This window comes from Meles meles, chromosome 7 (genome assembly GCF_922984935.1).
Source record: "Meles meles chromosome 7, mMelMel3.1 paternal haplotype, whole genome shotgun sequence".
Lineage (NCBI taxonomy): Eukaryota > Metazoa > Chordata > Mammalia > Carnivora > Mustelidae > Meles > Meles meles.
This window is the reverse complement of record NC_060072.1, coordinates 78694015-78763123: the sequence shown is the minus strand read 5'-3', so window position 1 is coordinate 78763123 and position 69109 is coordinate 78694015. Positions and strand designations below refer to the sequence as shown.

The 69109-nt window shown below is 53.7% G+C and overlaps 2 protein-coding genes and 8 long non-coding RNA genes across 10 annotated transcripts in view; all 10 read right to left on the bottom strand.

Moving 5' to 3' along the window:
* The window catches only part of LOC123945990, a 2627-nt gene extending 664 nt beyond the window's left edge, over positions 1-1963 (bottom strand). Inside the window, exon 1 of the long non-coding RNA XR_006819558.1 lies at positions 1868-1963. This is a non-coding gene — a long non-coding RNA (uncharacterized LOC123945990). The remainder of the gene's footprint in view (positions 1-1867) is intronic.
* A 3422-nt stretch (positions 1964-5385) lies between these two features.
* On the bottom strand, positions 5386-8011 carry LOC123945977. Its single transcript, XR_006819546.1, has 3 exons — positions 7916-8011; positions 5770-5805; positions 5386-5473 (listed from the first exon to the last, which is right to left on the bottom strand). It is a non-coding gene; the product is annotated as an uncharacterized LOC123945977 (long non-coding RNA).
* Positions 8012-11429: 3418 nt separating this feature from the next.
* On the bottom strand, positions 11430-14056 carry LOC123945974. Its single transcript, XR_006819543.1, has 3 exons — positions 13961-14056; positions 11814-11849; positions 11430-11517 (listed from the first exon to the last, which is right to left on the bottom strand). It is a non-coding gene; the product is annotated as an uncharacterized LOC123945974 (long non-coding RNA).
* A 3423-nt stretch (positions 14057-17479) lies between these two features.
* On the bottom strand, positions 17480-20106 carry LOC123945981. The gene is made up of 3 exons (XR_006819550.1): positions 20011-20106; positions 17864-17899; positions 17480-17567 (listed from the first exon to the last, which is right to left on the bottom strand). It is a non-coding gene; the product is annotated as an uncharacterized LOC123945981 (long non-coding RNA).
* Positions 20107-23444: 3338 nt separating this feature from the next.
* Positions 23445-32756, bottom strand: LOC123946379 (PE-PGRS family protein PE_PGRS33-like). Its single transcript, XM_046011814.1, has 8 exons — positions 32729-32756; positions 32098-32196; positions 29951-29986; positions 29556-29654; positions 27000-27038; positions 26052-26150; positions 23905-23940; positions 23445-23608 (listed from the first exon to the last, which is right to left on the bottom strand). Exons 1-8 carry the CDS (start codon positions 32754-32756, stop codon positions 23445-23447), a joined length of 600 nt encoding a protein of 199 aa, XP_045867770.1.
* A 2844-nt stretch (positions 32757-35600) lies between these two features.
* On the bottom strand, positions 35601-38227 carry LOC123945991. Its single transcript, XR_006819559.1, has 3 exons — positions 38132-38227; positions 35985-36020; positions 35601-35688 (listed from the first exon to the last, which is right to left on the bottom strand). It is a non-coding gene; the product is annotated as an uncharacterized LOC123945991 (long non-coding RNA).
* Positions 38228-41564: 3337 nt separating this feature from the next.
* On the bottom strand, positions 41565-50908 carry LOC123946378 (PE-PGRS family protein PE_PGRS33-like). Its single transcript, XM_046011813.1, has 8 exons — positions 50881-50908; positions 50226-50324; positions 48079-48114; positions 47684-47782; positions 45124-45162; positions 44172-44270; positions 42025-42060; positions 41565-41728 (listed from the first exon to the last, which is right to left on the bottom strand). The coding sequence occupies exons 1-8, from the start codon at positions 50906-50908 to the stop codon at positions 41565-41567; spliced, it is 600 nt and encodes a 199-aa protein (XP_045867769.1).
* A 2848-nt stretch (positions 50909-53756) lies between these two features.
* On the bottom strand, positions 53757-56383 carry LOC123945984. The gene is made up of 3 exons (XR_006819553.1): positions 56288-56383; positions 54141-54176; positions 53757-53844 (listed from the first exon to the last, which is right to left on the bottom strand). It is a non-coding gene; the product is annotated as an uncharacterized LOC123945984 (long non-coding RNA).
* A 3427-nt stretch (positions 56384-59810) lies between these two features.
* Positions 59811-62437, bottom strand: LOC123945983. The gene is made up of 3 exons (XR_006819552.1): positions 62342-62437; positions 60195-60230; positions 59811-59898 (listed from the first exon to the last, which is right to left on the bottom strand). It is a non-coding gene; the product is annotated as an uncharacterized LOC123945983 (long non-coding RNA).
* A 3423-nt stretch (positions 62438-65860) lies between these two features.
* Positions 65861-68487, bottom strand: LOC123945985. Its single transcript, XR_006819554.1, has 3 exons — positions 68392-68487; positions 66245-66280; positions 65861-65948 (listed from the first exon to the last, which is right to left on the bottom strand). It is a non-coding gene; the product is annotated as an uncharacterized LOC123945985 (long non-coding RNA).
* Positions 68488-69109: the final 622 nt, after the last annotated feature.

Genomic DNA, 69109 nt, shown 5'->3' with positions numbered 1-69109 from the left:
TTTCCAATCGGCCCTAGGGGGAGGCTCTCTTTGGGAAAGGGCCGTACACGTCCAGAAAGGACACCTGACACAGCAAACCCAAAGAAACCATCAGCTTTTCCTCAACAGAGGGAAAAGCCCCGCGTCAAATTGCTACTCCCCTCGTAGCGTAGCATGGACCAGGAGCGAAAGCTTCCGGGTGGCACTCCTCTGTGGACCAAACCCTGAGGGGCCCTGCTCCAAGCCCCTCTCCCTACGACCGCCTGCCTGCCTCAAGGCCTAGCTGATGCCCCTGTCATCGTGCCCCAAGAACGCTGGCCCCGATTTGGGAACCTAGACACTAAACGCTCAGTCCCCTCGCCCTTCAGCAAATTCCCGAGTCTAACTCGAAGCACAACAAGTTGCGGATGTTGGGCTGCTGCAGATTCCATCTTTTCCCCTACCAAAGGCTCATGTGCTGGCCACGTTCTGCCCAGAAGTATCTGCCCCCTAAATCTGACGGCAGGACATCTGCGAGGCCAACACAAAGGTAGCTAAACATCATTGGGCCGTGGGTCCACAGATCAACACACAAAGGCAAGTCCCCCTGGGTGTACTAAAGAGAGGATGCCTCGTGGTCCGGGACGGACTTTTGGTTCCTGCCGAAAGCGACCGGAACTCCTGAGGGCTTTTAAGGAGTGGAGAGACAGGGTGGCAAGCTGAATTTGGGGAAGTCCCCTGTGGTGGGTTCCCGACTGAGGGTTTGTCGGGGGGACCGGACCCGGCGAAAGCCTGCAAATGGTCCCAAGTGTGACAGGCTTCGCGGCCTTCGACTGCTTCTTCCCACCATTTGCTGGGCTCCTCTAGCACAGTGTCGGATTCTAGGCACGGGGGCCGCGACACTGGCATTTCTGCAAAGTTCCCTGGAGAGGGGAGATGCTGTTGGTCTGGGAACCACTCTTTGAACAGCTCTGGCTTCGAGGAAGGTGAGCTACGTAGGACGACTGCAGCTATTAGGTGGCACACGTGGACCAGCTGAGCGAGGCCACGGGCAGGCGGGACCGCGAGCAGAGGAAACTGGACTGCCGTTTCAAGTTACTGCCTCGCTCCCGACGGGGCAGCGTGAACACACGACTGTTGGCTTTGACTCCAAATCAGCTCTACCTGCGCAACGGCCCTCACGTTTCTGTTCTTGAAACCCACAGTACCACCAGTGCCGTCCAGGGCGCACAAGGACCAGCACGCCGTCATCGGGTTCTCACAGATGCATGCCCTATCGCACAGATCCCACCACTGTGGAGCCGTGCCAGAGGAGGCCAGAAGGGCTTTCGCGGTTCTAATCTGGTCTCTACCTCTCCTGAGACCTTTCATTGCTTGCTTCCTTCTGGGAGGCAAGACGCCCATTGGCCACGCTCTCAATGGGATTTGAGTCCCATCGTTTAGCTTCAGGCATCATTTGAAAGTTGATGTCATGGACATCAAAGAAGTGCCATCGACCAGGGCAATCGCTCCTTTTGACATGTTACTGAAGTTCATCCCAACGCCATCAGCTCCCTTGGCACCCCTCCTATCCAAGACTCTCCAAGGGGTCCTGGCGTGAAATCCAGGACGACTGGGACAGGGACGCTATGGAAGACATGGCCTTTCAATCGCTTCTTGGTCTCGCCTCCTCTGAAGCCTGTGTCCCTTGGGCCTTTCTCTTCAGGGTCAAGAGAACGACCGCAACGACCACAGCATCAAGAGCAAGCACAAAAGACGGAAAAACCTGCTGAAAACGGGGGTACGTGCTATCACCAGTCGAGGTAACCGGCCAGATGTCTGTTAGTCTGGACGCTATTGTACTGAGCAGCACCGCCTGAAACCAGGTGCTTAGGCGTCCAAGGGCTCCGTTGTTGGGAACTGGCTTTACCTGGTATGGGGCCATGGCCGGTGGTGAAGGCGGGGCCCACTCCAGGGCTGCCTAGGCTGCCAGCATTGACGGTCGTGGAAACTGGACGTCCAGCAACACCTGAGAAAACCGGAGAATGAACTTGTCATTTCAAACACACTTGCCCTTGACTCCCAAAGGGGAATGTACCTCTCCCGCCAGTTCCCCCCAGAGAAAAGGGAAGCGACTTTCTTCTAGCGACTTTCCGTCCAGACTGCCCTAAGATTTTGTTCTAATATAACTTTCCTCCACTTTTTGTTATCCTCCTTGCTACTTCCTTCTTGGGGTGGTTGCTGCTTTCCTTGCCACACTCATGCTTTCCACATCTCAAACTGGGTCAGGCTAGGTCTTCCTCTATCGGTCTCCATGACGTTGCCTCCAAAGAAATGGAACCTTCGCCCCCATCACGATACCCCTCAGGGAAGCTAGGAACAATGATGAAATGACAGGACGGAGCTCATGGTACCCTTCCACTTAAAACACCTACGAGACCAAAATATATCCTCAGACAGAGGCACCTTTTTCTCTTATCCTAGGCCACCTCTTCATTCATTCATTCATTCATTCATTCATTTATTTATTTATTTATTTATTTATTTATTTATTTTACATGTGGCGGGTGAAGTTACCGAGTTCTGTCAGAGAGATGATATTCATGTGAGGTGAGATGGAGGAAAGACAAAGGCGACCCCCTACTTAAGACCGTCCCTCTGATCCGGTCCAAACCAAGTGAGATTTAAGTCTTTGGGGAGAACGTTTGAAATCCATAGGCAAAGCTCCTTCAATTCCTTGTTTGCCGTGTTTTCTCCAAAGCCATACTCTCATACAAATTCTAACTCAACAACCCAAAGTTCCACATAACCTTCAGTCTTAGACTATTTCTCTTCTTTATTTTTTTCTTGGCCCACAAGAAGTTTTGACATAATATACGAACCTGTAGTGGAACGTTCAGTCTGGGGACCTCGAGCTGTTCCTGAAAAGACAGAAAGAAATGAGGAGCCACTTGGGGACTCAGTCGGTTAAGCCTCTGTGTTAAGGCTCTGCTCATGATCTCAGGGTTCTGGGATGAAACCCGGGGTTGGGCTCCGAGCTGGGTGTGGAGACTGTTTCCGATGCTCCCTGCCCCTCTCCCTCTGCCCCTCTTGCTCCGTCCCCACAAAGGGAAAACAACAAAACAAAAACCAAACTAAAGAAAACAACAACAAAACAAAACAAACGAGAGAACAGAATTGGCCTCAGGAAAAAGAAGGGATTTCTGCAAGATGGCTCTGGTCACTGACAAGGCTGGGACAGAAATCCAAGTCATCCAGTCCCTCGGACCGAAACTCATAGGGCATTTTCAGGCAATGCCGCCCCTGCGCATCATGAACCGCCTCTTGTCGTTTTTGTAGCACCCAGGCTTCCTAGTGATGGAAACGTCGTACTTGAGACCAGAGAACCAGAGAAGAGAACATCACGCCAGTACTACCGTGTCCTTCTTCGAATGCTTCACACCATCTCTAGGATACATGTGTTAAGGAGTGTCAGAGAAGGTGGATGTGAGCATTCTCAAAGGTAGTGTCAAGCTTTAATTGACAAGACCTGCCCAGGCCGGGCCAGGCACACTCCACCAACAGACCAATACACATCGCATCTTCTCCCACTGATCACAAGCTCACAGGATGTGGAATGGACACGTCTTGCTCATCGGCATGTGAGGGTCAAGGAGAAAGACTCTTTGACCCTGAACCCAAGAGACTCTCAAGAGGACAAGGATGCAGCAGGATAGGCCCTGATCCTCCCGACCATTTCGGTGCAGATTCCATTTCCCAGGAGAAAGTTCACCTTTGGGGCATTTCACTGATTCTCCTCTGAGCTCCTTCCAATTGGACACAACAACCCTTCAATCAAGGCAGCATGATCCCGTGGGACACAATCAACTCTTCTGCAAAATGGCCCCATCGAAACGGGCTCTGATCCACACAGGGTGAAGGGGAACACGGTGCCTCACCACAGATGGTAGAGGACACACTGCAAATGTCTGGAGCGTATCAGTGGGAAAACACACGTCGAGGGCTTTCCTGATGATGGATGGGGATAACGAGGCAACGGGCTCCCCTTTTCTCTCTCTCTCTCTCTCTCTCTCTCTCTTTCTGTTTGGTGTTTTGGAGATGGGGATCGCAGGGACCCATCTTGAATCTGGGCCCTCAAGTCTCTCGAAACCCGTCACACATTGGAGTCCAATTAATTTTCTAGCTACTACGATGGCGTCAGGATCCCTTGAAGGATCCCTTTCGTTTGTACGGAAACCGACACTATTTGGCCATTCTTGCTGTGCACGTTCTCGTGTTCTTCAATAGAAATGCCTGCAAGGGCAGCTTCAGGAGGATCCCTGACGTGCTCCCTAACACACATGAGATTTCGGACCGCAGAGCTTGCCCTGTGGGCAAGATACCACACCCCGGAGAAAAATACCCCCGAAAGGTGATTTTAACCTAGGAAGTACTGTGCTTCCGCTTCCTCGAAAGCCTCCAGCTCCTTGGCTAAAATCGAAACTCATGTCCACAGTGGATGATGCTCCCTCCAAAGGTTAGTGGCCATAGAGGGCCTTTGACTGTGTACTTCCTGGGTCTCACACTAGGCGGCACTAGCACAGGGCGTCTGTGCGCAGGTCCCATAAGGGAAGGGTATGTCCTTCCCCCTCCACGAAGGAGAAAACTGATGGCGGAGGCGTGCGAAGCCTTCCGCGAGGGTCGGACAGCTGGGAAGGAGAACAGAAGGGATTCCACTTCCTTCGTTTTCAGCCTCGACAGCATACCTACCCTGATGCACTTCCTTCCCTTCAGTCACGGATGCTCTCTTAGAATAAACTCCCGCTGCCCACAGAATTCCTACAGAACCTCTCGCTGTGCCCTTCTGAGACTCTGACTTTTGGAGAAGAGGCGAAATGCACTTGAAGACCTCACATCGTTATGTCCCAGAAATCCCCCTGTGACTTACACAAGCCTTGGCCTCGGAAAGACATTCTCAACTCACTCCCACCTGCCTTTCAGTGCTTGGGACTCCAGGGGTCTCACCGCATGGCCATCCCCTGCTCCCACTCCAAACCGACACCAACTCTCTACCAGGAGCTTTGGTGGAGCACAACACACGGGGTTGCCCTCTGCTTTCAAAGCACTTGCCGTACAGTGGCTCGTGGAACAGCCTCACGCACGTGTTCCTGTCTGGCCTCAGCTCTCACTTGGAGCCAGACGGGCAAAGTATGACCCCATGCCCATCCAGACTCAGGCTCAGCGGTCCAGAGGCAGGAATCTGGCGATTCAGACCACACGCCGCTCCGCTATCCATCACGTCTGCGCGGAGGCCCGAGAAACACTGCCCAGAAGAAGCCCACACAAACCAGGACAAGAGGACGGGCACTACCAACTGACTAGGAACCCCTCCCTCAGAAGCCACCGGCAGCTTCCCGCCCGTCAGGAAGAAGATGCTTTCCACCTTCTATTTCCATACCTGCGCTGTCTCCCAAGGTTGTGCCTGGGCCAGCTGAACCTCCACCTGTCTTCTCACTCCCTGCGGCTGTTGTGAAGCCCTCTGTACCTTCTGCGGTCCCTGACACAACAACGGGGAAACGTGTTACTTCGAGACGGGCAGGATTCTGCATATCCCTCTTCCCGGACAGGACCGAAGTCAGGCTTCCCACACCCCAGCAGCTTTCAAGGACTCCTAGGGTGTCTGCAGCTACATAGCTACTATCCGTCCCACACCACCCACAGCTCAATCGTGAGTTCGCCCTGTGTCACGTTCAATGCCACCACATAGGTGCTCAAGGGCCAATCCTGACTTGTCTGATTTCCCTGCGCTTGGCGCTCCTGGGCTAGGCTCCATGGGCGTGCTGTGTTCTTTACCTCCTCTGGTGGCTGCAGTCAGGCTGCCGGTTCCTCCTGAAAAGAGACAGCACACTCCACATTACCCTGGGCAGAAATCAGTGCATTTGCTCTGACAGAAGCCCTCCCCGGCAGGCGCGATGAGGGCTCCCGCTGTGCAGTCGGGGCTCAGGGGCCTGCTCCGTGTCACCCAGGAAGTGGGCCGCAGATCCAGGAGCCGAACCCTGCCAGCCTCACCCTGGACTCTCGACTCTCACGCTGTTCCCCAGGCACGTGTGCTAAGGGAGCCATGTTCGACGGTTTCCAATCGGCCCTAGGGGGAGGCTCTCTTTGGGAAAGGGCCGTACACGTCCAGAAAGGACACCTGACACAGCAAACCCAAAGAAACCATCAGCTTTTCCTCAACAGAGGGAAAAGCCCCGCGTCAAATTGCTACTCCCCTCGTAGCGTAGCATGGACCAGGAGCGAAAGCTTCCGGGTGGCACTCCTTTGTGGACCAAACCCTGAGGGGCCCTGCTCCAAGCCCCTCTCCCTACGACCGCCTGCCTGCCTCAAGGCCTAGCTGATGCCCCTGTCATCGTGCCCCAAGAACGCTGGCCCCGATTTGGGAACCTAGACACTAAACGCTCAGTCCCCTCGCCCTTCAGCAAATTCCCGAGTCTAACTCGAAGCACAACAAGTTGCGGATGTTGGGCTGCTGCAGATTCCATCTTTTCCCCTACCAAAGGCTCATGTGCTGGCCACGTTCTGCCCAGAAGTATCTGCCCCCTAAATCTGACGGCAGGACATCTGCGAGGCCAACACAAAGGTAGCTAAACATCATTGGGCCGTGGGTCCACAGATCAACACACAAAGGCAAGTCCCCCTGGGTGTACTAAAGAGAGGATGCCTCGTGGTCCGGGACGGACTTTTGGTTCCTGCCGAAAGCGACCGGAACTCCTGAGGGCTTTTAAGGAGTGGAGAGACAGGGTGGCAAGCTGAATTTGGGGAAGTCCCCTGTGGTGGGTTCCCGACTGAGGGTTTGTCGGGGGGACCGGACCCGGCGAAAGCCTGCAAATGGTCCCAAGTGTGACAGGCTTCGCGGCCTTCGACTGCTTCTTCCCACCATTTGCTGGGCTCCTCTAGCACAGTGTCGGATTCTAGGCACGGGGGCCGCGACACTGGCATTTCTGCAAAGTTCCCTGGAGAGGGGAGATGCTGTTGGTCTGGGAACCACTCTTTGAACAGCTCTGGCTTCGAGGAAGGTGAGCTACGTAGGACGACTGCAGCTATTAGGTGGCACACGTGGACCAGCTGAGCGAGGCCACGGGCAGGCGGGACCGCGAGCAGAGGAAACTGGACTGCCGTTTCAAGTTACTGCCTCGCTCCCGACGGGGCAGCGTGAACACACGACTGTTGGCTTTGACTCCAAATCAGCTCTACCTGCGCAACGGCCCTCACGTTTCTGTTCTTGAAACCCACGGTACCACCAGTGCCGTCCAGGGCGCACAAGGACCAGCATGCCGTCATCGGGTTCTCACAGATGCATGCCCTATCGCACAGATCCCACCACTGTGGAGCCGTGCCAGAGGAGGCCAGAAGGGCTTTCGCGGTTCTAATCTGGTCTCTACCTCTCCTGAGACCTTTCATTGCTTGCTTCCTTCTGGGAGGCAAGACGCCCATTGGCCACGCTCTCAATGGGATTTGAGTCCCATCGTTTAGCTTCAGGCATCATTTGAAAGTTGATGTCATGGACATCAAAGAAGTGCCATCGACCAGGGCAATCGCTCCTTTTGACATGTTACTGAAGTTCATCCCAACGCCATCAGCTCCCTTGGCACCCCTCCTATCCAAGACTCTCCAAGGGGTCCTGGCGTGAAATCCAGGACGACTGGGACAGGGACGCTATGGAAGACATGGCCTTTCAATCGCTTCTTGGTCTCGCCTCCTCTGAAGCCTGTGTCCCTTGGGCCTTTCTCTTCAGGGTCAAGAGAACGACCGCAACGACCACAGCATCAAGAGCAAGCACAAAAGACGGAAAAACCTGCTGAAAACGGGGGTACGTGCTATCACCAGTCGAGGTAACCGGCCAGATGTCTGTTAGTCTGGACGCTATTGTACTGAGCAGCACCGCCTGAAACCAGGTGCTTAGGCGTCCAAGGGCTCCGTTGTTGGGAACTGGCTTTACCTGGTATGGGGCCATGGCCGGTGGTGAAGGCGGGGCCCACTCCAGGGCTGCCTAGGCTGCCAGCATTGACGGTCGTGGAAACTGGACGTCCAGCAACACCTGAGAAAACCGGAGAATGAACTTGTCATTTCAAACACACTTGCCCTTGACTCCCAAAGGGGAATGTACCTCTCCCGCCAGTTCCCCCCAGAGAAAAGGGAAGCGACTTTCTTCTAGCGACTTTCCGTCCAGACTGCCCTAAGATTTTGTTCTAATATAACTTTCCTCCACTTTTTGTTATCCTCCTTGCTACTTCCTTCTTGGGGTGGTTGCTGCTTTCCTTGCCACACTCATGCTTTCCACATCTCAAACTGGGTCAGGCTAGGTCTTCCTCTATCGGTCTCCATGACGTTGCCTCCAAAGAAATGGAACCTTCGCCCCCATCACGATACCCCTCAGGGAAGCTAGGAACAATGATGAAATGACAGGACGGAGCTCATGGTACCCTTCCACTTAAAACACCTACGAGACCAAAATATATCCTCAGACAGAGGCACCTTTTTCTCTTATCCTAGGCCACCTTTTCATTTATTTATTTATTTATTTATTTATTTATTTATTTATTTATTTATTTATTTTACATGTGGCGGGTGAAGTTACCGAGTTCTGTCAGAGAGATGATATTCATGTGAGGTGAGATGGAGGAAAGACAAAGGCGACCCCCTACTTAAGACCGTCCCTCTGATCCGGTCCAAACCAAGTGAGATTTAAGTCTTTGGGGAGAACGTTTGAAATCCATAGGCAAAGCTCCTTCAATTCCTTGTTTGCCGGGTTTTCTCCAAAGCCATACTCTCATACAAATTCTAACTCAACAACCCAAAGTTCCACATAACCTTCAGTCTTAGACTATTTCTCTTCTTTATTTTTTTCTTGGCCCACAAGAAGTTTTGACATAATATACGAACCTGTAGTGGAACGTTCAGTCTGGGGACCTCGAGCTGTTCCTGAAAAGACAGAAAGAAATGAGGAGCCACTTGGGGACTCAGTCGGTTAAGCCTCTGTGTTAAGGCTCTGCTCATGATCTCAGGGTTCTGGGATGAAACCCGGGGTTGGGCTCCGAGCTGGGTGTGGAGACTGTTTCCGATGCACCCTGCCCCTCTCCCTCTGCCCCTCTTGCTCCGTCCCCACAAAGGGAAAACAACAAAACAAAAACCAAACTAAAGAAAACAACAACAAAACAAAACAAACGAGAGAACAGAATTGGCCTCAGGAAAAAGAAGGGATTTCTGCAAGATGGCTCTGGTCACTGACAAGGCTGGGACAGAAATCCAAGTCATCCAGTCCCTCGGACCGAAACTCATAGGGCATTTTCAGGCAATGCCGCCCCTGCGCATCATGAACCGCCTCTTGTCGTTTTTGTAGCACCCAGGCTTCCTAGTGATGGAAACGTCGTACTTGAGACCAGAGAACCAGAGAAGAGAACATCACGCCAGTACTACCGTGTCCTTCTTCGAATGCTTCACACCATCTCTAGGATACATGTGTTAAGGAGTGTCAGAGAAGGTGGATGTGAGCATTCTCAAAGGTAGTGTCAAGCTTTAATTGACAAGACCTGCCCAGGCCGGGCCAGGCACACTCCACCAACAGACCAATACACATCGCATCTTCTCCCACTGATCACAAGCTCACAGGATGTGGAATGGACACGTCTTGCTCATCGGCATGTGAGGGTCAAGGAGAAAGACTCTTTGACCCTGAACCCAAGAGACTCTCAAGAGGACAAGGATGCAGCAGGATAGGCCCTGATCCTCCCGACCATTTCGGTGCAGATTCCATTTCCCAGGAGAAAGTTCACCTTTGGGGCATTTCACTGATTCTCCTCTGAGCTCCTTCCAATTGGACACAACAACCCTTCAATCAAGGCAGCATGATCCCGTGGGACACAATCAACTCTTCTGCAAAATGGCCCCATCGAAACGGGCTCTGATCCACACAGGGTGAAGGGGAACACGGTGCCTCACCACAAATGGTAGAGGACACACTGCAAATGTCTGGAGCGTATCAGTGGGAAAACACACGTCGAGGGCTTTCCTGATGATGGATGGGGATAACGAGGCAACGGGCTCCCCTTTTCTCTCTCTCTCTCTCTCTCTCTCTCTCTCTCTTTCTGTTTGGTGTTTTGGAGATGGGGATCGCAGGGACCCATCTTGAATCTGGGCCCTCAAGTCTCTCGAAACCCGTCACACATTGGAGTCCAATTAATTTTCTAGCTACTACGATGGCGTCAGGATCCCTTGAAGGATCCCTTTCGTTTGTATGGAAACCGACACTATTTGGCCATTCTTGCTGTGCACGTTCTCGTGTTCTTCAATAGAAATGCCTGCAAGGGCAGCTTCAGGAGGATCCCTGACGTGCTCCCTAACACACATGAGATTTCGGACCGCAGAGCTTGCCCTGTGGGCAAGATACCACACCCCGGAGAAAAATACCCCCGAAAGGTGATTTTAACCTAGGAAGTACTGTGCTTCCGCTTCCTCGAAAGCCTCCAGCTCCTTGGCTAAAATCGAAACTCATGTCCACAGTGGATGATGCTCCCTCCAAAGGTTAGTGGCCATAGAGGGCCTTTGACTGTGTACTTCCTGGGTCTCACACTAGGCGGCACTAGCACAGGGCGTCTGTGCGCAGGTCCCATAAGGGAAGGGTATGTCCTTCCCCCTCCACGAAGGAGAAAACTGATGGCGGAGGCGTGCGAAGCCTTCCGCGAGGGTCGGACAGCTGGGAAGGAGAACAGAAGGGATTCCACTTCCTTCGTTTTCAGCCTCGACAGCATACCTACCCTGATGCACTTCCTTCCCTTCAGTCACGGATGCTCTCTTAGAATAAACTCCCGCTGCCCACAGAATTCCTACAGAACCTCTCGCTGTGCCCTTCTGAGACTCTGACTTTTGGAGAAGAGGCGAAATGCACTTGAAGACCTCACATCGTTATGTCCCAGAAATCCCCCTGTGACTTACACAAGCCTTGGCCTCGGAAAGACATTCTCAACTCACTCCCACCTGCCTTTCAGTGCTTGGGACTCCAGGGGTCTCACCGCATGGCCATCCCCTGCTCCCACTCCAAACCGACACCAACTCTCTACCAGGAGCTTTGGTGGAGCACAACACACGGGGTTGCCCTCTGCTTTCAAAGCACTTGCCGTACAGTGGCTCGTGGAACAGCCTCACGCACGTGTTCCTGTCTGGCCTCAGCTCTCACTTGGAGCCAGACGGGCAAAGTATGACCCCATGCCCATCCAGACTCAGGCTCAGCGGTCCAGAGGCAGGAATCTGGCGATTCAGACCACACGCCGCTCCGCTATCCATCACGTCTGCGCGGAGGCCCGAGAAACACTGCCCAGAAGAAGCCCACACAAACCAGGACAAGAGGACGGGCACTACCAACTGACTAGGAACCCCTCCCTCAGAAGCCACCGGCAGCTTCCCGCCCGTCAGGAAGAAGATGCTTTCCACCTTCTATTTCCATACCTGCGCTGTCTCCCAAGGTTGTGCCTGGGCCAGCTGAACCTCCACCTGTCTTCTCACTCCCTGCGGCTGTTGTGAAGCCCTCTGTACCTTCTGCGGTCCCTGACACAACAACGGGGAAACGTGTTACTTCGAGACGGGCAGGATTCTGCATATCCCTCTTCCCGGACAGGACCGAAGTCAGGCTTCCCACACCCCAGCAGCTTTCAAGGACTCCTAGGGTGTCTGCAGCTACATAGCTACTATCCGTCCCACACCACCCACAGCTCAATCGTGAGTTCGCCCTGTGTCACGTTCAATGCCACCACATAGGTGCTCAAGGGCCAATCCTGACTTGTCTGATTTCCCTGCGCTTGGCGCTCCTGGGCTAGGCTCCATGGGCGTGCTGTGTTCTTTACCTCCTCTGGTGGCTGCAGTCAGGCTGCCGGTTCCTCCTGAAAAGAGACAGCACACTCCACATTACCCTGGGCAGAAATCAGTGCATTTGCTCTGACAGAAGCCCTCCCCGGCAGGCGCGATGAGGGCTCCCGCTGTGCAGTCGGGGCTCAGGGGCCTGCTCCGTGTCACCCAGGTAGTGGGCCGCAGATCCAGGAGCCGAACCCTGCCAGCCTCACCCTGGACTTTCGACTCTCACGCTGTTCCCCAGGGCACGTGTGCTAAGGGAGCCATGTTCGACGGTTTCCAATCGGCCCTAGGGGGAGGCTCTCTTTGGGAAAGGGCCGTACACGTCCAGAAAGGACACCTGACACAGCAAACCCAAAGAAACCATCAGCTTTTCCTCAACAGAGGGAAAAGCCCCGCGTCAAATTGCTACTCCCCTCGTAGCGTAGCATGGACCAGGAGCGAAAGCTTCCGGGTGGCACTCCTTTGTGGACCAAACCCTGAGGGGCCCTGCTCCAAGCCCCTCTCCCTACGACCGCCTGCCTGCCTCAAGGCCTAGCTGATGCCCCTGTCATCGTGCCCCAAGAACGCTGGCCCCGATTTGGGAACCTAGACACTAAACGCTCAGTCCCCTCGCCCTTCAGCAAATTCCCGAGTCTAACTCGAAGCACAACAAGTTGCGGATGTTGGGCTGCTGCAGATTCCATCTTTTCCCCTACCAAAGGCTCATGTGCTGGCCACGTTCTGCCCAGAAGTATCTGCCCCCTAAATCTGACGGCAGGACATCTGCGAGGCCAACACAAAGGTAGCTAAACATCATTGGGCCGTGGGTCCACAGATCAACACACAAAGGCAAGTCCCCCTGGGTGTACTAAAGAGAGGATGCCTCGTGGTCCGGGACGGACTTTTGGTTCCTGCCGAAAGCGACCGGAACTCCTGAGGGCTTTTAAGGAGTGGAGAGACAGGGTGGCAAGCTGAATTTGGGGAAGTCCCCTGTGGTGGGTTCCCGACTGAGGGTTTGTCGGGGGGACCGGACCCGGCGAAAGCCTGCAAATGGTCCCAAGTGTGACAGGCTTCGCGGCCTTCGACTGCTTCTTCCCACCATTTGCTGGGCTCCTCTAGCACAGTGTCGGATTCTAGGCACGGGGGCCGCGACACTGGCATTTCTGCAAAGTTCCCTGGAGAGGGGAGATGCTGTTGGTCTGGGAACCACTCTTTGAACAGCTCTGGCTTCGAGGAAGGTGAGCTACGTAGGACGACTGCAGCTATTAGGTGGCACACGTGGACCAGCTGAGCGAGGCCACGGGCAGGCGGGACCGCGAGCGGAGGAAACTGGACTGCCGTTTCAAGTTACTGCCTCGCTCCCGACGGGGCAGCGTGAACACACGACTGTTGGCTTTGACTCCAAATCAGCTCTACCTGCGCAACGGCCCTCACGTTTCTGTTCTTGAAACCCACGGTACCACCAGTGCCGTCCAGGGCGCACAAGGACCAGCATGCCGTCATCGGGTTCTCACAGATGCATGCCCTATCGCACAGATCCCACCACTGTGGAGCCGTGCCAGAGGAGGCCAGAAGGGCTTTCGCGGTTCTAATCTGGTCTCTACCTCTCCTGAGACCTTTCATTGCTTGCTTCCTTCTGGGAGGCAAGACGCCCATTGGCCACGCTCTCAATGGGATTTGAGTCCCATCGTTTAGCTTCAGGCATCATTTGAAAGTTGATGTCATGGACATCAAAGAAGTGCCATCGACCAGGGCAATCGCTCCTTTTGACATGTTACTGAAGTTCATCCCAACGCCATCAGCTCCCTTGGCACCCCTCCTATCCAAGACTCTCCAAGGGGTCCTGGCGTGAAATCCAGGACGACTGGGACAGGGACGCTATGGAAGACATGGCCTTTCAATCGCTTCTTGGTCTCGCCTCCTCTGAAGCCTGTGTCCCTTGGGCCTTTCTCTTCAGGGTCAAGAGAACGACCGCAACGACCACAGCATCAAGAGCAAGCACAAAAGACGGAAAAACCTGCTGAAAACGGGGGTACGTGCTATCACCAGTCGAGGTAACCGGCCAGATGTCTGTTAGTCTGGACGCTATTGTACTGAGCAGCACCGCCTGAAACCAGGTGCTTAGGCGTCCAAGGGCTCCGTTGTTGGGAACTGGCTTTACCTGGTATGGGGCCATGGCCGGTGGTGAAGGCGGGGCCCACTCCAGGGCTGCCTAGGCTGCCAGCATTGACGGTCGTGGAAACTGGACGTCCAGCAACACCTGAGAAAACCGGAGAATGAACTTGTCATTTCAAACACACTTGCCCTTGACTCCCAAAGGGGAATGTACCTCTCCCGCCAGTTCCCCCCAGAGAAAAGGGAAGCGACTTTCTTCTAGCGACTTTCCGTCCAGACTGCCCTAAGATTTTGTTCTAATATAACTTTCCTCCACTTTTTGTTATCCTCCTTGCTACTTCCTTCTTGGGGTGGTTGCTGCTTTCCTTGCCACACTCATGCTTTCCACATCTCAAACTGGGTCAGGCTAGGTCTTCCTCTTTCGGTCTCCATGACGTTGCCTCCAAAGAAATGGAACCTTCGCCCCCATCACGATACCCCTCAGGGAAGCTAGGAACAATGATGAAATGACAGGACGGAGCTCATGGTACCCTTCCACTTAAAACACCTACGAGACCAAAATATATCCTCAGACAGAGGCACCTTTTTCTCTTATCCTAGGCCACCTCTTCATTCATTCATTCATTCATTTATTTATTTATTTATTTATTTATTTATTTATTTATTTTACATGTGGCGGGTGAAGTTACCGAGTTCTGTCAGAGAGATGATATTCATGTGAGGTGAGATGGAAGAAAGACAAAGGCGAACCCCTACTTAAGACCGTCCCTCTGATCTGGTCCAAACCAAGTGAGATTTAAGTCTTTGGGGAGAACGTTTGAAATCCGTAGGCAAAGCTCCTTCAATTCCTTGTTTGCCGGGTTTTCTCCAAAGCCATACTCTCATACAAATTCTAACACAATAACCCAAAGTTCCACATAACCTTCAGTCTTAGACTATTTCTCTTCTTTATTTTTTTCTTGGCCCACAAGAAGTTTTGACATAATGTACTAACCTGTAGTGGAACGTTCAGTCTGGGGACCTCGAGCTGTTCCTGAAAAGAAAGAAAGGAATGAGGAGCCACTTGGGGACTCAGTCGGTGAAGCCTCTGTGTTAAGGCTCTGCTCATGATCTCAGGGTTCTGGGATGAAACCCGGGGTTGGGCTCCGAGCTGGGTGTGGAGACTGTTTCCGATGCACCCTGCCCCTCTCCCTCTGCCCCTCTTGCTCCGTCCCCACAAAGGGAAAACAACAAAACAAAAACCAAACTAAACAAAACAACAACAAAAAAAAAACAAACGAGAGAACAGAATTGGCCTCAGGAAAAAGAAGGGATTTCTGCAAGATGGCTCTGGTCACTGACAAGGCTGGGACAGAAATCCAAGTCATCCAGTCCCTCGGACCGAAACTCATAGGGCATTCTCTGGCAATGCCGCCCCTGCGCATCATGAACCGCCTCTTGTCGTTTTTGTAGCACCCAGGCTTCCTAGTGATGGAAACGTCGTACTTGAGACCAGAGAACCAGAGAAGAGAACATCACGCCAGTACTACCGTGTCCTTCTTCGAATGCTTCACACCATCTCTAGGATACATGTGTTAAGGAGTGTCAGAGAAGGTGGATGTGAGCATTCTCAAAGGTAGTGTCAAGCTTTAATTGACAAGACCTGCCCAGGCCGGGCCAGGCACACTCCACCAACAGACCAATACACATCGCATCTTCTCCCACTGATCACAAGCTCACAGGACGTGGAATGGACACGTCTTGCTCATCGGCATGTGAGGGTCAAGGAGAAAGACTCTTTGACCCTGAACCCAAGAGACTCTCAAGAGGACAAGGATGCAGCAGGATAGGCCCTGATCCTCCTGACCATTTCGGTGCAGATTCCATTTCCCAGGAGAAAGTTCACCTTTGGGGCATTTCACTGATTCTCCTCTGAGCTCCTTCCAATTGGACACAACAACCCTTCAATCAAGGCAGCATGATCCCGTGGGACACAATCAACTCTTCTGCAAAATGGCCCCATCGAAACGGGCTCTGATCCACACAGGGTGAAGGGGAACACGGTGCCTCACCACAGATGGTAGAGGACACACTGCAAATGTCTGGAGCGTATCAGTGGGAAAACACACGTCGAGGGCTTTCCTGATGATGGATGGGGATAACGAGGCAACGGGCTCCCCTTTTCTCTCTCTCTCTCTCTCTCTCTCTCTCTCTCTTTCTGTTTGGTGTTTTGGAGATGGGGATCGCAGGGACCCATCTTGAATCTGGGCCCTCAAGTCTCTCGAAACCCGTCACACATTGGAGTCCAATTAATTTTCTAGCTACCACGATGGCGTCAGGATCCCTTGAAGGATCCCTTTCGTTTGTACGGAAACCGACACTATTTGGCCATTCTTGCTGTGCACGTTCTCGTGTTCTTCAATAGAAATGCCTGCAAGGGCAGCTTCAGGAGGATCCCTGACGTGCTCCCTAACACACATGAGATTTCGGACCGCAGAGCTTGCCCTGTGGGCAAGATACCACACCCCGGAGAAAAATACCCCCGAAAGGTGATTTTAACCTAGGAAGTACTGTGCTTCCGCTTCCTCGAAAGCCTCCAGCTCCTTGGCTAAAATCGAAACTCATGTCCACAGTGGATGATGCTCCCTCCAAAGGTTAGTGGCCATAGAGGGCCTTTGACTGTGTACTTCCTGGGTCTCACACTAGGCGGCACTAGCACAGGGCGTCTGTGCGCAGGTCCCATAAGGGAAGGGTATGTCCTTCCCCCTCCACGAAGGAGAAAACTGATGGCGGAGGCGTGCGAAGCCTTCCGCGAGGGTCGGACAGCTGGGAAGGAGAACAGAAGGGATTCCACTTCCTTCGTTTTCAGCCTCGACAGCATACCTACCCTGATGCACTTCCTTCCCTTCAGTCACGGATGCTCTCTTAGAATAAACTCCCGCTGCCCACAGAATTCCTACAGAACCTCTCGCTGTGCCCTTCTGAGACTCTGACTTTTGGAGAAGAGGCGAAATGCACTTGAAGACCTCACATCGTTATGTCCCAGAAATCCCCCTGTGACTTACACAAGCCTTGGCCTCGGAAAGACATTCTCAACTCACTCCCACCTGCCTTTCAGTGCTTGGGACTCCAGGGGTCTCACCGCATGGCCATCCCCTGCTCCCACTCCAAACCGACACCAACTCTCTACCAGGAGCTTTGGTGGAGCACAACACACGGGGTTGCCCTCTGCTTTCAAAGCACTTGCCGTACAGTGGCTCGTGGAACAGCCTCACGCACGTGTTCCTGTCTGGCCTCAGCTCTCACTTGGAGCCAGACGGGCAAAGTATGACCCCATGCCCATCCAGACTCAGGCTCAGCGGTCCAGAGGCAGGAATCTGGCGATTCAGACCACACGCCGCTCCGCTATCCATCACGTCTGCGCGGAGGCCCGAGAAACACTGCCCAGAAGAAGCCCACACAAACCAGGACAAGAGGACGGGCACTACCAACTGACTAGGAACCCCTCCCTCAGAAGCCACCGGCAGCTTCCCGCCCGTCAGGAAGAAGATGCTTTCCACCTTCTATTTCCATACCTGCGCTGTCTCCCAAGGTTGTGCCTGGGCCAGCTGAACCTCCACCTGTCTTCTCACTCCCTGCGGCTGTTGTGAAGCCCTCTGTACCTTCTGCGGTCCCTGACACAACAACGGGGAAACGTGTTACTTCGAGACGGGCAGGATTCTGCATATCCCTCTTCCCGGACAGGACCGAAGTCAGGCTTCCCACACCCCAGCAGCTTTCAAGGACTCCTAGGGTGTCTGCAGCTACATAGCTACTATCCGTCCCACACCACCCACAGCTCAATCGTGAGTTCGCCCTGTGTCACGTTCAATGCCACCACATAGGTGCTCAAGGGCCAATCCTGACTTGTCTGATTTCCCTGCGCTTGGCGCTCCTGGGCTAGGCTCCATGGGCGTGCTGTGTTCTTTACCTCCTCTGGTGGCTGCAGTCAGGCTGCCGGTTCCTCCTGAAAAGAGACAGCACACTCCACATTACCCTGGGCAGAAATCAGTGCATTTGCTCTGACAGAAGCCCTCCCCGGCAGGCGCGATGAGGGCTCCCGCTGTGCAGTCGGGGCTCAGGGGCCTGCTCCGTGTCACCCAGGTAGTGGGCCGCAGATCCAGGAGCCGAACCCTGCCAGCCTCACCCTGGACTTTCGACTCTCACGCTGTTCCCCAGGGCACGTGTGCTAAGGGAGCCATGTTCGACGGTTTCCAATCGGCCCTAGGGGGAGGCTCTCTTTGGGAAAGGGCCGTACACGTCCAGAAAGGACACCTGACACAGCAAACCCAAAGAAACCATCAGCTTTTCCTCAACAGAGGGAAAAGCCCCGCGTCAAATTGCTACTCCCCTCGTAGCGTAGCATGGACCAGGAGCGAAAGCTTCCGGGTGGCACTCCTTTGTGGACCAAACCCTGAGGGGCCCTGCTCCAAGCCCCTCTCCCTACGACCGCCTGCCTGCCTCAAGGCCTAGCTGATGCCCCTGTCATCGTGCCCCAAGAACGCTGGCCCCGATTTGGGAACCTAGACACTAAACGCTCAGTCCCCTCGCCCTTCAGCAAATTCCCGAGTCTAACTCGAAGCACAACAAGTTGCGGATGTTGGGCTGCTGCAGATTCCATCTTTTCCCCTACCAAAGGCTCATGTGCTGGCCACGTTCTGCCCAGAAGTATCTGCCCCCTAAATCTGACGGCAGGACATCTGCGAGGCCAACACAAAGGTAGCTAAACATCATTGGGCCGTGGGTCCACAGATCAACACACAAAGGCAAGTCCCCCTGGGTGTACTAAAGAGAGGATGCCTCGTGGTCCGGGACGGACTTTTGGTTCCTGCCGAAAGCGACCGGAACTCCTGAGGGCTTTTAAGGAGTGGAGAGACAGGGTGGCAAGCTGAATTTGGGGAAGTCCCCTGTGGTGGGTTCCCGACTGAGGGTTTGTCGGGGGGACCGGACCCGGCGAAAGCCTGCAAATGGTCCCAAGTGTGACAGGCTTCGCGGCCTTCGACTGCTTCTTCCCACCATTTGCTGGGCTCCTCTAGCACAGTGTCGGATTCTAGGCACGGGGGCCGCGACACTGGCATTTCTGCAAAGTTCCCTGGAGAGGGGAGATGCTGTTGGTCTGGGAACCACTCTTTGAACAGCTCTGGCTTCGAGGAAGGTGAGCTACGTAGGACGACTGCAGCTATTAGGTGGCACACGTGGACCAGCTGAGCGAGGCCACGGGCAGGCGGGACCGCGAGCGGAGGAAACTGGACTGCCGTTTCAAGTTACTGCCTCGCTCCCGACGGGGCAGCGTGAACACACGACTGTTGGCTTTGACTCCAAATCAGCTCTACCTGCGCAACGGCCCTCACGTTTCTGTTCTTGAAACCCACGGTACCACCAGTGCCGTCCAGGGCGCACAAGGACCAGCACGCCGTCATCGGGTTCTCACAGATGCATGCCCTATCGCACAGATCCCACCACTGTGGAGCCGTGCCAGAGGAGGCCAGAAGGGCTTTCGCGGTTCTAATCTGGTCTCTACCTCTCCTGAGACCTTTCATTGCTTGCTTCCTTCTGGGAGGCAAGACGCCCATTGGCCACGCTCTCAATGGGATTTGAGTCCCATCGTTTAGCTTCAGGCATCATTTGAAAGTTGATGTCATGGACATCAAAGAAGTGCCATCGACCAGGGCAATCGCTCCTTTTGACATGTTACTGAAGTTCATCCCAACGCCATCAGCTCCCTTGGCACCCCTCCTATCCAAGACTCTCCAAGGGGTCCTGGCGTGAAATCCAGGACGACTGGGACAGGGACGCTATGGAAGACATGGCCTTTCAATCGCTTCTTGGTCTCGCCTCCTCTGAAGCCTGTGTCCCTTGGGCCTTTCTCTTCAGGGTCAAGAGAACGACCGCAACGACCACAGCATCAAGAGCAAGCACAAAAGACGGAAAAACCTGCTGAAAACGGGGGTACGTGCTATCACCAGTCGAGGTAACCGGCCAGATGTCTGTTAGTCTGGACGCTATTGTACTGAGCAGCACCGCCTGAAACCAGGTGCTTAGGCGTCCAAGGGCTCCGTTGTTGGGAACTGGCTTTACCTGGTATGGGGCCATGGCCGGTGGTGAAGGCGGGGCCCACTCCAGGGCTGCCTAGGCTGCCAGCATTGACGGTCGTGGAAACTGGACGTCCAGCAACACCTGAGAAAACCGGAGAATGAACTTGTCATTTCAAACACACTTGCCCTTGACTCCCAAAGGGGAATGTACCTCTCCCGCCAGTTCCCCCCAGAGAAAAGGGAAGCGACTTTCTTCTAGCGACTTTCCGTCCAGACTGCCCTAAGATTTTGTTCTAATATAACTTTCCTCCACTTTTTGTTATCCTCCTTGCTACTTCCTTCTTGGGGTGGTTGCTGCTTTCCTTGCCACACTCATGCTTTCCACATCTCAAACTGGGTCAGGCTAGGTCTTCCTCTATCGGTCTCCATGACGTTGCCTCCAAAGAAATGGAACCTTCGCCCCCATCACGATACCCCTCAGGGAAGCTAGGAACAATGATGAAATGACAGGACGGAGCTCATGGTACCCTTCCACTTAAAACACCTACGAGACCAAAATATATCCTCAGACAGAGGCACCTTTTTCTCTTATCCTAGGCCACCTCTTCATTCATTCATTCATTCATTCATTCATTTATTTATTTATTTATTTATTTATTTATTTATTTTACATGTGGCGGGTGAAGTTACCGAGTTCTGTCAGAGAGATGATATTCATGTGAGGTGAGATGGAAGAAAGACAAAGGCGAACCCCTACTTAAGACCGTCCCTCTGATCTGGTCCAAACCAAGTGAGATTTAAGTCTTTGGGGAGAACGTTTGAAATCCATAGGCAAAGCTCCTTCAATTCCTTGTTTGCCGGGTTTTCTCCAAAGCCATACTCTCATACAAATTCTAACTCAACAACCCAAAGTTCCACATAACCTTCAGTCTTAGACTATTTCTCTTCTTTATTTTTTTCTTGGCCCACAAGAAGTTTTGACATAATATACGAACCTGTAGTGGAACGTTCAGTCTGGGGACCTCGAGCTGTTCCTGAAAAGACAGAAAGAAATGAGGAGCCACTTGGGGACTCAGTCGGTGAAGCCTCTGTGTTAAGGCTCTGCTCATGATCTCAGGGTTCTGGGATGAAACCCGGGGTAGGGCTCCGAGCTGGGTGTGGAGACTGTTTCCGATGCTCCCTGCCCCTCTCCCTCTGCCCCTCTTGCTCCGTCCCCACAAAGGGAAAACAACAAAACAAAAACCAAACTAAACAAAACAACAACAAAACAAAACAAACGAGAGAACAGAATTGGCCTCAGGAAAAAGAAGGGATTTCTGCAAGATGGCTCTGGTCACTGACAAGGCTAGGACAGAAATCCAAGTCATCCAGTCCCTCGGACCGAAACTCATAGGGCATTTTCAGGCAATGCCGCCCCTGCGCATCATGAACCGCCTCTTGTCGTTTTTGTAGCACCCAGGCTTCCTAGTGATGGAAACGTCGTACTTGAGACCAGAGAACCAGAGAAGAGAACATCACGCCAGTACTACCGTGTCCTTCTTCGAATGCTTCACACCATCTCTAGGATACATGTGTTAAGGAGTGTCAGAGAAGGTGGATGTGAGCATTCTCAAAGGTAGTGTCAAGCTTTAATTGACAAGACCTGCCCAGGCCGGGCCAGGCACACTCCACCAACAGACCAATACACATCGCATCTTCTCCCACTGATCACAAGCTCACAGGATGTGGAATGGACACGTCTTGCTCATCGGCATGGGAGGGTCAAGGAGAAAGACTCTTTGACCCTGAACCCAAGAGACTCTCAAGAGGACAAGGATGCAGCAGGATAGGCCCTGATCCTCCCAACCATTTCGGTGCAGATTCCATTTCCCAGGAGAAAGTTCACCTTTGGGGCATTTCACTGATTCTCCTCTGAGCTCCTTCCAATTGGACACAACAACCCTTCAATCAAGGCAGCATGATCCCGTGGGACACAATCAACTCTTCTGCAAAATGGCCCCATCGAAACGGGCTCTGATCCACACAGGGTGAAGGGGAACACGGTGCCTCACCACAGATGGTAGAGGACACACTGCAAATGTCTGGAGCGTATCAGTGGGAAAACACACGTCGAGGGCTTTCCTGATGATGGATGGGGATAACGAGGCAACGGGCTCCCCTTTTCTCTCTCTCTCTCTCTCTCTTTCTGTTTGGTGTTTTGGAGATGGGGATCGCAGGGACCCATCTTGAATCTGGGCCCTCAAGTCTCTCGAAACCCGTCACACATTGGAGTCCAATTAATTTTCTAGCTACCACGATGGCGTCAGGATCCCTTGAAGGATCCCTTTCGTTTGTACGGAAACCGACACTATTTGGCCATTCTTGCTGTGCACGTTCTCGTGTTCTTCAATAGAAATGCCTGCAAGGGCAGCTTCAGGAGGATCCCTGACGTGCTCCCTAACACACATGAGATTTCGGACCGCAGAGCTTGCCCTGTGGGCAAGATACCACACCCCGGAGAAAAATACCCCCGAAAGGTGATTTTAACCTAGGAAGTACTGTGCTTCCGCTTCCTCGAAAGCCTCCAGCTCCTTGGCTAAAATCGAAACTCATGTCCACAGTGGATGATGCTCCCTCCAAAGGTTAGTGGCCATAGAGGGCCTTTGACTGTGTACTTCCTGGGTCTCACACTAGGCGGCACTAGCACAGGGCGTCTGTGCGCAGGTCCCATAAGGGAAGGGTATGTCCTTCCCCCTCCACGAAGGAGAAAACTGATGGCGGAGGCGTGCGAAGCCTTCCGCGAGGGTCGGACAGCTGGGAAGGAGAACAGAAGGGATTCCACTTCCTTCGTTTTCAGCCTCGACAGCATACCTACCCTGATGCACTTCCTTCCCTTCAGTCACGGATGCTCTCTTAGAATAAACTCCCGCTGCCCACAGAATTCCCACAGAACCTCTCGCTGTGCCCTTCTGAGACTCTGACTTTTGGAGAAGAGGCGAAATGCACTTGAAGACCTCACATCGTTATGTCCCAGAAATCCCCCTGTGACTTACACAAGCCTTGGCCTCGGAAAGACATTCTCAACTCACTCCCACCTGCCTTTCAGTGCTTGGGACTCCAGGGGTCTCACCGCATGGCCATCCCCTGCTCCCACTCCAAACCGACACCAACTCTCTACCAGGAGCTTTGGTGGAGCACAACACACGGGGTTGCCCTCTGCTTTCAAAGCACTTGCCGTACAGTGGCTCGTGGAACAGCCTCACGCACGTGTTCCTGTCTGGCCTCAGCTCTCACTTGGAGCCAGACGGGCAAAGTATGACCCCATGCCCATCCAGACTCAGGCTCAGCGGTCCAGAGGCAGGAATCTGGCGATTCAGACCACACGCCGCTCCGCTATCCATCACGTCTGCGCGGAGGCCCGAGAAACACTGCCCAGAAGAAGCCCACACAAACCAGGACAAGAGGACGGGCACTACCAACTGACTAGGAACCCCGCCCTCAGAAGCCACCGGCAGCTTCCCGCCCGTCAGGAAGAAGATGCTTTCCACCTTCTATTTCCATACCTGCGCTGTCTCCCAAGGTTGTGCCTGGGCCAGCTGAACCTCCACCTGTCTTCTCACTCCCTGCGGCTGTTGTGAAGCCCTCTGTACCTTCTGCGGTCCCTGACACAACAACGGGGAAACGTGTTACTTCGAGACGGGCAGGATTCTGCATATCCCTCTTCCCGGACAGGACCGAAGTCAGGCTTCCCACACCCCAGCAGCTTTCAAGGACTCCTAGGGTGTCTGCAGCTACATAGCTACTATCCGTCCCACACCACCCACAGCTCAATCGTGAGTTCGCCCTGTGTCACGTTCAATGCCACCACATAGGTGCTCAAGGGCCAATCCTGACTTGTCTGATTTCCCTGCGCTTGGCGCTCCTGGGCTAGGCTCCATGGGCGTGCTGTGTTCTTTACCTCCTCTGGTGGCTGCAGTCAGGCTGCCGGTTCCTCCTGAAAAGAGACAGCACACTCCACATTACCCTGGGCAGAAATCAGTGCATTTGCTCTGACAGAAGCCCTCCCTGGCAGGCGCGATGAGGGCTCCTGCTGTGCAGTCGGGGCTCAGGGGCCTGCTCCGTGTCACCCAGGTAGTGGGCCGCAGATCCAGGAGCCGAACCCTGCCAGCCTCACCCTGGACTTTCGACTCTCACGCTGTTCCCCAGGGCACGTGTGCTAAGGGAGCCATGTTCGACGGTTTCCAATCGGCCCTAGGGGGAGGCTCTCTTTGGGAAAGGGCCGTACACGTCCAGAAAGGACACCTGACACAGCAAACCCAAAGAAACCATCAGCTTTTCCTCAACAGAGGGAAAAGCCCCGCGTCAAATTGCTACTCCCCTCGTAGCGTAGCATGGACCAGGAGCGAAAGCTTCCGGGTGGCACTCCTTTGTGGACCAAACCCTGAGGGGCCCTGCTCCAAGCCCCTCTCCCTACGACCGCCTGCCTGCCTCAAGGCCTAGCTGATGCCCCTGTCATCGTGCCCCAAGAACGCTGGCCCCGATTTGGGAACCTAGACACTAAACGCTCAGTCCCCTCGCCCTTCAGCAAATTCCCGAGTCTAACTCGAAGCACAACAAGTTGCGGATGTTGGGCTGCTGCAGATTCCATCTTTTCCCCTACCAAAGGCTCATGTGCTGGCCACGTTCTGCCCAGAAGTATCTGCCCCCTAAATCTGACGGCAGGACATCTGCGAGGCCAACACAAAGGTAGCTAAACATCATTGGGCCGTGGGTCCACAGATCAACACACAAAGGCAAGTCCCCCTGGGTGTACTAAAGAGAGGATGCCTCGTGGTCCGGGACGGACTTTTGGTTCCTGCCGAAAGCGACCGGAACTCCTGAGGGCTTTTAAGGAGTGGAGAGACAGGGTGGCAAGCTGAATTTGGGGAAGTCCCCTGTGGTGGGTTCCCGACTGAGGGTTTGTCGGGGGGACCGGACCCGGCGAAAGCCTGCAAATGGTCCCAAGTGTGACAGGCTTCGCGGCCTTCGACTGCTTCTTCCCACCATTTGCTGGGCTCCTCTAGCACAGTGTCGGATTCTAGGCACGGGGGCCGCGACACTGGCATTTCTGCAAAGTTCCCTGGAGAGGGGAGATGCTGTTGGTCTGGGAACCACTCTTTGAACAGCTCTGGCTTCGAGGAAGGTGAGCTACGTAGGACGACTGCAGCTATTAGGTGGCACACGTGGACCAGCTGAGCGAGGCCACGGGCAGGCGGGACCGCGAGCGGAGGAAACTGGACTGCCGTTTCAAGTTACTGCCTCGCTCCCGACGGGGCAGCGTGAACACACGACTGTTGGCTTTGACTCCAAATCAGCTCTACCTGCGCAACGGCCCTCACGTTTCTGTTCTTGAAACCCACGGTACCACCAGTGCCGTCCAGGGCGCACAAGGACCAGCACGCCGTCATCGGGTTCTCACAGATGCATGCCCTATCGCACAGATCCCACCACTGTGGAGCCGTGCCAGAGGAGGCCAGAAGGGCTTTCGCGGTTCTAATCTGGTCTCTACCTCTCCTGAGACCTTTCATTGCTTGCTTCCTTCTGGGAGGCAAGACGCCCATTGGCCACGCTCTCAATGGGATTTGAGTCCCATCGTTTAGCTTCAGGCATCATTTGAAAGTTGATGTCATGGACATCAAAGAAGTGCCATCGACCAGGGCAATCGCTCCTTTTGACATGTTACTGAAGTTCATCCCAACGCCATCAGCTCCCTTGGCACCCCTCCTATCCAAGACTCTCCAAGGGGTCCTGGCGTGAAATCCAGGACGACTGGGACAGGGACGCTATGGAAGACATGGCCTTTCAATCGCTTCTTGGTCTCGCCTCCTCTGAAGCCTGTGTCCCTTGGGCCTTTCTCTTCAGGGTCAAGAGAACGACCGCAACGACCACAGCATCAAGAGCAAGCACAAAAGACGGAAAAACCTGCTGAAAACGGGGGTACGTGCTATCACCAGTCGAGGTAACCGGCCAGATGTCTGTTAGTCTGGACGCTATTGTACTGAGCAGCACCGCCTGAAACCAGGTGCTTAGGCGTCCAAGGGCTCCGTTGTTGGGAACTGGCTTTACCTGGTATGGGGCCATGGCCGGTGGTGAAGGCGGGGCCCACTCCAGGGCTGCCTAGGCTGCCAGCATTGACGGTCGTGGAAACTGGACGTCCAGCAACACCTGAGAAAACCGGAGAATGAACTTGTCATTTCAAACACACTTGCCCTTGACTCCCAAAGGGGAATGTACCTCTCCCGCCAGTTCCCCCCAGAGAAAAGGGAAGCGACTTTCTTCTAGCGACTTTCCGTCCAGACTGCCCTAAGATTTTGTTCTAATATAACTTTCCTCCACTTTTTGTTATCCTCCTTGCTACTTCCTTCTTGGGGTGGTTGCTGCTTTCCTTGCCACACTCATGCTTTCCACATCTCAAACTGGGTCAGGCTAGGTCTTCCTCTATCGGTCTCCATGACGTTGCCTCCAAAGAAATGGAACCTTCGCCCCCATCACGATACCCCTCAGGGAAGCTAGGAACAATGATGAAATGACAGGACGGAGCTCATGGTACCCTTCCACTTAAAACACCTACGAGACCAAAATATATCCTCAGACAGAGGCACCTTTTTCTCTTATCCTAGGCCACCTCTTCATTCATTCATTCATTCATTCATTCATTTATTTATTTATTTATCTATTTATTTATTTTACATGTGGCGGGTGAAGTTACCGAGTTCTGTCAGAGAGATGATATTCATGTGAGGTGAGATGGAAGAAAGACAAAGGCGAACCCCTACTTAAGACCGTCCCTCTGATCTGGTCCAAACCAAGTGAGATTTAAGTCTTTGGGGAGAACGTTTGAAATCCATAGGCAAAGCTCCTTCAATTCCTTGTTTGCCGGGTTTTCTCCAAAGCCATACTCTCATACAAATTCTAACACAATAACCCAAAGTTCCACATAACCTTCAGTCTTAGACTATTTCTCTTCTTTATTTTTTTCTTGGCCCACAAGAAGTTTTGACATAATGTACTAACCTGTAGTGGAACGTTCAGTCTGGAGACCTCGAGCTGTTCCTGAAAAGAAAGAAAGGAATGAGGAGCCACTTGGGGACTCAGTCGGTTAAGCCTCTGTGTTAAGGCTCTGCTCATGATCTCAGGGTTCTGGGATGAAACCCGGGGTTGGGCTCCGAGCTGGGTGTGGAGACTGTTTCCGATGCACCCTGCCCCTCTCCCTCTGCCCCTCTTGCTCCGTCCCCACAAAGGGAAAACAACAAAACAAAAACCAAACTAAACAAAACAACAACAACAAAAAAACAAACGAGAGAACAGAATTGGCCTCAGGAAAAAGAAGGGATTTCTGCAAGATGGCTCTGGTCACTGACAAGGCTGGGACAGAAATCCAAGTCATCCAGTCCCTCGGACCGAAACTCATAGGGCATTTTCAGGCAATGCCGCCCCTGCGCATCATGAACCGCCTCTTGTCGTTTTTGTAGCACCCAGGCTTCCTAGTGATGGAAACGTCGTACTTGAGACCAGAGAACCAGAGAAGAGAACATCACGCCAGTACTACCGTGTCCTTCTTCGAATGCTTCACACCATCTCTAGGATACATGTGTTAAGGAGTGTCAGAGAAGGTGGATGTGAGCATTCTCAAAGGTAGTGTCAAGCTTTAATTGACAAGACCTGCCCAGGCCGGGCCAGGCACACTCCACCAACAGACCAATACACATCGCATCTTCTCCCACTGATCACAAGCTCACAGGATGTGGAATGGACACGTCTTGCTCATCGGCATGTGAGGGTCAAGGAGAAAGACTCTTTGACCCTGAACCCAAGAGACTCTCAAGAGGACAAGGATGCAGCAGGATAGGCCCTGATCCTCCCGACCATTTCGGTGCAGATTCCATTTCCCAGGAGAAAGTTCACCTTTGGGGCATTTCACTGATTCTCCTCTGAGCTCCTTCCAATTGGACACAACAACCCTTCAATCAAGGCAGCATGATCCCGTGGGACACAATCAACTCTTCTGCAAAATGGCCCCATCGAAACGGGCTCTGATCCACACAGGGTGAAGGGGAACACGGTGCCTCACCACAGATGGTAGAGGACACACTGCAAATGTCTGGAGCGTATCAGTGGGAAAACACACGTCTAGGGCTTTCCTGATGATGGATGGGGATAACGAGGCAACGGGCTCCCCTTTTCTCTCTCTCTCTCTCTCTCTCTCTCTCTTTCTGTTTGGTGTTTTGGAGATGGGGATCGCAGGGACCCATCTTGAATCTGGGCCCTCAAGTCTCTCGAAACCCGTCACACATTGGAGTCCAATTAATTTTCTAGCTACCACGATGGCGTCAGGATCCCTTGAAGGATCCCTTTCGTTTGTACGGAAACCGACACTATTTGGCCATTCTTGCTGTGCACGTTCTCGTGTTCTTCAATAGAAATGCCTGCAAGGGCAGCTTCAGGAGGATCCCTGACGTGCTCCCTAACACACATGAGATTTCGGACCGCAGAGCTTGCCCTGTGGGCAAGATACCACACCCCGGAGAAAAATACCCCCGAAAGGTGATTTTAACCTAGGAAGTACTGTGCTTCCGCTTCCTCGAAAGCCTCCAGCTCCTTGGCTAAAATCGAAACTCATGTCCACAGTGGATGATGCTCCCTCCAAAGGTTAGTGGCCATAGAGGGCCTTTGACTGTGTACTTCCTGGGTCTCACACTAGGCGGCACTAGCACAGGGCGTCTGTGCGCAGGTCCCATAAGGGAAGGGTATGTCCTTCCCCCTCCACGAAGGAGAAAACTGATGGCAGAGGCGTGCGAAGCCTTCCGCGAGGGTCGGACAGCTGGGAAGGAGAACAGAAGGGATTCCACTTCCTTCGTTTTCAGCCTCGACAGCATACCTACCCTGATGCACTTCCTTCCCTTCAGTCACGGATGCTCTCTTAGAATAAACTCCCGCTGCCCACAGAATTCCTACAGAACCTCTCGCTGTGCCCTTCTGAGACTCTGACTTTTGGAGAAGAGGCGAAATGCACTTGAAGACCTCACATCGTTATGTCCCAGAAATCCCCCTGTGACTTACACAAGCCTTGGCCTCGGAAAGACATTCTCAACTCACTCCCACCTGCCTTTCAGTGCTTGGGACTCCAGGGGTCTCACCGCATGGCCATCCCCTGCTCCCACTCCAAACCGACACCAACTCTCTACCAGGAGCTTTGGTGGAGCACAACACACGGGGTTGCCCTCTGCTTTCAAAGCACTTGCCGTACAGTGGCTCGTGGAACAGCCTCACGCACGTGTTCCTGTCTGGCCTCAGCTCTCACTTGGAGCCAGACGGGCAAAGTATGACCCCATGCCCATCCAGACTCAGGCTCAGCGGTCCAGAGGCAGGAATCTGGCGATTCAGACCACACGCTGCTCCGCTATCCATCACGTCTGCGCGGAGGCCCGAGAAACACTGCCCAGAAGAAGCCCACACAAACCAGGACAAGAGGACGGGCACTACCAACTGACTAGGAACCCCTCCCTCAGAAGCCACCGGCAGCTTCCCGCCCGTCAGGAAGAAGATGCTTTCCACCTTCTATTTCCATACCTGCGCTGTCTCCCAAGGTTGTGCCTGGGCCAGCTGAACCTCCACCTGTCTTCTCACTCCCTGCGGCTGTTGTGAAGCCCTCTGTACCTTCTGCGGTCCCTGACACAACAACGGGGAAACGTGTTACTTCGAGACGGGCAGGATTCTGCATATCCCTCTTCCCGGACAGGACCGAAGTCAGGCTTCCCACACCCCAGCAGCTTTCAAGGACTCCTAGGGTGTCTGCAGCTACATAGCTACTATCCGTCCCACACCACCCACAGCTCAATCGTGAGTTCGCCCTGTGTCACGTTCAATGCCACCACATAGGTGCTCAAGGGCCAATCCTGACTTGTCTGATTTCCCTGCGCTTGGCGCTCCTGGGCTAGGCTCCATGGGCGTGCTGTGTTCTTTACCTCCTCTGGTGGCTGCAGTCAGGCTGCCGGTTCCTCCTGAAAAGAGACAGCACACTCCACATTACCCTGGGCAGAAATCAGTGCATTTGCTCTGACAGAAGCCCTCCCCGGCAGGCGCGATGAGGGCTCCCGCTGTGCAGTCGGGGCTCAGGGGCCTGCTCCGTGTCACCCAGGTAGTGGGCCGCAGATCCAGGAGCCGAACCCTGCCAGCCTCACCCTGGACTTTCGACTCTCACGCTGTTCCCCAGGGCACGTGTGCTAAGGGAGCCATGTTCGACGGTTTCCAATCGGCCCTAGGGGGAGGCTCTCTTTGGGAAAGGGCCGTACACGTCCAGAAAGGACACCTGACACAGCAAACCCAAAGAAACCATCAGCTTTTCCTCAACAGAGGGAAAAGCCCCGCGTCAAATTGCTACTCCCCTCGTAGCGTAGCATGGACCAGGAGCGAAAGCTTCCGGGTGGCACTCCTTTGTGGACCAAACCCTGAGGGGCCCTGCTCCAAGCCCCTCTCCCTACGACCGCCTGCCTGCCTCAAGGCCTAGCTGATGCCCCTGTCATCGTGCCCCAAGAACGCTGGCCCCGATTTGGGAACCTAGACACTAAACGCTCAGTCCCCTCGCCCTTCAGCAAATTCCCGAGTCTAACTCGAAGCACAACAAGTTGCGGATGTTGGGCTGCTGCAGATTCCATCTTTTCCCCTACCAAAGGCTCATGTGCTGGCCACGTTCTGCCCAGAAGTATCTGCCCCCTAAATCTGACGGCAGGACATCTGCGAGGCCAACACAAAGGTAGCTAAACATCATTGGGCCGTGGGTCCACAGATCAACACACAAAGGCAAGTCCCCCTGGGTGTACTAAAGAGAGGATGCCTCGTGGTCCGGGACGGACTTTTGGTTCCTGCCGAAAGCGACCGGAACTCCTGAGGGCTTTTAAGGAGTGGAGAGACAGGGTGGCAAGCTGAATTTGGGGAAGTCCCCTGTGGTGGGTTCCCGACTGAGGGTTTGTCGGGGGGACCGGACCCGGCGAAAGCCTGCAAATGGTCCCAAGTGTGACAGGCTTCGCGGCCTTCGACTGCTTCTTCCCACCATTTGCTGGGCTCCTCTAGCACAGTGTCGGATTCTAGGCACGGGGGCCGCGACACTGGCATTTCTGCAAAGTTCCCTGGAGAGGGGAGATGCTGTTGGTCTGGGAACCACTCTTTGAACAGCTCTGGCTTCGAGGAAGGTGAGCTACGTAGGACGACTGCAGCTATTAGGTGGCACACGTGGACCAGCTGAGCGAGGCCACGGGCAGGCGGGACCGCGAGCAGAGGAAACTGGACTGCCGTTTCAAGTTACTGCCTCGCTCCCGACGGGGCAGCGTGAACACACGACTGTTGGCTTTGACTCCAAATCAGCTCTACCTGCGCAACGGCCCTCACGTTTCTGTTCTTGAAACCCACGGTACCACCAGTGCCGTCCAGGGCGCACAAGGACCAGCACGCCGTCATCGGGTTCTCACAGATGCATGCCCTATCGCACAGATCCCACCACTGTGGAGCCGTGCCAGAGGAGGCCAGAAGGGCTTTCGCGGTTCTAATCTGGTCTCTACCTCTCCTGAGACCTTTCATTGCTTGCTTCCTTCTGGGAGGCAAGACGCCCATTGGCCACGCTCTCAATGGGATTTGAGTCCCATCGTTTAGCTTCAGGCATCATTTGAAAGTTGATGTCATGGACATCAAAGAAGTGCCATCGACCAGGGCAATCGCTCCTTTTGACATGTTACTGAAGTTCATCCCAACGCCATCAGCTCCCTTGGCACCCCTCCTATCCAAGACTCTCCAAGGGGTCCTGGCGTGAAATCCAGGACGACTGGGACAGGGACGCTATGGAAGACATGGCCTTTCAATCGCTTCTTGGTCTCGCCTCCTCTGAAGCCTGTGTCCCTTGGGCCTTTCTCTTCAGGGTCAAGAGAACGACCGCAACGACCACAGCATCAAGAGCAAGCACAAAAGACGGAAAAACCTGCTGAAAACGGGGGTACGTGCTATCACCAGTCGAGGTAACCGGCCAGATGTCTGTTAGTCTGGACGCTATTGTACTGAGCAGCACCGCCTGAAACCAGGTGCTTAGGCGTCCAAGGGCTCCGTTGTTGGGAACTGGCTTTACCTGGTATGGGGCCATGGCCGGTGGTGAAGGCGGGGCCCACTCCAGGGCTGCCTAGGCTGCCAGCATTGACGGTCGTGGAAACTGGACGTCCAGCAACACCTGAGAAAACCGGAGAATGAACTTGTCATTTCAAACACACTTGCCCTTGACTCCCAAAGGGGAATGTACCTCTCCCGCCAGTTCCCCCCAGAGAAAAGGGAAGCGACTTTCTTCTAGCGACTTTCCGTCCAGACTGCCCTAAGATTTTGTTCTAATATAACTTTCCTCCACTTTTTGTTATCCTCCTTGCTACTTCCTTCTTGGGGTGGTTGCTGCTTTCCTTGCCACACTCATGCTTTCCACATCTCAAACTGGGTCAGGCTAGGTCTTCCTCTATCGGTCTCCATGACGTTGCCTCCAAAGAAATGGAACCTTCGCCCCCATCACGATACCCCTCAGGGAAGCTAGGAACAATGATGAAATGACAGGACGGAGCTCATGGTACCCTTCCACTTAAAACACCTACGAGACCAAAATATATCCTCAGACAGAGGCACCTTTTTCTCTTATCCTAGGCCACCTTTTCATTTATTTATTTATTTATTTATTTATTTATTTATTTATTTATTTTACATGTGGCGGGTGAAGTTACCGAGTTCTGTCAGAGAGATGATATTCATGTGAGGTGAGATGGAGGAAAGACAAAGGCGACCCCCTACTTAAGACCGTCCCTCTGATCCGGTCCAAACCAAGTGAGATTTAAGTCTTTGGGGAGAACGTTTGAAATCCATAGGCAAAGCTCCTTCAATTCCTTGTTTGCCGGGTTTTCTCCAAAGCCATACTCTCATACAAATTCTAACTCAACAACCCAAAGTTCCACATAACCTTCAGTCTTAGACTATTTCTCTTCTTTATTTTTTTCTTGGCCCACAAGAAGTTTTGACATAATATACGAACCTGTAGTGGAACGTTCAGTCTGGGGACCTCGAGCTGTTCCTGAAAAGACAGAAAGAAATGAGGAGCCACTTGGGGACTCAGTCGGTTAAGCCTCTGTGTTAAGGCTCTGCTCATGATCTCAGGGTTCTGGGATGAAACCCGGGGTTGGGCTCCGAGCTGGGTGTGGAGACTGTTTCCGATGCACCCTGCCCCTCTCCCTCTGCCCCTCTTGCTCCGTCCCCACAAAGGGAAAACAACAAAACAAAAACCAAACTAAACAAAACAACAACAACAAAAAAACAAACGAGAGAACAGAATTGGCCTCAGGAAAAAGAAGGGATTTCTGCAAGATGGCTCTGGTCACTGACAAGGCTGGGACAGAAATCCAAGTCATCCAGTCCCTCGGACCGAAACTCATAGGGCATTTTCAGGCAATGCCACCCCTGCGCATCATGAACCGCCTCTTGTCGTTTTTGTAGCACCCAGGCTTCCTAGTGATGGAAACGTCGTACTTGAGACCAGAGAACCAGAGAAGAGAACATCACGCCAGTACTACCGTGTCCTTCTTCGAATGCTTCACACCATCTCTAGGATACATGTGTTAAGGAGTGTCAGAGAAGGTGGATGTGAGCATTCTCAAAGGTAGTGTCAAGCTTTAATTGACAAGACCTGCCCAGGCCGGGCCAGGCACACTCCACCAACAGACCAATACACATCGCATCTTCTCCCACTGATCACAAGCTCACAGGATGTGGAATGGACACGTCTTGCTCATCGGCATGTGAGGGTCAAGGAGAAAGACTCTTTGACCCTGAACCCAAGAGACTCTCAAGAGGACAAGGATGCAGCAGGATAGGCCCTGATCCTCCCGACCATTTCGGTGCAGATTCCATTTCCCAGGAGAAAGTTCACCTTTGGGGCATTTCACTGATTCTCCTCTGAGCTCCTTCCAATTGGACACAACAACCCTTCAATCAAGGCAGCATGATCCCGTGGGACACAATCAACTCTTCTGCAAAATGGCCCCATCGAAACGGGCTCTGATCCACACAGGGTGAAGGGGAACACGGTGCCTCACCACAGATGGTAGAGGACACACTGCAAATGTCTGGAGCGTATCAGTGGGAAAACACACGTCGAGGGCTTTCCTGATGATGGATGGGGATAACGAGGCAACGGGCTCCCCTTTTCTCTCTCTCTCTCTCTCTCTCTCTCTCTTTCTGTTTGGTGTTTTGGAGATGGGGATCGCAGGGACCCATCTTGAATCTGGGCCCTCGAGTCTCTCGAAACCCGTCACACATTGGAGTCCAATTAATTTTCTAGCTACTACGATGGCGTCAGGATCCCTTGAAGGATCCCTTTCGTTTGTACGGAAACCGACACTATTTGGCCATTCTTGCTGTGCACGTTCTCGTGTTCTTCAATAGAAATGCCTGCAAGGGCAGCTTCAGGAGGATCCCTGACGTGCTCCCTAACACACATGAGATTTCGGACCGCAGAGCTTGCCCTGTGGGCAAGATACCACACCCCGGAGAAAAATACCCCCGAAAGGTGATTTTAACCTAGGAAGTACTGTGCTTCCGCTTCCTCGAAAGCCTCCAGCTCCTTGGCTAAAATCGAAACTCATGTCCACAGTGGATGATGCTCCCTCCAAAGGTTAGTGGCCATAGAGGGCCTTTGACTGTGTACTTCCTGGGTCTCACACTAGGCGGCACTAGCACAGGGCGTCTGTGCGCAGGTCCCATAAGGGAAGGGTATGTCCTTCCCCCTCCACGAAGGAGAAAACTGATGGCGGAGGCGTGCGAAGCCTTCCGCGAGGGTCGGACAGCTGGGAAGGAGAACAGAAGGGATTCCACTTCCTTCGTTTTCAGCCTCGACAGCATACCTACCCTGATGCACTTCCTTCCCTTCAGTCACGGATGCTCTCTTAGAATAAACTCCCGCTGCCCACAGAATTCCTACAGAACCTCTCGCTGTGCCCTTCTGAGACTCTGACTTTTGGAGAAGAGGCGAAATGCACTTGAAGACCTCACATCGTTATGTCCCAGAAATCCCCCTGTGACTTACACAAGCCTTGGCCTCGGAAAGACATTCTCAACTCACTCCCACCTGCCTTTCAGTGCTTGGGACTCCAGGGGTCTCACCGCATGGCCATCCCCTGCTCCCACTCCAAACCGACACCAACTCTCTACCAGGAGCTTTGGTGGAGCACAACACACGGGGTTGCCCTCTGCTTTCAAAGCACTTGCCGTACAGTGGCTCGTGGAACAGCCTCACGCACGTGTTCCTGTCTGGCCTCAGCTCTCACTTGGAGCCAGACGGGCAAAGTATGACCCCATGCCCATCCAGACTCAGGCTCAGCGGTCCAGAGGCAGGAATCTGGCGATTCAGACCACACGCCGCTCCGCTATCCATCACGTCTGCGCGGAGGCCCGAGAAACACTGCCCAGAAGAAGCCCACACAAACCAGGACAAGAGGACGGGCACTACCAACTGACTAGGAACCCCTCCCTCAGAAGCCACCGGCAGCTTCCCGCCCGTCAGGAAGAAGATGCTTTCCACCTTCTATTTCCATACCTGCGCTGTCTCCCAAGGTTGTGCCTGGGCCAGCTGAACCTCCACCTGTCTTCTCACTCCCTGCGGCTGTTGTGAAGCCCTCTGTACCTTCTGCGGTCCCTGACACAACAACGGGGAAACGTGTTACTTCGAGACGGGCAGGATTCTGCATATCCCTCTTCCCGGACAGGACCGAAGTCAGGCTTCCCACACCCCAGCAGCTTTCAAGGACTCCTAGGGTGTCTGCAGCTACATAGCTACTATCCGTCCCACACCACCCACAGCTCAATCGTGAGTTCGCCCTGTGTCACGTTCAATGCCACCACATAGGTGCTCAAGGGCCAATCCTGACTTGTCTGATTTCCCTGCGCTTGGCGCTCCTGGGCTAGGCTCCATGGGCGTGCTGTGTTCTTTACCTCCTCTGGTGGCTGCAGTCAGGCTGCCGGTTCCTCCTGAAAAGAGACAGCACACTCCACATTACCCTGGGCAGAAATCAGTGCATTTGCTCTGACAGAAGCCCTCCCCGGCAGGCGCGATGAGGGCTCCCGCTGTGCAGTCGGGGCTCAGGGGCCTGCTCCGTGTCACCCAGGTAGTGGGCCGCAGATCCAGGAGCCGAACCCTGCCAGCCTCACCCTGGACTTTCGACTCTCACGCTGTTCCCCAGGGCACGTGTGCTAAGGGAGCCATGTTCGACGGTTTCCAATCGGCCCTAGGGGGAGGCTCTCTTTGGGAAAGGGCCGTACACGTCCAGAAAGGACACCTGACACAGCAAACCCAAAGAAACCATCAGCTTTTCCTCAACAGAGGGAAAAGCCCCGCGTCAAATTGCTACTCCCCTCGTAGCGTAGCATGGACCAGGAGCGAAAGCTTCCGGGTGGCACTCCTTTGTGGACCAAACCCTGAGGGGCCCTGCTCCAAGCCCCTCTCCCTACGACCGCCTGCCTGCCTCAAGGCCTAGCTGATGCCCCTGTCATCGTGCCCCAAGAACGCTGGCCCCGATTTGGGAACCTAGACACTAAATGCTCAGTCCCCTCGCCCTTCAGCAAATTCCCGAGTCTAACTCGAAGCACAACAAGTTGCGGATGTTGGGCTGCTGCAGATTCCATCTTTTCCCCTACCAAAGGCTCATGTGCTGGCCACGTTCTGCCCAGAAGTATCTGCCCCCTAAATCTGACGGCAGGACATCTGCGAGGCCAACACAAAGGTAGCTAAACATCATTGGGCCGTGGGTCCACAGATCAACACACAAAGGCAAGTCCCCCTGGGTGTACTAAAGAGAGGATGCCTCGTGGTCCGGGACGGACTTTTGGTTCCTGCCGAAAGCGACCGGAACTCCTGAGGGCTTTTAAGGAGTGGAGAGACAGGGTGGCAAGCTGAATTTGGGGAAGTCCCCTGTGGTGGGTTCCCGACTGAGGGTTTGTCGGGGGGACCGGACCCGGCGAAAGCCTGCAAATGGTCCCAAGTGTGACAGGCTTCGCGGCCTTCGACTGCTTCTTCCCACCATTTGCTGGGCTCCTCTAGCACAGTGTCGGATTCTAGGCACGGGGGCCGCGACACTGGCATTTCTGCAAAGTTCCCTGGAGAGGGGAGATGCTGTTGGTCTGGGAACCACTCTTTGAACAGCTCTGGCTTCGAGGAAGGTGAGCTACGTAGGACGACTGCAGCTATTAGGTGGCACACGTGGACCAGCTGAGCGAGGCCACGGGCAGGCGGGACCGCGAGCAGAGGAAACTGGACTGCCGTTTCAAGTTACTGCCTCGCTCCCGACGGGGCAGCGTGAACACACGACTGTTGGCTTTGACTCCAAATCAGCTCTACCTGCGCAACGGCCCTCACGTTTCTGTTCTTGAAACCCACGGTACCACCAGTGCCGTCCAGGGCGCACAAGGACCAGCACGCCGTCATCGGGTTCTCACAGATGCATGCCCTATCGCACAGATCCCACCACTGTGGAGCCGTGCCAGAGGAGGCCAGAAGGGCTTTCGCGGTTCTAATCTGGTCTCTACCTCTCCTGAGACCTTTCATTGCTTGCTTCCTTCTGGGAGGCAAGACGCCCATTGGCCACGCTCTCAATGGGATTTGAGTCCCATCGTTTAGCTTCAGGCATCATTTGAAAGTTGATGTCATGGACATCAAAGAAGTGCCATCGACCAGGGCAATCGCTCCTTTTGACATGTTACTGAAGTTCATCCCAACGCCATCAGCTCCCTTGGCACCCCTCCTATCCAAGACTCTCCAAGGGGTCCTGGCGTGAAATCCAGGACGACTGGGACAGGGACGCTATGGAAGACATGGCCTTTCAATCGCTTCTTGGTCTCGCCTCCTCTGAAGCCTGTGTCCCTTGGGCCTTTCTCTTCAGGGTCAAGAGAACGACCGCAACGACCACAGCATCAAGAGCAAGCACAAAAGACGGAAAAACCTGCTGAAAACGGGGGTACGTGCTATCACCAGTCGAGGTAACCGGCCAGATGTCTGTTAGTCTGGACGCTATTGTACTGAGCAGCACCGCCTGAAACCAGGTGCTTAGGCGTCCAAGGGCTCCGTTGTTGGGAACTGGCTTTACCTGGTATGGGGCCATGGCCGGTGGTGAAGGCGGGGCCCACTCCAGGGCTGCCTAGGCTGCCAGCATTGACGGTCGTGGAAACTGGACGTCCAGCAACACCTGAGAAAACCGGAGAATGAACTTGTCATTTCAAACACACTTGCCCTTGACTCCCAAAGGGGAATGTACCTCTCCCGCCAGTTCCCCCCAGAGAAAAGGGAAGCGACTTTCTTCTAGCGACTTTCCGTCCAGACTGCCCTAAGATTTTGTTCTAATATAACTTTCCTCCACTTTTTGTTATCCTCCTTGCTACTTCCTTCTTGGGGTGGTTGCTGCTTTCCTTGCCACACTCATGCTTTCCACATCTCAAACTGGGTCAGGCTAGGTCTTCCTCTATCGGTCTCCATGACGTTGCCTCCAAAGAAATGGAACCTTCGCCCCCATCACGATACCCCTCAGGGAAGCTAGGAACAATGATGAAATGACAGGACGGAGCTCATGGTACCCTTCCACTTAAAACACCTACGAGACCAAAATATATCCTCAGACAGAGGCACCTTTTTCTCTTATCCTAGGCCACCTTTTCATTCATTTATTTATTTATTTATTTATTTATTTATTTATTTATTTATTTTACATGTGGCGGGTGAAGTTACCGAGTTCTGTCAGAGAGATGATATTCATGTGAGGTGAGATGGAGGAAAGACAAAGGCGACCCCCTACTTAAGACCGTCCCTCTGATCCGGTCCAAACCAAGTGAGATTTAAGTCTTTGGGGAGAACGTTTGAAATCCATAGGCAAAGCTCCTTCAATTCCTTGTTTGCCGGGTTTTCTCCAAAGCCATACTCTCATACAAATTCTAACTCAACAACCCAAAGTTCCACATAACCTTCAGTCTTAGACTATTTCTCTTCTTTATTTTTTTCTTGGCCCACAAGAAGTTTTGACATAATATACGAACCTGTAGTGGAACGTTCAGTCTGGGGACCTCGAGCTGTTCCTGAAAAGACAGAAAGAAATGAGGAGCCACTTGGGGACTCAGTCGGTGAAGCCTCTGTGTTAAGGCTCTGCTCATGATCTCAGGGTTCTGGGATGAAACCCGGGGTTGGGCTCCGAGCTGGGTGTGGAGACTGTTTCCGATGCACCCTGCCCCTCTCCCTCTGCCCCTCTTGCTCCGTCCCCACAAAGGGAAAACAACAAAACAAAAACCAAACTAAACAAAACAACAACAACAAAAAAACAAACGAGAGAACAGAATTGGCCTCAGGAAAAAGAAGGGATTTCTGCAAGATGGCTCTGGTCACTGACAAGGCTGGGACAGAAATCCAAGTCATCCAGTCCCTCGGACCGAAACTCATAGGGCATTTTCAGGCAATGCCGCCCCTGCGCATCATGAACCGCCTCTTGTCGTTTTTGTAGCACCCAGGCTTCCTAGTGATGGAAACGTCGTACTTGAGACCAGAGAACCAGAGAAGAGAACATCACGCCAGTACTACCGTGTCCTTCTTCGAATGCTTCACACCATCTCTAGGATACATGTGTTAAGGAGTGTCAGAGAAGGTGGATGTGAGCATTCTCAAAGGTAGTGTCAAGCTTTAATTGACAAGACCTGCCCAGGCCGGGCCAGGCACACTCCACCAACAGACCAATACACATCGCATCTTCTCCCACTGATCACAAGCTCACAGGATGTGGAATGGACACGTCTTGCTCATCGGCATGTGAGGGTCAAGGAGAAAGACTCTTTGACCCTGAACCCAAGAGACTCTCAAGAGGACAAGGATGCAGCAGGATAGGCCCTGATCCTCCCGACCATTTCGGTGCAGATTCCATTTCCCAGGAGAAAGTTCACCTTTGGGGCATTTCACTGATTCTCCTCTGAGCTCCTTCCAATTGGACACAACAACCCTTCAATCAAGGCAGCATGATCCCGTGGGACACAATCAACTCTTCTGCAAAATGGCCCCATCGAAACGGGCTCTGATCCACACAGGGTGAAGGGGAACACGGTGCCTCACCACAGATGGTAGAGGACACACTGCAAATGTCTGGAGCGTATCAGTGGGAAAACACACGTCGAGGGCTTTCCTGATGATGGATGGGGATAACGAGGCAACGGGCTCCCCTTTTCTCTCTCTCTCTCTCTCTCTCTCTCTCTCTTTCTGTTTGGTGTTTTGGAGATGGGGATCGCAGGGACCCATCTTGAATCTGGGCCCTCAAGTCTCTCGAAACCCGTCACACATTGGAGTCCAATTAATTTTCTAGCTACTACGATGGCGTCAGGATCCCTTGAAGGATCCCTTTCGTTTGTACGGAAACCGACACTATTTGGCCATTCTTGCTGTGCACGTTCTCGTGTTCTTCAATAGAAATGCCTGCAAGGGCAGCTTCAGGAGGATCCCTGACGTGCTCCCTAACACACATGAGATTTCGGACCGCAGAGCTTGCCCTGTGGGCAAGATACCACACCCCGGAGAAAAATACCCCCGAAAGGTGATTTTAACCTAGGAAGTACTGTGCTTCCGCTTCCTCGAAAGCCTCCAGCTCCTTGGCTAAAATCGAAACTCATGTCCACAGTGGATGATGCTCCCTCCAAAGGTTAGTGGCCATAGAGGGCCTTTGACTGTGTACTTCCTGGGTCTCACACTAGGCGGCACTAGCACAGGGCGTCTGTGCGCAGGTCCCATAAGGGAAGGGTATGTCCTTCCCCCTCCACGAAGGAGAAAACTGATGGCGGAGGCGTGCGAAGCCTTCCGCGAGGGTCGGACAGCTGGGAAGGAGAACAGAAGGGATTCCACTTCCTTCGTTTTCAGCCTCGACAGCATACCTACCCTGATGCACTTCCTTCCCTTCAGTCACGGATGCTCTCTTAGAATAAACTCCCGCTGCCCACAGAATTCCTACAGAACCTCTCGCTGTGCCCTTCTGAGACTCTGACTTTTGGAGAAGAGGCGAAATGCACTTGAAGACCTCACATCGTTATGTCCCAGAAATCCCCCTGTGACTTACACAAGCCTTGGCCTCGGAAAGACATTCTCAACTCACTCCCACCTGCCTTTCAGTGCTTGGGACTCCAGGGGTCTCACCGCATGGCCATCCCCTGCTCCCACTCCAAACCGACACCAACTCTCTACCAGGAGCTTTGGTGGAGCACAACACACGGGGTTGCCCTCTGCTTTCAAAGCACTTGCCGTACAGTGGCTCGTGGAACAGCCTCACGCACGTGTTCCTGTCTGGCCTCAGCTCTCACTTGGAGCCAGACGGGCAAAGTATGACCCCATGCCCATCCAGACTCAGGCTCAGCGGTCCAGAGGCAGGAATCTGGCGATTCAGACCACACGCCGCTCCGCTATCCATCACGTCTGCGCGGAGGCCCGAGAAACACTGCCCAGAAGAAGCCCACACAAACCAGGACAAGAGGACGGGCACTACCAACTGACTAGGAACCCCTCCCTCAGAAGCCACCGGCAGCTTCCCGCCCGTCAGGAAGAAGATGCTTTCCACCTTCTATTTCCATACCTGCGCTGTCTCCCAAGGTTGTGCCTGGGCCAGCTGAACCTCCACCTGTCTTCTCACTCCCTGCGGCTGTTGTGAAGCCCTCTGTACCTTCTGCGGTCCCTGACACAACAACGGGGAAACGTGTTACTTCGAGACGGGCAGGATTCTGCATATCCCTCTTCCCGGACAGGACCGAAGTCAGGCTTCCCACACCCCAGCAGCTTTCAAGGACTCCTAGGGTGTCTGCAGCTACATAGCTACTATCCGTCCCACACCACCCACAGCTCAATCGTGAGTTCGCCCTGTGTCACGTTCAATGCCACCACATAGGTGCTCAAGGGCCAATCCTGACTTGTCTGATTTCCCTGCGCTTGGCGCTCCTGGGCTAGGCTCCATGGGCGTGCTGTGTTCTTTACCTCCTCTGGTGGCTGCAGTCAGGCTGCCGGTTCCTCCTGAAAAGAGACAGCACACTCCACATTACCCTGGGCAGAAATCAGTGCATTTGCTCTGACAGAAGCCCTCCCCGGCAGGCGCGATGAGGGCTCCCGCTGTGCAGTCGGGGCTCAGGGGCCTGCTCCGTGTCACCCAGGTAGTGGGCCGCAGATCCAGGAGCCGAACCCTGCCAGCCTCACCCTGGACTTTCGACTCTCACGCTGTTCCCCAGGGCACGTGTGCTAAGGGAGCCATGTTCGACGGTTTCCAATCGGCCCTAGGGGGAGGCTCTCTTTGGGAAAGGGCCGTACACGTCCAGAAAGGACACCTGACACAGCAAACCCAAAGAAACCATCAGCTTTTCCTCAACAGAGGGAAAAGCCCCGCGTCAAATTGCTACTCCCCTCGTAGCGTAGCATGGACCAGGAGCGAAAGCTTCCGGGTGGCACTCCTTTGTGGACCAAACCCTGAGGGGCCCTGCTCCAAGCCCCTCTCCCTACGACCGCCTGCCTGCCTCAAGGCCTAGCTGATGCCCCTGTCATCGTGCCCCAAGAACGCTGGCCCCGATTTGGGAACCTAGACACTAAACGCTCAGTCCCCTCGCCCTTCAGCAAATTCCCGAGTCTAACTCGAAGCACAACAAGTTGCGGATGTTGGGCTGCTGCAGATTCCATCTTTTCCCCTACCAAAGGCTCATGTGCTGGCCACGTTCTGCCCAGAAGTATCTGCCCCCTAAATCTGACGGCAGGACATCTGCGAGGCCAACACAAAGGTAGCTAAACATCATTGGGCCGTGGGTCCACAGATCAACACACAAAGGCAAGTCCCCCTGGGTGTACTAAAGAGAGGATGCCTCGTGGTCCGGGACGGACTTTTGGTTCCTGCCGAAAGCGACCGGAACTCCTGAGGGCTTTTAAGGAGTGGAGAGACAGGGTGGCAAGCTGAATTTGGGGAAGTCCCCTGTGGTGGGTTCCCGACTGAGGGTTTGTCGGGGGGACCGGACCCGGCGAAAGCCTGCAAATGGTCCCAAGTGTGACAGGCTTCGCGGCCTTCGACTGCTTCTTCCCACCATTTGCTGGGCTCCTCTAGCACAGTGTCGGATTCTAGGCACGGGGGCCGCGACACTGGCATTTCTGCAAAGTTCCCTGGAGAGGGGAGATGCTGTTGGTCTGGGAACCACTCTTTGAACAGCTCTGGCTTCGAGGAAGGTGAGCTACGTAGGACGACTGCAGCTATTAGGTGGCACACGTGGACCAGCTGAGCGAGGCCACGGGCAGGCGGGACCGCGAGCGGAGGAAACTGGACTGCCGTTTCAAGTTACTGCCTCGCTCCCGACGGGGCAGCGTGAACACACGACTGTTGGCTTTGACTCCAAATCAGCTCTACCTGCGCAACGGCCCTCACGTTTCTGTTCTTGAAACCCACGGTACCACCAGTGCCGTCCAGGGCGCACAAGGACCAGCACGCCGTCATCGGGTTCTCACAGATGCATGCCCTATCGCACAGATCCCACCACTGTGGAGCCGTGCCAGAGGAGGCCAGAAGGGCTTTCGCGGTTCTAATCTGGTCTCTACCTCTCCTGAGACCTTTCATTGCTTGCTTCCTTCTGGGAGGCAAGACGCCCATTGGCCACGCTCTCAATGGGATTTGAGTCCCATCGTTTAGCTTCAGGCATCATTTGAAAGTTGATGTCATGGACATCAAAGAAGTGCCATCGACCAGGGCAATCGCTCCTTTTGACATGTTACTGAAGTTCATCCCAACGCCATCAGCTCCCTTGGCACCCCTCCTATCCAAGACTCTCCAAGGGGTCCTGGCGTGAAATCCAGGACGACTGGGACAGGGACGCTATGGAAGACATGGCCTTTCAATCGCTTCTTGGTCTCGCCTCCTCTGAAGCCTGTGTCCCTTGGGCCTTTCTCTTCAGGGTCAAGAGAACGACCGCAACGACCACAGCATCAAGAGCAAGCACAAAAGACGGAAAAACCTGCTGAAAACGGGGGTACGTGCTATCACCAGTCGAGGTAACCGGCCAGATGTCTGTTAGTCTGGACGCTATTGTACTGAGCAGCACCGCCTGAAACCAGGTGCTTAGGCGTCCAAGGGCTCCGTTGTTGGGAACTGGCTTTACCTGGTATGGGGCCATGGCCGGTGGTGAAGGCGGGGCCCACTCCAGGGCTGCCTAGGCTGCCAGCATTGACGGTCGTGGAAACTGGACGTCCAGCAACACCTGAGAAAACCGGAGAATGAACTTGTCATTTCAAACACACTTGCCCTTGACTCCCAAAGGGGAATGTACCTCTCCCGCCAGTTCCCCCCAGAGAAAAGGGAAGCGACTTTCTTCTAGCGACTTTCCGTCCAGACTGCCCTAAGATTTTGTTCTAATATAACTTTCCTCCACTTTTTGTTATCCTCCTTGCTACTTCCTTCTTGGGGTGGTTGCTGCTTTCCTTGCCACACTCATGCTTTCCACATCTCAAACTGGGTCAGGCTAGGTCTTCCTCTTTCGGTCTCCATGACGTTGCCTCCAAAGAAATGGAACCTTCGCCCCCATCACGATACCCCTCAGGGAAGCTAGGAACAATGATGAAATGACAGGACGGAGCTCATGGTACCCTTCCACTTAAAACACCTACGAGACCAAAATATATCCTCAGACAGAGGCACCTTTTTCTCTTATCCTAGGCCACCTCTTCATTCATTCATTCATTCATTCATTTATTTATTTATTTATTTATTTATTTATTTATTTATTTTACATGTGGCGGGTGAAGTTACCGAGTTCTGTCAGAGAGATGATATTCATGTGAGGTGAGATGGAAGAAAGACAAAGGCGAACCCCTACTTAAGACCGTCCCTCTGATCTGGTCCAAACCAAGTGAGATTTAAGTCTTTGGGGAGAACGTTTGAAATCCGTAGGCAAAGCTCCTTCAATTCCTTGTTTGCCGGGTTTTCTCCAAAGCCATACTCTCATACAAATTCTAACACAATAACCCAAAGTTCCACATAACCTTCAGTCTTAGACTATTTCTCTTCTTTATTTTTTTCTTGGCCCACAAGAAGTTTTGACATAATGTACTAACCTGTAGTGGAACGTTCAGTCTGGAGACCTCGAGCTGTTCCTGAAAAGAAAGAAAGGAATGAGGAGCCACTTGGGGACTCAGTCGGTTAAGCCTCTGTGTTAAGGCTCTGCTCATGATCTCAGGGTTCTGGGATGAAACCCGGGGTTGGGCTCCGAGCTGGGTGTGGAGACTGTTTCCGATGCACCCTGCCCCTCTCCCTCTGCCCCTCTTGCTCCGTCCCCACAAAGGGAAAACAACAAAACAAAAACCAAACTAAACAAAACAACAACAACAAAAAAACAAACGAGAGAACAGAATTGGCCTCAAGAAAAAGAAGGGATTTCTGCAAGATGGCTCTGGTCACTGACAAGGCTGGGACAGAAATCCAAGTCATCCAGTCCCTCGGACCGAAACTCATAGGGCATTTTCAGGCAATGCCGCCCCTGCGCATCATGAACCGCCTCTTGTCGTTTTTGTAGCACCCAGGCTTCCTAGTGATGGAAACGTCGTACTTGAGACCAGAGAACCAGAGAAGAGAACATCACGCCAGTACTACCGTGTCCTTCTTCGAATGCTTCACACCATCTCTAGGATACATGTGTTAAGGAGTGTCAGAGAAGGTGGATGTGAGCATTCTCAAAGGTAGTGTCAAGCTTTAATTGACAAGACCTGCCCAGGCCGGGCCAGGCACACTCCACCAACAGACCAATACACATCGCATCTTCTCCCACTGATCACAAGCTCACAGGATGTGGAATGGACACGTCTTGCTCATCGGCATGGGAGGGTCAAGGAGAAAGACTCTTTGACCCTGAACCCAAGAGACTCTCAAGAGGACAAGGATGCAGCAGGATAGGCCCTGATCCTCCCGACCATTTCGGTGCAGATTCCATTTCCCAGGAGAAAGTTCACCTTTGGGGCATTTCACTGATTCTCCTCTGAGCTCCTTCCAATTGGACACAACAACCCTTCAATCAAGGCAGCATGATCCCGTGGGACACAATCAACTCTTCTGCAAAATGGCCCCATCGAAACGGGCTCTGATCCACACAGGGTGAAGGGGAACACGGTGCCTCACCACAGATGGTAGAGGACACACTGCAAATGTCTGGAGCGTATCAGTGGGAAAACACACGTCGAGGGCTTTCCTGATGATGGATGGGGATAACGAGGCAACGGGCTCCCCTTCTCTCTCTCTCTCTCTCTCTCTCTCTCTCTCTCTTTCTGTTTGGTGTTTTGGAGATGGGGATCGCAGGGACCCATCTTGAATCTGGGCCCTCAAGTCTCTCGAAACCCGTCACACATTGGAGTCCAATTAATTTTCTAGCTACTACGATGGCGTCAGGATCCCTTGAAGGATCCCTTTCGTTTGTACGGAAACCGACACTATTTGGCCATTCTTGCTGTGCACGTTCTCGTGTTCTTCAATAGAAATGCCTGCAAGGGCAGCTTCAGGAGGATCCCTGACGTGCTCCCTAACACACATGAGATTTCGGACCGCAGAGCTTGCCCTGTGGGCAAGATACCACACCCCGGAGAAAAATACCCCCGAAAGGTGATTTTAACCTAGGAAGTACTGTGCTTCCGCTTCCTTGAAAGCCTCCAGCTCCTTGGCTAAAATCGAAACTCATGTCCACAGTGGATGATGCTCCCTCCAAAGGTTAGTGGCCATAGAGGGCCTTTGACTGTGTACTTCCTGGGTCTCACACTAGGCGGCACTAGCACAGGGCGTCTGTGCGCAGGTCCCATAAGGGAAGGGTATGTCCTTCCCCCTCCACGAAGGAGAAAACTGATGGCGGAGGCGTGCGAAGCCTTCCGCGAGGGTCGGACAGCTGGGAAGGAGAACAGAAGGGATTCCACTTCCTTCGTTTTCAGCCTCGACAGCATACCTACCCTGATGCACTTCCTTCCCTTCAGTCACGGATGCTCTCTTAGAATAAACTCCCGCTGCCCACAGAATTCCTACAGAACCTCTCGCTGTGCCCTTCTGAGACTCTGACTTTTGGAGAAGAGGCGAAATGCACTTGAAGACCTCACATCGTTATGTCCCAGAAATCCCCCTGTGACTTACACAAGCCTTGGCCTCGGAAAGACATTCTCAACTCACTCCCACCTGCCTTTCAGTGCTTGGGACTCCAGGGGTCTCACCGCATGGCCATCCCCTGCTCCCACTCCAAACCGACACCAACTCTCTACCAGGAGCTTTGGTGGAGCACAACACACGGGGTTGCCCTCTGCTTTCAAAGCACTTGCCGTACAGTGGCTCGTGGAACAGCCTCACGCACGTGTTCCTGTCTGGCCTCAGCTCTCACTTGGAGCCAGACGGGCAAAGTATGACCCCATGCCCATCCAGACTCAGGCTCAGCGGTCCAGAGGCAGGAATCTGGCGATTCAGACCACACGCCGCTCCGCTATCCATCACGTCTGCGCGGAGGCCCGAGAAACACTGCCCAGAAGAAGCCCACACAAACCAGGACAAGAGGACGGGCACTACCAACTGACTAGGAACCCCTCCCTCAGAAGCCACCGGCAGCTTCCCGCCCGTCAGGAAGAAGATGCTTTCCACCTTCTATTTCCATACCTGCGCTGTCTCCCAAGGTTGTGCCTGGGCCAGCTGAACCTCCACCTGTCTTCTCACTCCCTGCGGCTGTTGTGAAGCCCTCTGTACCTTCTGCGGTCCCTGACACAACAACGGGGAAACGTGTTACTTCGAGACGGGCAGGATTCTGCATATCCCTCTTCCCGGACAGGACCGAAGTCAGGCTTCCCACACCCCAGCAGCTTTCAAGGACTCCTAGGGTGTCTGCAGCTACATAGCTACTATCCGTCCCACACCACCCACAGCTCAATCGTGAGTTCGCCCTGTGTCACGTTCAATGCCACCACATAGGTGCTCAAGGGCCAATCCTGACTTGTCTGATTTCCCTGCGCTTGGCGCTCCTGGGCTAGGCTCCATGGGCGTGCTGTGTTCTTTACCTCCTCTGGTGGCTGCAGTCAGGCTGCCGGTTCCTCCTGAAAAGAGACAGCACACTCCACATTACCCTGGGCAGAAATCAGTGCATTTGCTCTGACAGAAGCCCTCCCCGGCAGGCGCGATGAGGGCTCCCGCTGTGCAGTCGGGGCTCAGGGGCCTGCTCCGTGTCACCCAGGTAGTGGGCCGCAGATCCAGGAGCCGAACCCTGCCAGCCTCACCCTGGACTTTCGACTCTCACGCTGTTCCCCAGGGCACGTGTGCTAAGGGAGCCATGTTCGACGGTTTCCAATCGGCCCTAGGGGGAGGCTCTCTTTGGGAAAGGGCCGTACACGTCCAGAAAGGACACCTGACACAGCAAACCCAAAGAAACCATCAGCTTTTCCTCAACAGAGGGAAAAGCCCCGCGTCAAATTGCTACTCCCCTCGTAGCGTAGCATGGACCAGGAGCGAAAGCTTCCGGGTGGCACTCCTTTGTGGACCAAACCCTGAGGGGCCCTGCTCCAAGCCCCTCTCCCTACGACCGCCTGCCTGCCTCAAGGCCTAGCTGATGCCCCTGTCATCGTGCCCCAAGAACGCTGGCCCCGATTTGGGAACCTAGACACTAAACGCTCAGTCCCCTCGCCCTTCAGCAAATTCCCGAGTCTAACTCGAAGCACAACAAGTTGCGGATGTTGGGCTGCTGCAGATTCCATCTTTTCCCCTACCAAAGGCTCATGTGCTGGCCACGTTCTGCCCAGAAGTATCTGCCCCCTAAATCTGACGGCAGGACATCTGCGAGGCCAACACAAAGGTAGCTAAACATCATTGGGCCGTGGGTCCACAGATCAACACACAAAGGCAAGTCCCCCTGGGTGTACTAAAGAGAGGATGCCTCGTGGTCCGGGACGGACTTTTGGTTCCTGCCGAAAGCGACCGGAACTCCTGAGGGCTTTTAAGGAGTGGAGAGACAGGGTGGCAAGCTGAATTTGGGGAAGTCCCCTGTGGTGGGTTCCCGACTGAGGGTTTGTCGGGGGGACCGGACCCGGCGAAAGCCTGCAAATGGTCCCAAGTGTGACAGGCTTCGCGGCCTTCGACTGCTTCTTCCCACCATTTGCTGGGCTCCTCTAGCACAGTGTCGGATTCTAGGCACGGGGGCCGCGACACTGGCATTTCTGCAAAGTTCCCTGGAGAGGGGAGATGCTGTTGGTCTGGGAACCACTCTTTGAACAGCTCTGGCTTCGAGGAAGGTGAGCTACGTAGGACGACTGCAGCTATTAGGTGGCACACGTGGACCAGCTGAGCGAGGCCACGGGCAGGCGGGACCGCGAGCAGAGGAAACTGGACTGCCGTTTCAAGTTACTGCCTCGCTCCCGACGGGGCAGCGTGAACACACGACTGTTGGCTTTGACTCCAAATCAGCTCTACCTGCGCAACGGCCCTCACGTTTCTGTTCTTGAAACCCACGGTACCACCAGTGCCGTCCAGGGCGCACAAGGACCAGCACGCCGTCATCGGGTTCTCACAGATGCATGCCCTATCGCACAGATCCCACCACTGTGGAGCCGTGCCAGAGGAGGCCAGAAGGGCTTTCGCGGTTCTAATCTGGTCTCTACCTCTCCTGAGACCTTTCATTGCTTGCTTCCTTCTGGGAGGCAAGACGCCCATTGGCCACGCTCTCAATGGGATTTGAGTCCCATCGTTTAGCTTCAGGCATCATTTGAAAGTTGATGTCATGGACATCAAAGAAGTGCCATCGACCAGGGCAATCGCTCCTTTTGACATGTTACTGAAGTTCATCCCAACGCCATCAGCTCCCTTGGCACCCCTCCTATCCAAGACTCTCCAAGGGGTCCTGGCGTGAAATCCAGGACGACTGGGACAGGGACGCTATGGAAGACATGGCCTTTCAATCGCTTCTTGGTCTCGCCTCCTCTGAAGCCTGTGTCCCTTGGGCCTTTCTCTTCAGGGTCAAGAGAACGACCGCAACGACCACAGCATCAAGAGCAAGCACAAAAGACGGAAAAACCTGCTGAAAACGGGGGTACGTGCTATCACCAGTCGAGGTAACCGGCCAGATGTCTGTTAGTCTGGACGCTATTGTACTGAGCAGCACCGCCTGAAACCAGGTGCTTAGGCGTCCAAGGGCTCCGTTGTTGGGAACTGGCTTTACCTGGTATGGGGCCATGGCCGGTGGTGAAGGCGGGGCCCACTCCAGGGCTGCCTAGGCTGCCAGCATTGACGGTCGTGGAAACTGGACGTCCAGCAACACCTGAGAAAACCGGAGAATGAACTTGTCATTTCAAACACACTTGCCCTTGACTCCCAAAGGGGAATGTACCTCTCCCGCCAGTTCCCCCCAGAGAAAAGGGAAGCGACTTTCTTCTAGCGACTTTCCGTCCAGACTGCCCTAAGATTTTGTTCTAATATAACTTTCCTCCACTTTTTGTTATCCTCCTTGCTACTTCCTTCTTGGGGTGGTTGCTGCTTTCCTTGCCACACTCATGCTTTCCACATCTCAAACTGGGTCAGGCTAGGTCTTCCTCTATCGGTCTCCATGACGTTGCCTCCAAAGAAATGGAACCTTCGCCCCCATCACGATACCCCTCAGGGAAGCTAGGAACAATGATGAAATGACAGGACGGAGCTCATGGTACCCTTCCACTTAAAACACCTACGAGACCAAAATATATCCTCAGACAGAGGCACCTTTTTCTCTTATCCTAGGCCACCTCTTCATTCATTCATTCATTCATTCATTCATTCATTCATTTATTTATTTATTTATTTATTTATTTATTTATTTTACATGTGGCGGGTGAAGTTACCGAGTTCTGTCAGAGAGATGATATTCATGTGAGGTGAGATGGAGGAAAGACAAAGGCGACCCCCTACTTAAGACCGTCCCTCTGATCCGGTCCAAACCAAGTGAGATTTAAGTCTTTGGGGACAACGTTTGAAATCCATAGGCAAAGCTCCTTCAATTCCTTGTTTGCCGGGTTTTCTCCAAAGCCATACTCTCATACAAATTCTAACTCAACAACCCAAAGTTCCACATAACCTTCAGTCTTAGACTATTTCTCTTCTTTATTTTTTTCTTGGCCCACAAGAAGTTTTGACATAATATACGAACCTGTAGTGGAACGTTCAGTCTGGGGACCTCGAGCTGTTCCTGAAAAGACAGAAAGAAATGAGGAGCCACTTGGGGACTCAGTCGGTGAAGCCTCTGTGTTAAGGCTCTGCTCATGATCTCAGGGTTCTGGGATGAAACCCGGGGTTGGGCTCCGAGCTGGGTGTGGAGACTGTTTCCGATGCTCCCTGCCCCTCTCCCTCTGCCCCTCTTGCTCTGTCCCCACAAAGGGAAAACAACAAAACAAAAACCAAACTAAACAAAACAACAACAACAAAAAAACAAACGAGAGAACAGAATTGGCCTCAGGAAAAAGAAGGGATTTCTGCAAGATGGCTCTGGTCACTGACAAGGCTGGGACAGAAATCCAAGTCATCCAGTCCCTCGGACCGAAACTCATAGGGCATTCTCTGGCAATGCCGCCCCTGCGCATCATGAACCGCCTCTTGTCGTTTTTGTAGCACCCAGGCTTCCTAGTGATGGAAACGTCGTACTTGAGACCAGAGAACCAGAGAAGAGAACATCACGCCAGTACTACCGTGTCCTTCTTCGAATGCTTCACACCATCTCTAGGATACATGTGTTAAGGAGTGTCAGAGAAGGTGGATGTGAGCATTCTCAAAGGTAGTGTCAAGCTTTAATTGACAAGACCTGCCCAGGCCGGGCCAGGCACACTCCACCAACAGACCAATACACATCGCATCTTCTCCCACTGATCACAAGCTCACAGGATGTGGAATGGACACGTCTTGCTCATCGGCATGTGAGGGTCAAGGAGAAAGACTCTTTGACCCTGAACCCAAGAGACTCTCAAGAGGACAAGGATGCAGCAGGATAGGCCCTGATCCTCCCGACCATTTTGGTGCAGATTCCATTTCCCAGGAGAAAGTTCACCTTTGGGGCATTTCAGTGATTCTCCTCTGAGCTCCTTCCAATTGGACACAACAACCCTTCAATCAAGGCAGCATGATCCCGTGGGACACAATCAACTCTTCTGCAAAATGGCCCCATCGAAACGGGCTCTGATCCACACAGGGTGAAGGGGAACACGGTGCCTCACCACAGATGGTAGAGGACACACTGCAAATGTCTGGAGCGTATCAGTGGGAAAACACACGTCGAGGGCTTTCCTGATGATGGATGGGGATAACGAGGCAACGGGCTCCCCTTTTCTCTCTCTCTCTCTCTCTCTCTCTCTCTCTCTTTCTGTTTGGTGTTTTGGAGATGGGGATCGCAGGGACCCATCTTGAATCTGGGCCCTCAAGTCTCTCGAAACCCGTCACACATTGGAGTCCAATTAATTTTCTAGCTACCACGATGGCGTCAGGATCCCTTGAAGGATCCCTTTCGTTTGTACGGAAACCGACACTATTTGGCCATTCTTGCTGTGCCCGTTCTCGTGTTCTTCAATAGAAATGCCTGCAAGGGCAGCTTCAGGAGGATCCCTGACGTGCTCCCTAACACACATGAGATTTCGGACCGCAGAGCTTGCCCTGTGGGCAAGATACCACACCCCGGAGAAAAATACCCCCGAAAGGTGATTTTAACCTAGGAAGTACTGTGCTTCCGCTTCCTCGAAAGCCTCCAGCTCCTTGGCTAAAATCGAAACTCATGTCCACAGTGGATGATGCTCCCTCCAAAGGTTAGTGGCCATAGAGGGCCTTTGACTGTGTACTTCCTGGGTCTCACACTAGGCGGCACTAGCACAGGGCGTCTGTGCGCAGGTCCCATAAGGGAAGGGTATGTCCTTCCCCCTCCACGAAGGAGAAAACTGATGGCGGAGGCGTGCGAAGCCTTCCGCGAGGGTCGGACAGCTGGGAAGGAGAACAGAAGGGATTCCACTTCCTTCGTTTTCAGCCTCGACAGCATACCTACCCTGATGCACTTCCTTCCCTTCAGTCACGGATGCTCTCTTAGAATAAACTCCCGCTGCCCACAGAATTCCTACAGAACCTCTCGCTGTGCCCTTCTGAGACTCTGACTTTTGGAGAAGAGGCGAAATGCACTTGAAGACCTCACATCGTTATGTCCCAGAAATCCCCCTGTGACTTACACAAGCCTTGGCCTCGGAAAGACATTCTCAACTCACTCCCACCTGCCTTTCAGTGCTTGGGACTCCAGGGGTCTCACCGCATGGCCATCCCCTGCTCCCACTCCAAACCGACACCAACTCTCTACCAGGAGCTTTGGTGGAGCACAACACACGGGGTTGCCCTCTGCTTTCAAAGCACTTGCCGTACAGTGGCTCGTGGAACAGCCTCACGCACGTGTTCCTGTCTGGCCTCAGCTCTCACTTGGAGCCAGACGGGCAAAGTATGACCCCATGCCCATCCAGACTCAGGCTCAGCGGTCCAGAGGCAGGAATCTGGCGATTCAGACCACACGCCGCTCCGCTATCCATCACGTCTGCGCGGAGGCCCGAGAAACACTGCCCAGAAGAAGCCCACACAAACCAGGACAAGAGGACGGGCACTACCAACTGACTAGGAACCCCGCCCTCAGAAGCCACCGGCAGCTTCCCGCCCGTCAGGAAGAAGATGCTTTCCACCTTCTATTTCCATACCTGCGCTGTCTCCCAAGGTTGTGCCTGGGCCAGCTGAACCTCCACCTGTCTTCTCACTCCCTGCGGCTGTTGTGAAGCCCTCTGTACCTTCTGCGGTCCCTGACACAACAACGGGGAAACGTGTTACTTCGAGACGGGCAGGATTCTGCATATCCCTCTTCCCGGACAGGACCGAAGTCAGGCTTCCCACACCCCAGCAGCTTTCAAGGACTCCTAGGGTGTCTGCAGCTACATAGCTACTATCCGTCCCACACCACCCACAGCTCAATCGTGAGTTCGCCCTGTGTCACGTTCAATGCCACCACATAGGTGCTCAAGGGCCAATCCTGACTTGTCTGATTTCCCTGCGCTTGGCGCTCCTGGGCTAGGCTCCATGGGCGTGCTGTGTTCTTTACCTCCTCTGGTGGCTGCAGTCAGGCTGCCGGTTCCTCCTGAAAAGAGACAGCACACTCCACATTACCCTGGGCAGAAATCAGTGCATTTGCTCTGACAGAAGCCCTCCCCGGCAGGCGCGATGAGGGCTCCCGCTGTGCAGTCGGGGCTCAGGGGCCTGCTCCGTGTCACCCAGGTAGTGGGCCGCAGATCCAGGAGCCGAACCCTGCCAGCCTCACCCTGGACTTTCAACTCTCACGCTGTTCCCCAGGGCACGTGTGCTAAGGGAGCCATGTTCGACGGTTTCCAATTGGCCCTAGGGGGAGGCTCTCTTTGGGAAAGGGCCGTACACGTCCAGAAAGGACACCTGACACAGCAAACCCAAAGAAACCATCAGCTTTTCCTCAACAGAGGGAAAAGCCCCGCGTCAAATTGCTACTCCCCTCGTAGCGTAGCATGGACCAGGAGCGAAAGCTTCCGGGTGGCACTCCTTTGTGGACCAAACCCTGAGGGGCCCTGCTCCAAGCCCCTCTCCCTACGACCGCCTGCCTGCCTCAAGGCCTAGCTGATGCCCCTGTCATCGTGCCCCAAGAACGCTGGCCCCGATCTGGGAACCTAGACACTAAACGCTCAGTCCCCTCGCCCTTCAGCAAATTCCCGAGTCTAACTCGAAGCACAACAAGTTGCGGATGTTGGGCTGCTGCAGATTCCATCTTTTCCCCTACCAAAGGCTCATGTGCTGGCCACGTTCTGCCCAGAAGTATCTGCCCCCTAAATCTGACGGCAGGACATCTGCGAGGCCAACACAAAGGTAGCTAAACATCATTGGGCCGTGGGTCCACAGATCAACACACAAAGGCAAGTCCCCCTGGGTGTACTAAAGAGAGGATGCCTCGTGGTCCGGGACGGACTTTTGGTTCCTGCCGAAAGCGACCGGAACTCCTGAGGGCTTTTAAGGAGTGGAGAGACAGGGTGGCAAGCTGAATTTGGGGAAGTCCCCTGTGGTGGGTTCCCGACTGAGGGTTTGTCGGGGGGACCGGACCCGGCGAAAGCCTGCAAATGGTCCCAAGTGTGACAGGCTTCGCGGCCTTCGACTGCTTCTTCCCACCATTTGCTGGGCTCCTCTAGCACAGTGTCGGATTCTAGGCACGGGGGCCGCGACACTGGCATTTCTGCAAAGTTCCCTGGAGAGGGGAGATGCTGTTGGTCTGGGAACCACTCTTTGAACAGCTCTGGCTTCGAGGAAGGTGAGCTACGTAGGACGACTGCAGCTATTAGGTGGCACACGTGGACCAGCTGAGCGAGGCCACGGGCAGGCGGGACCGCGAGCGGAGGAAACTGGACTGCCGTTTCAAGTTACTGCCTCGCTCCCGACGGGGCAGCGTGAACACACGACTGTTGGCTTTGACTCCAAATCAGCTCTACCTGCGCAACGGCCCTCACGTTTCTGTTCTTGAAACCCACGGTACCACCAGTGCCGTCCAGGGCGCACAAGGACCAGCACGCCGTCATCGGGTTCTCACAGATGCATGCCCTATCGCACAGATCCCACCACTGTGGAGCCGTGCCAGAGGAGGCCAGAAGGGCTTTCGCGGTTCTAATCTGGTCTCTACCTCTCCTGAGACCTTTCATTGCTTGCTTCCTTCTGGGAGGCAAGACGCCCATTGGCCACGCTCTCAATGGGATTTGAGTCCCATCGTTTAGCTTCAGGCATCATTTGAAAGTTGATGTCATGGACATCAAAGAAGTGCCATCGACCAGGGCAATCGCTCCTTTTGACATGTTACTGAAGTTCATCCCAACGCCATCAGCTCCCTTGGCACCCCTCCTATCCAAGACTCTCCAAGGGGTCCTGGCGTGAAATCCAGGACGACTGGGACAGGGACGCTATGGAAGACATGGCCTTTCAATCGCTTCTTGGTCTCGCCTCCTCTGAAGCCTGTGTCCCTTGGGCCTTTCTCTTCAGGGTCAAGAGAACGACCGCAACGACCACAGCATCAAGAGCAAGCACAAAAGACGGAAAAACCTGCTGAAAACGGGGGTACGTGCTATCACCAGTCGAGGTAACCGGCCAGATGTCTGTTAGTCTGGACGCTATTGTACTGAGCAGCACCGCCTGAAACCAGGTGCTTAGGCGTCCAAGGGCTCCGTTGTTGGGAACTGGCTTTACCTGGTATGGGGCCATGGCCGGTGGTGAAGGCGGGGCCCACTCCAGGGCTGCCTAGGCTGCCAGCATTGACGGTCGTGGAAACTGGACGTCCAGCAACACCTGAGAAAACCGGAGAATGAACTTGTCATTTCAAACACACTTGCCCTTGACTCCCAAAGGGGAATGTACCTCTCCCGCCAGTTCCCCCCAGAGAAAAGGGAAGCGACTTTCTTCTAGCGACTTTCCGTCCAGACTGCCCTAAGATTTTGTTCTAATATAACTTTCCTCCACTTTTTGTTATCCTCCTTGCTACTTCCTTCTTGGGGTGGTTGCTGCTTTCCTTGCCACACTCATGCTTTCCACATCTCAAACTGGGTCAGGCTAGGTCTTCCTCTATCGGTCTCCATGACGTTGCCTCCAAAGAAATGGAACCTTCGCCCCCATCACGATACCCCTCAGGGAAGCTAGGAACAATGATGAAATGACAGGACGGAGCTCATGGTACCCTTCCACTTAAAACACCTACGAGACCAAAATATATCCTCAGACAGAGGCACCTTTTTCTCTTATCCTAGGCCACCTCTTCATTCATTCATTCATTCATTCATTTATTTATTTATTTATTTATTTATTTATTTATTTATTTTACATGTGGCGGGTGAAGTTACCGAGTTCTGTCAGAGAGATGATATTCATGTGAGGTGAGATGGAGGAAAGACAAAGGCGACCCCCTACTTAAGACCGTCCCTCTGATCCGGTCCAAACCAAGTGAGATTTAAGTCTTTGGGGAGAACGTTTGAAATCCATAGGCAAAGCTCCTTCAATTCCTTGTTTGCCGGGTTTTCTCCAAAGCCATACTCTCATACAAATTCTAACTCAACAACCCAAAGTTCCACATAACCTTCAGTCTTAGACTATTTCTCTTCTTTATTTTTTTCTTGGCCCACAAGAAGTTTTGACATAATATACGAACCTGTAGTGGAACGTTCAGTCTGGGGACCTCGAGCTGTTCCTGAAAAGACAGAAAGAAATGAGGAGCCACTTGGGGACTCAGTCGGTGAAGCCTCTGTGTTAAGGCTCTGCTCATGATCTCAGGGTTCTGGGATGAAACCCGGGGTTGGGCTCCGAGCTGGGTGTGGAGACTGTTTCCGATGCTCCCTGCCCCTCTCCCTCTGCCCCTCTTGCTCCGTCCCCACAAAGGGAAAACAACAAAACAAAAACCAAACTAAACAAAACAACAACAACAAAAAAACAAACGAGAGAACAGAATTGGCCTCAGGAAAAAGAAGGGATTTCTGCAAGATGGCTCTGGTCACTGACAAGGCTGGGACAGAAATCCAAGTCATCCAGTCCCTCGGACCGAAACTCATAGGGCATTCTCTGGCAATGCCGCCCCTGCGCATCATGAACCGCCTCTTGTCGTTTTTGTAGCACCCAGGCTTCCTAGTGATGGAAACGTCGTACTTGAGACCAGAGAACCAGAGAAGAGAACATCACGCCAGTACTACCGTGTCCTTCTTCGAATGCTTCACACCATCTCTAGGATACATGTGTTAAGGAGTGTCAGAGAAGGTGGATGTGAGCATTCTCAAAGGTAGTGTCAAGCTTTAATTGACAAGACCTGCCCAGGCCGGGCCAGGCACACTCCACCAACAGACCAATACACATCGCATCTTCTCCCACTGATCACAAGCTCACAGGACGTGGAATGGACACGTCTTGCTCATCGGCATGTGAGGGTCAAGGAGAAAGACTCTTTGACCCTGAACCCAAGAGACTCTCAAGAGGACAAGGATGCAGCAGGATAGGCCCTGATCCTCCTGACCATTTCGGTGCAGATTCCATTTCCCAGGAGAAAGTTCACCTTTGGGGCATTTCACTGATTCTCCTCTGAGCTCCTTCCAATTGGACACAACAACCCTTCAATCAAGGCAGCATGATCCCGTGGGACACAATCAACTCTTCTGCAAAATGGCCCCATCGAAACGGGCTCTGATCCACACAGGGTGAAGGGGAACACGGTGCCTCACCACAGATGGTAGAGGACACACTGCAAATGTCTGGAGCGTATCAGTGGGAAAACACACGTCGAGGGCTTTCCTGATGATGGATGGGGATAACGAGGCAACGGGCTCCCCTTTTCTCTCTCTCTCTCTCTCTCTCTCTCTCTCTCTTTCTGTTTGGTGTTTTGGAGATGGGGATCGCAGGGACCCATCTTGAATCTGGGCCCTCAAGTCTCTCGAAACCCGTCACACATTGGAGTCCAATTAATTTTCTAGCTACCACGATGGCGTCAGGATCCCTTGAAGGATCCCTTTCGTTTGTACGGAAACCGACACTATTTGGCCATTCTTGCTGTGCACGTTCTCGTGTTCTTCAATAGAAATGCCTGCAAGGGCAGCTTCAGGAGGATCCCTGACGTGCTCCCTAACACACATGAGATTTCGGACCGCAGAGCTTGCCCTGTGGGCAAGATACCACACCCCGGAGAAAAATACCCCCGAAAGGTGATTTTAACCTAGGAAGTACTGTGCTTCCGCTTCCTCGAAAGCCTCCAGCTCCTTGGCTAAAATCGAAACTCATGTCCACAGTGGATGATGCTCCCTCCAAAGGTTAGTGGCCATAGAGGGCCTTTGACTGTGTACTTCCTGGGTCTCACACTAGGCGGCACTAGCACAGGGCGTCTGTGCGCAGGTCCCATAAGGGAAGGGTATGTCCTTCCCCCTCCACGAAGGAGAAAACTGATGGCGGAGGCGTGCGAAGCCTTCCGCGAGGGTCGGACAGCTGGGAAGGAGAACAGAAGGGATTCCACTTCCTTCGTTTTCAGCCTCGACAGCATACCTACCCTGATGCACTTCCTTCCCTTCAGTCACGGATGCTCTCTTAGAATAAACTCCCGCTGCCCACAGAATTCCTACAGAACCTCTCGCTGTGCCCTTCTGAGACTCTGACTTTTGGAGAAGAGGCGAAATGCACTTGAAGACCTCACATCGTTATGTCCCAGAAATCCCCCTGTGACTTACACAAGCCTTGGCCTCGGAAAGACATTCTCAACTCACTCCCACCTGCCTTTCAGTGCTTGGGACTCCAGGGGTCTCACCGCATGGCCATCCCCTGCTCCCACTCCAAACCGACACCAACTCTCTACCAGGAGCTTTGGTGGAGCACAACACACGGGGTTGCCCTCTGCTTTCAAAGCACTTGCCGTACAGTGGCTCGTGGAACAGCCTCACGCACGTGTTCCTGTCTGGCCTCAGCTCTCACTTGGAGCCAGACGGGCAAAGTATGACCCCATGCCCATCCAGACTCAGGCTCAGCGGTCCAGAGGCAGGAATCTGGCGATTCAGACCACACGCCGCTCCGCTATCCATCACGTCTGCGCGGAGGCCCGAGAAACACTGCCCAGAAGAAGCCCACACAAACCAGGACAAGAGGACGGGCACTACCAACTGACTAGGAACCCCTCCCTCAGAAGCCACCGGCAGCTTCCCGCCCGTCAGGAAGAAGATGCTTTCCACCTTCTATTTCCATACCTGCGCTGTCTCCCAAGGTTGTGCCTGGGCCAGCTGAACCTCCACCTGTCTTCTCACTCCCTGCGGCTGTTGTGAAGCCCTCTGTACCTTCTGCGGTCCCTGACACAACAACGGGGAAACGTGTTACTTCGAGACGGGCAGGATTCTGCATATCCCTCTTCCCGGACAGGACCGAAGTCAGGCTTCCCACACCCCAGCAGCTTTCAAGGACTCCTAGGGTGTCTGCAGCTACATAGCTACTATCCGTCCCACACCACCCACAGCTCAATCGTGAGTTCGCCCTGTGTCACGTTCAATGCCACCACATAGGTGCTCAAGGGCCAATCCTGACTTGTCTGATTTCCCTGCGCTTGGCGCTCCTGGGCTAGGCTCCATGGGCGTGCTGTGTTCTTTACCTCCTCTGGTGGCTGCAGTCAGGCTGCCGGTTCCTCCTGAAAAGAGACAGCACACTCCACATTACCCTGGGCAGAAATCAGTGCATTTGCTCTGACAGAAGCCCTCCCCGGCAGGCGCGATGAGGGCTCCCGCTGTGCAGTCGGGGCTCAGGGGCCTGCTCCGTGTCACCCAGGTAGTGGGCCGCAGATCCAGGAGCCGAACCCTGCCAGCCTCACCCTGGACTTTCGACTCTCACGCTGTTCCCCAGGGCACGTGTGCTAAGGGAGCCATGTTCGACGGTTTCCAATCGGCCCTAGGGGGAGGCTCTCTTTGGGAAAGGGCCGTACACGTCCAGAAAGGACACCTGACACAGCAAACCCAAAGAAACCATCAGCTTTTCCTCAACAGAGGGAAAAGCCCCGCGTCAAATTGCTACTCCCCTCGTAGCGTAGCATGGACCAGGAGCGAAAGCTTCCGGGTGGCACTCCTTTGTGGACCAAACCCTGAGGGGCCCTGCTCCAAGCCCCTCTCCCTACGACCGCCTGCCTGCCTCAAGGCCTAGCTGATGCCCCTGTCATCGTGCCCCAAGAACGCTGGCCCCGATTTGGGAACCTAGACACTAAACGCTCAGTCCCCTCGCCCTTCAGCAAATTCCCGAGTCTAACTCGAAGCACAACAAGTTGCGGATGTTGGGCTGCTGCAGATTCCATCTTTTCCCCTACCAAAGGCTCATGTGCTGGCCACGTTCTGCCCAGAAGTATCTGCCCCCTAAATCTGACGGCAGGACATCTGCGAGGCCAACACAAAGGTAGCTAAACATCATTGGGCCGTGGGTCCACAGATCAACACACAAAGGCAAGTCCCCCTGGGTGTACTAAAGAGAGGATGCCTCGTGGTCCGGGACGGACTTTTGGTTCCTGCCGAAAGCGACCGGAACTCCTGAGGGCTTTTAAGGAGTGGAGAGACAGGGTGGCAAGCTGAATTTGGGGAAGTCCCCTGTGGTGGGTTCCCGACTGAGGGTTTGTCGGGGGGACCGGACCCGGCGAAAGCCTGCAAATGGTCCCAAGTGTGACAGGCTTCGCGGCCTTCGACTGCTTCTTCCCACCATTTGCTGGGCTCCTCTAGCACAGTGTCGGATTCTAGGCACGGGGGCCGCGACACTGGCATTTCTGCAAAGTTCCCTGGAGAGGGGAGATGCTGTTGGTCTGGGAACCACTCTTTGAACAGCTCTGGCTTCGAGGAAGGTGAGCTACGTAGGACGACTGCAGCTATTAGGTGGCACACGTGGACCAGCTGAGCGAGGCCACGGGCAGGCGGGACCGCGAGCAGAGGAAACTGGACTGCCGTTTCAAGTTACTGCCTCGCTCCCGACGGGGCAGCGTGAACACACGACTGTTGGCTTTGACTCCAAATCAGCTCTACCTGCGCAACGGCCCTCACGTTTCTGTTCTTGAAACCCACGGTACCACCAGTGCCGTCCAGGGCGCACAAGGACCAGCATGCCGTCATCGGGTTCTCACAGATGCATGCCCTATCGCACAGATCCCACCACTGTGGAGCCGTGCCAGAGGAGGCCAGAAGGGCTTTCGCGGTTCTAATCTGGTCTCTACCTCTCCTGAGACCTTTCATTGCTTGCTTCCTTCTGGGAGGCAAGACGCCCATTGGCCACGCTCTCAATGGGATTTGAGTCCCATCGTTTAGCTTCAGGCATCATTTGAAAGTTGATGTCATGGACATCAAAGAAGTGCCATCGACCAGGGCAATCGCTCCTTTTGACATGTTACTGAAGTTCATCCCAACGCCATCAGCTCCCTTGGCACCCCTCCTATCCAAGACTCTCCAAGGGGTCCTGGCGTGAAATCCAGGACGACTGGGACAGGGACGCTATGGAAGACATGGCCTTTCAATCGCTTCTTGGTCTCGCCTCCTCTGAAGCCTGTGTCCCTTGGGCCTTTCTCTTCAGGGTCAAGAGAACGACCGCAACGACCACAGCATCAAGAGCAAGCACAAAAGACGGAAAAACCTGCTGAAAACGGGGGTACGTGCTATCACCAGTCGAGGTAACCGGCCAGATGTCTGTTAGTCTGGACGCTATTGTACTGAGCAGCACCGCCTGAAACCAGGTGCTTAGGCGTCCAAGGGCTCCGTTGTTGGGAACTGGCTTTACCTGGTATGGGGCCATGGCCGGTGGTGAAGGCGGGGCCCACTCCAGGGCTGCCTAGGCTGCCAGCATTGACGGTCGTGGAAACTGGACGTCCAGCAACACCTGAGAAAACCGGAGAATGAACTTGTCATTTCAAACACACTTGCCCTTGACTCCCAAAGGGGAATGTACCTCTCCCGCCAGTTCCCCCCAGAGAAAAGGGAAGCGACTTTCTTCTAGCGACTTTCCGTCCAGACTGCCCTAAGATTTTGTTCTAATATAACTTTCCTCCACTTTTTGTTATCCTCCTTGCTACTTCCTTCTTGGGGTGGTTGCTGCTTTCCTTGCCACACTCATGCTTTCCACATCTCAAACTGGGTCAGGCTAGGTCTTCCTCTTTCGGTCTCCATGACGTTGCCTCCAAAGAAATGGAACCTTCGCCCCCATCACGATACCCCTCAGGGAAGCTAGGAACAATGATGAAATGACAGGACGGAGCTCATGGTACCCTTCCACTTAAAACACCTACGAGACCAAAATATATCCTCAGACAGAGGCACCTTTTTCTCTTATCCTAGGCCACCTCTTCATTCATTCATTCATTCATTTATTTATTTATTTATTTATTTATTTATTTATTTATTTTACATGTGGCGGGTGAAGTTACCGAGTTCTGTCAGAGAGATGATATTCATGTGAGGTGAGATGGAAGAAAGACAAAGGCGAACCCCTACTTAAGACCGTCCCTCTGATCTGGTCCAAACCAAGTGAGATTTAAGTCTTTGGGGAGAACGTTTGAAATCCGTAGGCAAAGCTCCTTCAATTCCTTGTTTGCCGGGTTTTCTCCAAAGCCATACTCTCATACAAATTCTAACACAATAACCCAAAGTTCCACATAACCTTCAGTCTTAGACTATTTCTCTTCTTTATTTTTTTCTTGGCCCACAAGAAGTTTTGACATAATGTACTAACCTGTAGTGGAACGTTCAGTCTGGGGACCTCGAGCTGTTCCTGAAAAGAAAGAAAGGAATGAGGAGCCACTTGGGGACTCAGTCGGTGAAGCCTCTGTGTTAAGGCTCTGCTCATGATCTCAGGGTTCTGGGATGAAACCCGGGGTTGGGCTCCGAGCTGGGTGTGGAGACTGTTTCCGATGCACCCTGCCCCTCTCCCTCTGCCCCTCTTGCTCCGTCCCCACAAAGGGAAAACAACAAAACAAAAACCAAACTAAACAAAACAACAACAAAAAAAAAACAAACGAGAGAACAGAATTGGCCTCAGGAAAAAGAAGGGATTTCTGCAAGATGGCTCTGGTCACTGACAAGGCTGGGACAGAAATCCAAGTCATCCAGTCCCTCGGACCGAAACTCATAGGGCATTCTCTGGCAATGCCGCCCCTGCGCATCATGAACCGCCTCTTGTCGTTTTTGTAGCACCCAGGCTTCCTAGTGATGGAAACGTCGTACTTGAGACCAGAGAACCAGAGAAGAGAACATCACGCCAGTACTACCGTGTCCTTCTTCGAATGCTTCACACCATCTCTAGGATACATGTGTTAAGGAGTGTCAGAGAAGGTGGATGTGAGCATTCTCAAAGGTAGTGTCAAGCTTTAATTGACAAGACCTGCCCAGGCCGGGCCAGGCACACTCCACCAACAGACCAATACACATCGCATCTTCTCCCACTGATCACAAGCTCACAGGACGTGGAATGGACACGTCTTGCTCATCGGCATGTGAGGGTCAAGGAGAAAGACTCTTTGACCCTGAACCCAAGAGACTCTCAAGAGGACAAGGATGCAGCAGGATAGGCCCTGATCCTCCTGACCATTTCGGTGCAGATTCCATTTCCCAGGAGAAAGTTCACCTTTGGGGCATTTCACTGATTCTCCTCTGAGCTCCTTCCAATTGGACACAACAACCCTTCAATCAAGGCAGCATGATCCCGTGGGACACAATCAACTCTTCTGCAAAATGGCCCCATCGAAACGGGCTCTGATCCACACAGGGTGAAGGGGAACACGGTGCCTCACCACAGATGGTAGAGGACACACTGCAAATGTCTGGAGCGTATCAGTGGGAAAACACACGTCGAGGGCTTTCCTGATGATGGATGGGGATAACGAGGCAACGGGCTCCCCTTTTCTCTCTCTCTCTCTCTCTCTCTCTCTCTCTCTTTCTGTTTGGTGTTTTGGAGATGGGGATCGCAGGGACCCATCTTGAATCTGGGCCCTCAAGTCTCTCGAAACCCGTCACACATTGGAGTCCAATTAATTTTCTAGCTACCACGATGGCGTCAGGATCCCTTGAAGGATCCCTTTCGTTTGTACGGAAACCGACACTATTTGGCCATTCTTGCTGTGCCCGTTCTCGTGTTCTTCAATAGAAATGCCTGCAAGGGCAGCTTCAGGAGGATCCCTGACGTGCTCCCTAACACACATGAGATTTCGGACCGCAGAGCTTGCCCTGTGGGCAAGATACCACACCCCGGAGAAAAATACCCCCGAAAGGTGATTTTAACCTAGGAAGTACTGTGCTTCCGCTTCCTCGAAAGCCTCCAGCTCCTTGGCTAAAATCGAAACTCATGTCCACAGTGGATGATGCTCCCTCCAAAGGTTAGTGGCCATAGAGGGCCTTTGACTGTGTACTTCCTGGGTCTCACACTAGGCGGCACTAGCACAGGGCGTCTGTGCGCAGGTCCCATAAGGGAAGGGTATGTCCTTCCCCCTCCACGAAGGAGAAAACTGATGGCGGAGGCGTGCGAAGCCTTCCGCGAGGGTCGGACAGCTGGGAAGGAGAACAGAAGGGATTCCACTTCCTTCGTTTTCAGCCTCGACAGCATACCTACCCTGATGCACTTCCTTCCCTTCAGTCACGGATGCTCTCTTAGAATAAACTCCCGCTGCCCACAGAATTCCTACAGAACCTCTCGCTGTGCCCTTCTGAGACTCTGACTTTTGGAGAAGAGGCGAAATGCACTTGAAGACCTCACATCGTTATGTCCCAGAAATCCCCCTGTGACTTACACAAGCCTTGGCCTCGGAAAGACATTCTCAACTCACTCCCACCTGCCTTTCAGTGCTTGGGACTCCAGGGGTCTCACCGCATGGCCATCCCCTGCTCCCACTCCAAACCGACACCAACTCTCTACCAGGAGCTTTGGTGGAGCACAACACACGGGGTTGCCCTCTGCTTTCAAAGCACTTGCCGTACAGTGGCTCGTGGAACAGCCTCACGCACGTGTTCCTGTCTGGCCTCAGCTCTCACTTGGAGCCAGACGGGCAAAGTATGACCCCATGCCCATCCAGACTCAGGCTCAGCGGTCCAGAGGCAGGAATCTGGCGATTCAGACCACACGCCGCTCCGCTATCCATCACGTCTGCGCGGAGGCCCGAGAAACACTGCCCAGAAGAAGCCCACACAAACCAGGACAAGAGGACGGGCACTACCAACTGACTAGGAACCCCGCCCTCAGAAGCCACCGGCAGCTTCCCGCCCGTCAGGAAGAAGATGCTTTCCACCTTCTATTTCCATACCTGCGCTGTCTCCCAAGGTTGTGCCTGGGCCAGCTGAACCTCCACCTGTCTTCTCACTCCCTGCGGCTGTTGTGAAGCCCTCTGTACCTTCTGCGGTCCCTGACACAACAACGGGGAAACGTGTTACTTCGAGACGGGCAGGATTCTGCATATCCCTCTTCCCGGACAGGACCGAAGTCAGGCTTCCCACACCCCAGCAGCTTTCAAGGACTCCTAGGGTGTCTGCAGCTACATAGCTACTATCCGTCCCACACCACCCACAGCTCAATCGTGAGTTCGCCCTGTGTCACGTTCAATGCCACCACATAGGTGCTCAAGGGCCAATCCTGACTTGTCTGATTTCCCTGCGCTTGGCGCTCCTGGGCTAGGCTCCATGGGCGTGCTGTGTTCTTTACCTCCTCTGGTGGCTGCAGTCAGGCTGCCGGTTCCTCCTGAAAAGAGACAGCACACTCCACATTACCCTGGGCAGAAATCAGTGCATTTGCTCTGACAGAAGCCCTCCCCGGCAGGCGCGATGAGGGCTCCCGCTGTGCAGTCGGGGCTCAGGGGCCTGCTCCGTGTCACCCAGGTAGTGGGCCGCAGATCCAGGAGCCGAACCCTGCCAGCCTCACCCTGGACTTTCGACTCTCACGCTGTTCCCCAGGGCACGTGTGCTAAGGGAGCCATGTTCGACGGTTTCCAATCGGCCCTAGGGGGAGGCTCTCTTTGGGAAAGGGCCGTACACGTCCAGAAAGGACATCTGACACAGCAAACCCAAAGAAACCATCAGCTTTTCCTCAACAGAGGGAAAAGCCCCGCGTCAAATTGCTACTCCCCTCGTAGCGTAGCATGGACCAGGAGCGAAAGCTTCCGGGTGGCACTCCTCTGTGGACCAAACCCTGAGGGGCCCTGCTCCAAGCCCCTCTCCCTACGACCGCCTGCCTGCCTCAAGGCCTAGCTGATGCCCCTGTCATCGTGCCCCAAGAACGCTGGCCCCGATTTGGGAACCTAGACACTAAACGCTCAGTCCCCTCGCCCTTCAGCAAATTCCCGAGTCTAACTCGAAGCACAACAAGTTGCGGATGTTGGGCTGCTGCAGATTCCATCTTTTCCCCTACCAAAGGCTCATGTGCTGGCCACGTTCTGCCCAGAAGTATCTGCCCCCTAAATCTGACGGCAGGACATCTGCGAGGCCAACACAAAGGTAGCTAAACATCATTGGGCCGTGGGTCCACAGATCAACACACAAAGGCAAGTCCCCCTGGGTGTACTAAAGAGAGGATGCCTCGTGGTCCGGGACGGACTTTTGGTTCCTGCCGAAAGCGACCGGAACTCCTGAGGGCTTTTAAGGAGTGGAGAGACAGGGTGGCAAGCTGAATTTGGGGAAGTCCCCTGTGGTGGGTTCCCGACTGAGGGTTTGTCGGGGGGACCGGACCCGGCGAAAGCCTGCAAATGGTCCCAAGTGTGACAGGCTTCGCGGCCTTCGACTGCTTCTTCCCACCATTTGCTGGGCTCCTCTAGCACAGTGTCGGATTCTAGGCACGGGGGCCGCGACACTGGCATTTCTGCAAAGTTCCCTGGAGAGGGGAGATGCTGTTGGTCTGGGAACCACTCTTTGAACAGCTCTGGCTTCGAGGAAGGTGAGCTACGTAGGACGACTGCAGCTATTAGGTGGCACACGTGGACCAGCTGAGCGAGGCCACGGGCAGGCGGGACCGCGAGCAGAGGAAACTGGACTGCCGTTTCAAGTTACTGCCTCGCTCCCGACGGGGCAGCGTGAACACACGACTGTTGGCTTTGACTCCAAATCAGCTCTACCTGTGCAACGGCCCTCACGTTTCTGTTCTTGAAACCCACGGTACCACCAGTGCCGTCCAGGGCGCACAAGGACCAGCACGCCGTCATCGGGTTCTCACAGATGCATGCCCTATCGCACAGATCCCACCACTGTGGAGCCGTGCCAGAGGAGGCCAGAAGGGCTTTCGCGGTTCTAATCTGGTCTCTACCTCTCCTGAGACCTTTCATTGCTTGCTTCCTTCTGGGAGGCAAGACGCCCATTGGCCACGCTCTCAATGGGATTTGAGTCCCATCGTTTAGCTTCAGGCATCATTTGAAAGTTGATGTCATGGACATCAAAGAAGTGCCATCGACCAGGGCAATCGCTCCTTTTGACATGTTACTGAAGTTCATCCCAACGCCATCAGCTCCCTTGGCACCCCTCCTATCCAAGACTCTCCAAGGGGTCCTGGCGTGAAATCCAGGACGACTGGGACAGGGATGCTATGGAAGACATGGCCTTTCAATCGCTTCTTGGTCTCGCCTCCTCTGAAGCCTGTGTCCCTTGGGCCTTTCTCTTCAGGGTCAAGAGAACGACCGCAACGACCACAGCATCAAGAGCAAGCACAAAAGACGGAAAAACCTGCTGAAAACGGGGGTACGTGCTATCACCAGTCGAGGTAACCGGCCAGATGTCTGTTAGTCTGGACGCTATTGTACTGAGCAGCACCGCCTGAAACCAGGTGCTTAGGCGTCCAAGGGCTCCGTTGTTGGGAACTGGCTTTACCTGGTATGGGGCCATGGCCGGTGGTGAAGGCGGGGCCCACTCCAGGGCTGCCTAGGCTGCCAGCATTGACGGTCGTGGAAACTGGACGTCCAGCAACACCTGAGAAAACCGGAGAATGAACTTGTCATTTCAAACACACTTGCCCTTGACTCCCAAAGGGGAATGTACCTCTCCCGCCAGTTCCCCCCAGAGAAAAGGGAAGCGACTTTCTTCTAGCGACTTTCCGTCCAGACTGCCCTAAGATTTTGTTCTAATATAACTTTCCTCCACTTTTTGTTATCCTCCTTGCTACTTCCTTCTTGGGGTGGTTGCTGCTTTCCTTGCCACACTCATGCTTTCCACATCTCAAACTGGGTCAGGCTAGGTCTTCCTCTATCGGTCTCCATGACGTTGCCTCCAAAGAAATGGAACCTTCGCCCCCATCACGATACCCCTCAGGGAAGCTAGGAACAATGATGAAATGACAGGACGGAGCTCATGGTACCCTTCCACTTTAAACACCTACGAGACCAAAATATATCCTCAGACAGAGGCACCTTTTTCTCTTATCCTAGGCCACCTCTTCATTTATTTATTCATTTATTTATTTATTTATTTATTTATTTAATTTATTTATTTTACATGTGGCGGGTGAAGTTACCGAGTTCTGTCAGAGAGATGATATTCATGTGAGGTGAGATGGAGGAAAGACAAAGGCGACCCCCTACTTAAGACCGTC

Bases quoted from the DNA above. Each gene is read 5' to 3' on its own strand.
- LOC123946378 (XM_046011813.1), bottom strand. From the start codon at position 50,908: ATGAATATCATCTCTCTGACAGAACTCG. The intron at 44,271-45,123 runs GTTAGTACATTA...CGGTTTTCTCAG, and splicing joins GACTGAACGTTCCACTACAG to GTGTTGCTGGACGTCCAGTT. The intron at 41,729-42,024 runs GTAAAGAACACA...TTGTTGTGTCAG, and splicing joins GACTGCAGCCACCAGAGGAG to GGACCGCAGAAGGTACAGAG.
- LOC123946379 (XM_046011814.1), bottom strand. From the start codon at position 32,756: ATGAATATCATCTCTCTGACAGAACTCG. The intron at 29,987-32,097 runs GTAAAGCCAGTT...GTCTCTTTTCAG, and splicing joins CGGCCATGGCCCCATACCAG to GAGGAACCGGCAGCCTGACT. The intron at 29,655-29,950 runs GTAAAGAACACA...TTGTTGTGTCAG, and splicing joins GACTGCAGCCACCAGAGGAG to GGACCGCAGAAGGTACAGAG.